A 61,508-nucleotide genomic window follows, 5' to 3' on the forward strand; every position below is an offset into this window, starting at 1 on the left:
TCTTGGGGACAGCCCTCGTCGGGTACGTACCAAACAGACGCTCAAACACTAGTACTTCGTTGTCGGGAGTCACGTCTTGCGGGGCACGTCCGATGCTTCGATGGTAAGATTGGTTGTACGCTTGCACCAGGTGCGGTAAGATGTCGATGTACTTCAGAGTGTGGTGATGCGTAAAATATTTCCACATGCCTTCTTTCAAAGTGCGTTGAAAACGTTCCACGATGCTGGCTTTGGTTTCGGGATTCTCGGTGGTAAAAAAATGAATGTCACGTTTCTTTAATTCTTTTTGGAAAGCTTGGTTCAGAAATTCGGTACCTTTGTCCGTTTGCCATCGAAGAGGGTGACGTCCGCTTTGTTTCAACACCCGTTGCAGGGCTCGCACTAACTCGCTGCTGGATTTGGAAGTCAAGGGCACGACCCAGGCAAATTTGGAAAAGACGTCGATGACACAAAACAAATATTTGTAGCCACGATTGTAGCTGGCCAAATGAGAGACATCGGCTAAATCGGCTTGCCATTCATGATCGATGCCTTCCACTCGGGTGCGACTTCTGGCAAACTTGCGTCGAATGGGTTTGTGTAAAGTGTAAGTAGCTTGTTCTTGTAACCATCGTTGCACTTGAGGTAAACGGAGACTTTTCAGTCGAGTTTTGGCAGCACGATACAATTTTTGAACTCCTGCGTAACCTGCAGGATGCGAGGGATCGTAGTAAATGCTGGCTAAGACTTTTTCCATTTTTTTGTGTTTGTGTGTTAATAAGACACCCACTCTTGGAGGATGCTACTCTTTTTCTCTTGGGGTACTTTCTTGGATTGCAATGCTTTGCGTGTACGACCGGCAATAGGTGTTGAAGAGGAGGATGTCTGAGCGGGGGATATCGGTTCTTGTTTCACTTCTGTCTTCACTTCTGTCTTCACTTTCTTTTTCTCTTGTGATGAAGAAGGGGAGGCATCATCTTTTTAATCCATCCAATTCTGGAGGTAGGTGGTGTTGTTAACTTGCGTACTTTTTCTGGTGGAGTTTGAAACCCTTCTTCTTCTTCTCCTTTTTCTGTCTTGGTCACTGGTAGTGGTGGTACTGGTACTGGTACTGGTGATGGTGCTGGACTTTTCATCAAGGTCTTAAAATCTTTCAGAGTGGGTAGAGCTGTTTCGTCTAAAGCTTTCTGGTGAAAGAGTTGCAGTCGTTGCAAGAGTTGACCGTACTTTTGCGATTTTTCTGTTTCGGACAAATCTTGGCGATCCATCAAGGACTGCAATTCGTGTTGTAACTGGGACATCTCGCTCAAATTGGGATTGGGAGGTAAATGCGGGGTGCGTTGTTCTTGCCACCGATGGTATTCCATCCATCGTTTGTAAGGCACTAAAGCTAGTTTTCGTCCTTCCATGGGGTTGTCAAGGGTCGATTCTGAGATCTTGGGACTTCCGAGGGCCTTTTTATCTTGTTCCCACCAGTCCTCCCAACATGGTTCCCAAGACTCCTTTCAGTATGGGGCCTAACAAGAGGGGCAAAATGCCTCCACGTTGCACTAACATCTTCTTCTTTTGACGAATGGGAATTTTCCTTCGAACCATTTGGCGAAGAACGTGACGATGTTTGCTTAAGCATTGTTTCTGGTGTTTGGACAAAGGGATCGTGCCTTTCAAAACGTTCAAACAACATTCGCACACGGTATCGATGACCTCTTTGGAGGCCGATTGAATGAGTTTTTTTCGTAGAGGTGAAGAAGCTTTGGACAGGACAGATAACATGTCCCCATGTTTGACTAAACGTGGTGGGAGTCCTTTTCTTTTCTTTCTTTGGGGTTTTCTGGAGGGTGACATCTTTGAGTCTTCAGGAGCACCTAAAAAACTCTGATACCCCCGACTTGGTCACACACCTTTTTTATACTGGAACGCGTCGCCACTGATTGTCTTTACGTCGTATCAGTTTGAGGACAGGCATGACACGTCGTGCAGGGGTTCGCAACGGACTAAATCGAGCCAGTTCTTGCTTGGACAAATCCAGTAAACTTTGTAACATGCCCGATCTTTCATGGACTTTGATTTTGGGAGAAGGTACTTTGTGAGCAGCAGCCACTGCCGCTAAATTGGAGGGTCCTGCCACTGGGGAAGTTCTTTTTGGGGTCATCAACGGAGATGTTCTTGGTGTGATCAACGTCTCCAAGTACTCTTCAGTTCTTGGTGTCATTAATGGAGAAGTGGATGAACGTGAGGCTGCCGGTGACCGTGTCACTGCCGTGGCAGGTCGTGGTTTGCGAGTGTAAGGTTGCGTCCTGGCCGAAGTGCCTCTCTTGCGACTAGTTTTCTTCTGTGGGCTTTTCTTTTTCTGGGGACTTTTTCTCGGTTTCTTTTTCTGGGGGCTTCTTTTCTTTTTCCGGGGTGGTGGTGTCTGATCAGAGGAGGGTCCCGCCACTGGAGAAGTTCTCCTTGGGGACCTGCTCTTTTTCTTCTTGGGGTTTCGTTGGACTTTTTTCTTGGGGATAACTTTGGGGGCATTAGGATCCCATCTTAAGAGTGAGCGAATGATGACCCCTCCTAGAGTACCGCTCCCTCCAGGTTTCAAAATGATTTGTTTTTTGGTTTGAGTGTCGATGCGGGGATCGGCCACTTGGACCAAAGCGACTTTGTTTCGATCGAAAAAGCGTTTGGTTTGATGAGGAATCTGAATGATTCCTTGGAGTATTTGACGTGCCGTCACCGTGAACCATCGTAAGCCTTCTTTGAGACTAGCTTCTAAGACACGAGCTCGTGTTTGTGGATTTTTTTCTCGACTGATGCCATACAAGGCACGAATCAATTTGACGGGAAGATGCGACTGAAGGGACGTCATGTTCACACTGTGTGAGACAGACGAAAAAGGGTCTGAGGTTTTTATAGATTTTTTTATGTGGAGTGAAATGAAGTCGAGGACGGAGTCGTGTACAGGACAGGCCCTCCGTCTTGGCACCAGTGGTGAAACAAGTGGGTACGAAATCGCAAATCATCGGGGGTCGTAGGTTTCAAATCGACGAGTAAATGGGCGTGTGGTGTTTGAGTGGCATCGTCGTACGCCTGAGTTAGCCAAGGTGTTCCTAACTGTTTGGCTAAGACTTGCACTTGCGATTTATTTCGAGGGCTTTTAAACAAGACCACGTAATGCGCATTGAGACTGATGGTGCGATGGGCTTTACTTTGTTGAAACAAATTTTGGGTGATGTAAACGACACTGGCATTATGGTGATGACCTTTACGTGTGAACCACAGTTTAATTTCTTCTTCGTCTTCTCCTAACATGTCGTCGAAAATAACCAAATGGGTTTGACGGGAGTCAGAGACGATGCCGTCGTCTTCTTTAGGAATGCCTTCCACAAACACGATGGAATCGCCTTGACTTTCTCGCAAGAGGCTGTACGCCGATTGCCACTCTTTGTAACACCACACGATCCGCTGAGGGGGTCGATCGATCAAATGATGTTTATGTTCGATCAAACGTTTGACGAATTCGGTTTTGCCAGAACCGCTAGGTCCAGCAATGAGCATGTTAAAGGGATGGCGAAGATACAAAGCCTCCCAACTGGCACGATCTAAGTGTTCGTCGATGACTTTGACAGTAGAGGAAGAGGGAGCAGAGACAGCAGAGGTAGCCATAGTGTGAGAAATGTCACTTGTGACACGAAAACAAACAAGACAAGAGTTTATATACTTTTTTCAGAACACGTTTATTGAATGTTTTTTTTCAAACATGAATACGAAAGACAAAAATACATAAAAGCCAAAGGCTTAAGTACAAGGATAAAAGGAACATGATAACCATTAACGTGGAATAAAAACAAGTGTCTGTACAACAACATGTTTTGGGTAATGTTCTAACCAGTTCTATAGTAGGGGGTAAGGTCACACAAGTGTCCTCCCGAAAGGGTCTTTCAGGCCTGTCCACGACAGTCCCATCCTGGGTGACAGGTTCTTCTGGCACCGTCACTAACACGGGTTGAAAAGTAACTTTTTTCCTTGAACAACTCTCGTGCATACTGGGCCACTTCTTGGGTCCAAGCCTCAAAATCCCATTCTTTCCAGGCACGGACATCTGTCCAATGGGGATGTAAGTCGCAAGCTACACACACATCGTCATACACGTCTTGGGTAGCTAAAAGTTGACGAATCTTTTTTTCCCGTAGAGGTCGAGAAGTATCCAGATGAAACCTCAAGGCTTTGAGCAAAAGGAGTTTTTCGTGACCATTTAAGGCCATTGAGGTGGTAAGTACTGATCGTAAAGAGTCCACAAAGAATCGGCTGGTAAACGAAATCCCAGAAAACAAGTCACTAAGACACACACCACTTGTCGTCCCAAATTGAATGGATACAGTTCTTGTAATAATCGATGGTAATGATCCACGGTTTGAATATGGTCATTGAGTTCCTTCCACGGAATCTGTTCAATGACATATGACATAAGTCGTGGCATGGCAGCCTGTTTTTATATTCTCTTTTTTTCGGATGCAATACACGTACTTTCTAGCCAGAGATCTTCGTTCTCCAGTAGGGAATTTAAATGTTACATACTGTAACCGAAACGTCAGAGTTCGTTTAGAAGTTTCGTCTTCCGCTAAGCAGATTCCACGTAACAAATGTTGGTAATCCTTTAACTCGTCTTCCTCAATACGTTGCAGTAAGTGAATGTCGAAGTAACCAAAATTATGAACATGTACATCATTGGCGACCTCAAAGTTTTGAACAATGTCTGACCACTGAAACAATTTCTGACGAATCAGTTTTCTTATACCATTCAGGTACCAGTGGTTAAAGATCTGGTGACGTAACGGATGCAATTGTTCTTTACGTTTGACTTGTATTTTCACCAGCTCTCGGTAAATCCTTTCTCTCATCTCCTCAGACAAGCCCAAAATGTTCCCTTGTAAAGTATCCATAAGTATATACCCTGTTTTTGGAATCGTTGGGTGGTGGCCAATAGCCTCGTTTAACTTTGTGCCTAATGTAATATCCACTCATAATCAGTCTTCTTGCACTTTGGAACAGAGCATAATTTAAAAACGGTTGAATCACTTTGCGTTTGCGTTTCACTTGTATTTTGATCAGTTCTCGGTAAATGCGTTCTCTCAACTCCACAGGCAAAGCACGAATGTTCTCTTGTGAAGTATCCATGAATAGGTCATACTAAATCCTCTTTGGTCTGACACAAGAAATGTACTGTTTGCACAGACATGGTTTCAATTCATTGTCGAATCTAAATCGTTTAGTTACTAATTTACACGTTACAATTCGTTCAGAAGTTTCCTCTTTCACCAAGTTGACATTGCGTACAAGATGTTGGTAATTCGTTAACTCTTCCTCTGGAATTCGATGCAGTACATTTACAATGTAGTAGATAGAATCGTCCATACCAAGCCATTCCCTTTTAAAACCAGGGGGTCGTTGATCAATGTCTGTCCAATGGAACACTTTCAACTCAATCAGTCCTTGTATAGCCTTCAGGTACCAGTGGTTCAAACACCGGTGACGTAACGGATGCAATTGTTCTTTACGTTTCTCTTGTATTTTCACCAGCTCTCGGTAAATGCGTTCTCTCAACTCCACAGGCAAAGCACGAATGTTCTCGTGTAAAGTATCCATGAACAGATTATGGTAAGAAGTTACTTCAATGTCTCGGTCCCACTAAGGGTAAGTAATGACAATTCGGTGACCATCGAGCATGTTCTACGTAGGCCGAATCTTGCGGTTCCCAGTGGTGAAGTGACACACCGCAACTGAAGCACTTGACTTTATCTCCTTCGCCCAAGCAGAAAAATCCGGCTCTGGCTAATTCTTCGGGGGTCGGTCCTCCCAGATACTTAGGCCATTTTCCTTTGAACGATTGAAGACGATTTTCAAAGTCGCAGTATTCCGACAAACGCACAGGAAACGAATATTCGTCTTTCACAGGTTCGTTTCGATGAGGGTTGGGTGACATGAACAGGAGTTTGCTCAGGACTGGATGGCATCCGTAGGGGGGTAGACGTGAAGGTGAACATTCCCCTTTAAAACGAAACCCAGTAAAATGTCCAAGAGGACGAGCAGCATCACTTTCGCATCCCTCAGGTTTGACACGCACAGCATCACTTTCCATGATAGGGGTAGTGACACTAAAGTTCCCATGATGCTTTACGGCATCGCTCAGGTCACAACGTACAGCATCGTACCCATCGCAAGGCTCACAATCGCATTCCACTTCCGAAGCCTCACACTTGAATTGTGCCTTTCTAAACAACTTGTTCTGTGTTTCTCTGAAAGTATTCATCTTGTTCGCTCGGTCTTGGTAGTCCCAATGAACTATCGATCTTGCCTAGAGTTCCTTTTTATATACAGACCAATACCGACGTGTCCATACGGTAAGGTGAAATGATTGGGAAGTCGAACTCGCTTCTGGTACACGATTTGATAGATTTTTTCCAGGGGTCGACTGACGATGTGGTGAGTGGGTAAACGTACAATCTTGTTCGGTTGGTGAGTGGTCACTTTAAAGTTTCCATCCTCTCCCAATTGCAAGGCTTCTTTCAATACCCCAAAGTTGACCACTCGACTGGTACGATGATTCAGAGTCAGTCCTTTCACTTTGCACGTCGTGTGCACTTCTCCTTGTTCGTCCCGGTATTCGTAGCCGTAATTTTTGGGACCGCCACTGACGAAACTTAGAATCTTGTCGTCGGGATGCTCGTCTGTCCAGGCTCCTAAACGGTCTCCTTCGATGTCAGGGTGATGTTGAATCGGGTGATGGATGTAAATGCAACTGTCCGTGTCAAAGTACAGGACGCGTTCCCCTAACAGTTCTAAAGCTTCGTACAATTTTAGGCGAGCATGGGCTGTCACGTAAGCCGCAATGATGACATTTCCAAAAGGGTCGTCTTGTACAAAGTCCAGATCTTCTTCGTAATTGACCAAGATCAAATCCTCTCGAACGACGTCCACGTGTTTCATGTATTTGGTTTTGTCGTGAATCATCTGGAAGTAGCGGGAAGGTTCTGTCAAATATTCCGTCTTGGGTAAACACGGGCGTTCTGCCATTTTTCCCCACAAGCAATTTAACATCACTTTGGCAAACGATCGCCTGCCTTCGTTTTTCTCTATGTGGTCTAAAGAGATGCCTTCTTGTTCATAGTATTTCTCTTTGAATTGTATTTGGTCTTCGGGAGTGTGACACCAGGACGGATAGCCACTGGCTTCTTGTTTCAGTTTCAAAAAGGCATCCACGTAGTTGGCGAAAATGCCTTTCTGAGTAGGGTCACCCTTGTGGTACTGTTGTGTCTTGGGAAAGTGGCAAATTTCGTACACTTCTAACAGTTCGTATCCCATGTCCAGAGCTTTGAACAATTCTACGCTGACCCAGGTTCCCGTCAAGGCACGTTCTTCCTGGCTGTGATGGCAAGGCTGATCTTGGTTGCACGTTTCGGCACAAGTACGGCACAAGGGAAACATCAGTTTGCATTGACAATGGTGAGGTAAGACGGGATGGTATAGGTTCGTGGGAGGCAAAACTTTACACTTGATCAAGCCTTCGTATTGTCGAATGTTTTTCAGGTCGATGTGTTCCGTGAACAATTGCGGGTGCCCTACAGGAAAGCGACAATATTGGCACACGTAGGGATACAGCGAACACACGTCCAAGTATTTGATTTCTTCTCCTTTCTCTTCGTCGGCTTGGTACAGCAAACAGGTGGCATTGGTCCTTCCTCCGTACAAACTATCCCTCGGGTTCAACGGGTCCATGAACTGGTAACTTTCCACGAGGCGTTTAAACTCGGGATCGGTTTTCATACGGTGATCGTATTCGTGTTCCCACATTTCCACCACTTGGTATCCTTGCTGTTCTAACTTTAGGCGTCGCTGACAAGTGTCCTGGTACAAGTCTTCCATGGTCCGTTGTAAAAACTGATTTTTAGTGTCACGGTCAGGGTAACAGACGGGACATCCGTGAAATAAGCAACCGTTAAACTCGTACACGATCTTGGGGTTTTCTAAGTCCCAGCCATCTACCGAATACGTTCCGATGGTCTTCTCACCCCCTCCGTTGCGGGCATGCTGAATCCACTTGTCTTCCTTGTCGCACAAGTAATGTAACCAACGTAGGGCTTTGACCGAGTATTGACGCTTGACATAGTTTGTCGTTTGAGGGCTGATGACAGCCACGGTGTTTTCAGGCATGAATCGTTGTCGATGCACTAAGGAACACGCTTTGGCAATGGTGCAAGCTTCTTTCAAAGGATCGACCCCTCCGTGTTCCATGAACAGTTCTCGAAATTTTCCACAGCAACGTCGTAAAATGTCCACGTCGGAACGACAATACTTTAACATTTCTTCCTGAAAGTCGAAAGGGTCCGAGGCGTGAGCCTGGTACCAAGCGTAGAAAGCTTCTCGTTGTTCGGTACGCATGTTGTCGTGGTCGTAATAGTGAGCCTCAGGCAAATGGGGTAGAACGGCGTGTTGATTGGCTTCCGTATTGAAAAAGTGAGGAAAATAACCTTTAGCCATTTCTGTCATTCCAAACGTTTTAGGCATTCGACTCAAAGGCATGGTCAAGTAACTCATCGAATCTTTAAACTGCACTTGTCCCACTTGCATGAAAATGATTTTGGCTCCGTTCAAAGTCACTTTAGGACGCTCGGTGCCTTGTTCCGTATAGTATCTGAGAAGAAACTGTCCATCGTATCCGGAGAAATTGTGAGCCATCACTGTGGCATGACGATGACAATCTCCGTAACGTTCGAAGTCCTCTTGGCTCCACGTCTTGTCGATGGGGTCTAAGACCCATTGGGCAAAGTCGGCTAACGTGTTCGGTCCCCGAAAGATTTTTTCACGCCCTCCAGGAATCTTGCTGCAGTGAGGGCAATGACTGAAGATAGGTTCTTGAATGCACTTCTCGCACGCTCGATGAGCCACGCAAAAATTAGGGATGTGAATGCCGGTCTCTTGCATGCATTCGAAATCGAAAAAGATGAAATTGCCTTTCTTCTTGTGACCGTCCTCTTTCTCTGGTGGGGGTTGGTATTTTTGCACGTAGCATTGGTGTTCCAAGTCCACGATGTGGTGACAAATGTGACATTTTTTCTTTCCTCGACATACGTGTGCCTTGGTACTATTGGCACGTATACCTTGTCCACAGGTAGGGCACAATCTCAGGAGTTGACAAGCGCATTTCTGCTGTGAACCTTGCGTCTTCAGATGTTGTTGGTAACAGGTAGGGCTGACAAACGTGCGCAGACAAGTTGAACAAGGCACTGGTTCTTCGCTCAGACAGGGTGGAGGGGCCAAACATCCTGGGCATTTCCATCCACAATGCTTGTGTTGCTCTCGATTGTTATAACCATAATCACATTTCTCACAATAATAAACATATCCCAGGAATCCGGTGATAGTGGTAATGGTATCGAAATGGTCATCGTTATAATAAACATGAATGTATTTTCCGTCCTTAAAATCTTGACCTCGAAACAAAAGAGGTCCGCGCATTTCTTGAGGGTGCACTTTCAAGGTGTAGCGTGGAGCTAGGGCATCTTGCAATTTCTGCATCTCAGGAATGCCACAGGGTGTGTCTTTGGACAGGCCAGCTTGTTGCAACAGGAGTTCTGCTTCGTTTCGTTGTTTGGCTCGGTCCGATTGTCGAATAGTTTTCCAGGCTCTTTTCCATTCTGCCGTGTCGTTCTTGTTGGCATAGGTTCGTCCCACCACGATGGCTCTAGCTAAACACATCTGGTCTTGAGGGTTGTTAATTCGGACGAGACTTGTTTTGGTGTTGCGAAGGTCGTCCACCAATAAGACCTTTTTTGCGTCCAGTCCCTTGAGGAGGAGAGACGTGGGCCATTTTCAGTGTGGCTTTACCATCGGTGATGTCAAACTGATCATTAGATTATTGTACGTGTTGAATCTTGTCCATGACTTTGGAAGGGGTTAGTTCTGCGGGTCTGCTAAACTCGATCCAAACAGGGGATTTCAAACCGTCGTGATCTATGGATAGTGTCAAGCGATCGTCTTCTTTGGGTTGACATTGTCGCTTGAGTGCGGAGAGCAAAGAATCCCACATCTCGGTGATAAACCCTTCTGCTTTCTCCAATGGTACGTCGGCCTTGAAATCTTTAAACTTCACTGTGTAGGTGTAAGCCGTGGTTCTAAATTTTCTAGAGGAGCGCTTTTCCGTCTCTCGAATGGAATAGTACTTTTCAGGGTTGACTAAGGGTGGTGAACTTGGTTTAGAGGGTTCGGATTCTGGTTCACTCATGTCCTCTTCAAAATCACTGGCATGAATTTGTGCCAAGATTTCAGCCCTGGTACGAGGCGATAGATCACGATTCTGCCTCTTACTTTCTTCTTCTTCTTTCTTCTCGAATGAATAGGACCGTTTCATCTTGAGTGCAAAACGTCAAATGACTCAAGTTTAAACACCATAGACTAATTTATAGTCATGGCAAACCAGCGTATATAAAAAGGGTGTGTGTCTTGTCCTTTCACTATTCATTTCACTCTCAAGCCGAGCACAACGATGGAAGAGACTAACCAAATCGAACGTTTCGTCAGAGCTTTGCGAGGGGTCATTAGAAAATTCTCTTCAGAGCAGCCGACGGACTACTCTCCTTCCTTTCGAGATAAAAGTCAAGATACTTGCTATATCTGTCAGAAGAAAGGGCATTGGTCTTCAGAGTGTCCAGACCGCCAAATAAGAAAAAAAACAGAGGCTAAAAAAGACAAAAGTAAAGATACCTGTTATTATTGTAAAGAAAAAGGACATTGGTCTCCAGATTGCCCAAAAAAGAAACAAGAGGAATCAGAAGAAAAGAGGAATTCTTCAGAAGAAGAGAGGGATTCTTCAGAGGAAGAGAGGGATTCTTCAGAGGAAGAGAGGGATTCTTCTGAGGAAGAAAGAAGGCAGGTGAAGAAAAAGAAACAGGAGAAGAAAAGAAGAAGGGATGAAAGTGAGGAAGAAGAGGAAAAGAGTGTGACGGTGAAGAAATTCAAAAAACAGAGAGACTAAACAAGGAGACAGAAGAAGTCAATGAACTTTTAATTAAAGTGTTGTGTTGTGAATTGTGAATTGGATTGTAACAATGGATAAAAGAATAAATTAATGATATAAGGTAAGTGTCTTTGAGTTTTGATTTTAAAATAAGAAGCTACACTCACGCACTCATACAAAAGACACGTACTATAGAGGTAAAATGGGCTGTTTGTTTTTTTGTTTTTTGAGTTATTGGCAAATTGAAATTGTATTTCTTTTCGAGAAATGTGGGTGGCCCTGAAAAGGGCCTTTTTTATTTTGGTGTAGGGGTGAGTTTAAGCAATCAACTTTAGCTGCCTTAAGCCTTTGCCACGGCCAAGGCCTACTTCTGGACTGCATAACGTTGATGATGATGATGATTGGGTTGAAATCACTAAGGGTGGTACGGTAGGCTTAGTCACAGGGTTGACGTGTTTAGCTCGGGAAGGTCGTATTCTCTTCGGTCGTAATAAAGAAGTCTGATACATTTGTTTCAGACTTCTTAACTCCGCTAAAATGTCCAACAGTACCGTGACCGTTTGATTTTCACCCTCTTGTTTCTTTGCTGTTACTTCTTCTTGCTGTTGTTGCTGTTGTTTTTTTCTTACCTCTTCTTCTTGCTGCTGTTGCTGTAGGAGAAAAGCTTGTTCCGCTTCCTTTTGTCGTTGTATAAATTTCTCCAATTCTTCTTTCTGTCTCTGTCTAAAATTCTCCACTTGCGATAATGAAGAAGGTAACGAAGGTTCCGGAACAAATTCTTGCGAGGAAAGAAAATCCACAAAATCCCAATTCACCTCTTCTGAAAGTAAGTCCGGGTTCCCTTGGGCAGTCTCCCCTGTTGGTGCACCCCAGTGGATCGTTTTCTGAATTTCCGTCATGTTGAATCACTGTCGCATAGATTGACTGCACACAAGCGCTAGCGAATCTATATAGACCAACTGACGTCACAGACTACTCTCTTCGGATTGGATGCGGGCCGACTGAATTTTGTAACGCGTGTTTTGATTGGTGAATGAACTCAATCCGTTTCAATCCTACCTCTACCTATAAATAAGCGCAGTTCAGTGCATTGATTCACCTGTTCTCGTCGCTTCAAGATGTGGACTGATGTGCAATCTTCTACGTTTGTGTCTTCCATGATGTTCCGGACGGACATACCCATGTATGTCCGATCCAAGTGGACCGTTGTCCACAGGACAAACACCAGTCTGTGGATACGTAGGATCTACGTAGAAAGACAAGGATGCCTCAAAAGAGTCCTGATTTACGGTCCTACAGTGAGACGCAGCCTAAGGACATGAAGAAGACCAATGCGGTGCCCTTTATGTTAATGGATACATTAACATAAACCCTAAGGCCCTTTTCAGGGCCACCCATATTTCTCGAAAAGAGAATGACTTTTCAATTGCTTACCCCTTTTTAAAAAAAAAAAATTTTTTTTAAAAAAATCCCATATTCAATTCCCCTTGAGGCTAGAGTGACCCAAGACTTTTTCCCATGTTCAATTCCCCTTGAGGCTAGAGTGACCCAAGACTTTTTCCCATGTTAAATTCCCCTTGAGGCTAGAGTGACCCACGATTTTTCTCCATGTTAATTTTCCATTGAGGCTAGAGTGACCCAGGGGTCTCTGTAATGCTAATTCCCATTGAGGCTAGGGTGACCCCATTTACTACTGTGGAGGTCGATGTTTGAATAACTCGTTTATCAAGTTGTGGATATTACCCTGCGTGACGTGGACGATAGACTCTACCCTTTGCATAAGAGACGAAACTGATGGCTTTAACTTGCGTCTAAAGGCCTGAACATAATTCTCAGTCATGCTTTGGTCATCCCCGCCCACACGCAGCACAGTCTCACACTCTCTTCTTGTCAGCAGCCCCTCAGAAGCAACTCTCCAAATTTCTGGCAGATATTGTTATATATTTATACCCTAGCGACCATAATTCTCTTTAATTTATTATGTGACCGCATCTCACACAGAAACGTTTCAAACCGCTTCCTTGTCTTTATTTCTATTATTTTCAGGTCTTTTGACAAAGTACTACCTCCACAACCCGTATGGCTCTGATAAGCGGCTCTGACGTCAGCCTCACATTTCCAACAAAGCAAAATCGCACATCCTTTTCTGCTGTTCGTGGAATGCGTTTGACAGTATATACCCAAGCGGTATTTCCCACAATCCTCTCTGGTTCACAGTTTTGGATATACGCACTTGTTTAATTAATAAACAATATCCTGAAGATGTTTAATGTACCATTTCACCTATATTTATTTTCATAAATAAGACAGTCCGAACCGGCTTCGTAGGCTACCCCAACATGCTCAAGAATTTATTGGCAAGCCGCCTGAAGGTTTGCTGGTTCATCAACAACAGTTTAACCCCCCTTCGTGTTTGCGCTGGAGTGGGTCCAAACCGGCATATAACTGCATAACAACGAAGTTCAGACTCTTTGGAGTAAAATACCCGATGACATATATTCCAAGCAACCCACAACAACAGTAAAATAAATACGTGTTATTAATAAATAAATATTAAAAATAATATGAGACCTGTTTAAAGAGAAAAAGTCATAGTCCAAATCTACTGCAACTGCAAAAGTTTAGCATGATGCAAATTGCTGCTGCTGCTGCTGCTGATGATGATGATGATGACGACGACGACGATAGCGGTGTTTGCAGCTGGTGGTGAAGATGTGCCTATCAGCGGGAGGGGGGGGGGTCGTGGTGGAGGAGGGCTGTGACACTTAATATTATTAACAATCTGTCCTGGCTTAAAGTCAGTTTCTACTTTTTTTTCAATTTGATCATAATAACGATTTTATTAAATATAAAACTGTAACTGTAAGAATTGACAAAAAATCAACATATAATAACATACAGCACTGCTTATAGCTAAACCTTTACAGCACCGCCCCCGCCCCCAAGTCAAACTGAAATCGAAAATTCTTGTTATCTTTATTTGGAGTTTCAATGTGCAACATTTCATTGTGACGCTTCTTCCGATCAAACTTTTAAGAGCTAACGTATATTCATTTGTCTAAAGTATTTAAAAATATTCAACAAGTATTGTCTGAGGGAATATTATTTAAAAATGTGTCTCGAATTACATTTCGACAATTGTTTTCAGTTATATAGGTCTGTGGAATTGCATTAATTTGAAAACTTACGCTTAAGTACTGTTGATGAGTGTTCTAGGGACTATTTCTCTGACGTGAAGGACATCAATTGAAAATTTACTATTTCCCATATATACCTTAAAATTTAATTTGCAAAAAACGAGGTCCTTTAAAAGAGATTGAAAAGTTTCTCATATGACCTTTTAATCGAATATGACGAAAAGAAGTGTTGTAAAATAATGTGTTCCCCTCCCAATAAGTTTCCCTTTTATAGACCTTATTTCACCGTGATGGGGTTGCAAATTTTGTAAATGGATCGATGCTATTGCTGGAATTCGATTTAATTTTACTCTGTCAACGACCTGCTTAGTAACTTTAGGTAGGTCTCAGTTTCATCGTTCTCACATATTCTTTTCCGGACTGTTGTTGATAGTAAGTAGCAGTAACATCAACTACGGTATCACATTGACAACATTGACATTATAATCACCTACTACTACTACTTTGAGAATAATAATGATAATAATAATAATAATAATAATAATAATAATAATAATAATAATAATGAAGACCTTATTTTCAGAGGTTAACTCAATTTACTTCCCGTTTTGTGGTAGACGGTATAAATATTTGACATGCAGGTTGTAGCATACGATAACAACATTAGTAACTTTGTGCTAATCTAGTCTGGTTCCCAGCTCATATGCTCCTACGCTATATTCCTATAGCGGAATACAACACAGAGAGTACATGATAAAGGGAACCAGACTACTGCTTAATCGTCTTTCTCGGCTATTTACGCACGATAATGAAAGGAAGGAAGTAGCGGGAAGCTGAAGGCGGAAGGTCAAGGTTGTTTTGTCCTGCCAATTATGACCAAATTACGGCCTTCTGAACCTTTTGTATACCAGCTAAGGAGAATTGGGCCTCCTGCGTCGGTAGAAAATGTTTGTGATGTCATGAGGTATGCTTTGTTTTTTGTAATGGTCATTTCCCAGAGTGATTCTTGTCGGGATACTGTTTGATACGTTCTGGAAAACATCGATTTGTGTGCCTCGTATTAGTCACCATGTGGCTACAAAAATCACCATGTTCAGAAATATGTATATATCTTGTCGTTGTTAGAATATTTATTTCACCTTTATTGGTTGAATCATGAAGGTTCATACAACAATTAGCTGGCACATATGTGCCCCCATTTGCAGATTAAGGTTAACCACTTGTTTACATTCATTTGCGCCAGGTAGTTTGTTTGGGTGTGTGAGAAAACGTGAATCTAACTTTCAGTGTGTTCGTCATTCTTTCGGGTATTTCCTCCACCAGGTATACTGACCGCCATATATAGTCTCTCATGTGCTGAAAAATGGCGTTCAACCCCACATAAACCAGATACATTGTTATTATTTTATCACTTATCCTACATTTTGTATTCTCCTACCAGTTCTAAATACGAAAGTATCCAGGACATAAAAAGTGCAAAAAAAATTGGTCATTTCAATTGACATGCTTTTGGCATAATCATTACACTTTTTATCATCTGTTTTACAAACAGATTAGTTTTTGAGAAGTAATGCAACCACTAATTGTTGTTTTTGATTTAATGCTTTTTATCTGCATATGATAGGCTATACTTGGCATCCAGTTATGGAGAAAGAACTCTGGGAAACCCCCAGTAAAAACCACTAACCCATTAGAAGCTACTGGCCAGCTTTCTCACGTGCCGCACTGGCCAGGCACTAGACTTAAACCCACACAGGTGAGATGGCAGTGATTGGTAAAGCTGATTGCTTTAAACCACATGGCCATCTGGGTGTTCGTAAGTAATGTGATCACTAGTGCTTTGATCTCTTTTCCATTTCAGATTGAAAGTTGGGACCACCAAGTTTGGAAGAAGTCAGACCAATGACTTTTACCTTGATTCAGCCCATCTGAGGAATTTCATTTCCCGCAGGCATGCAGAGGTTGTGGGCGAGATAGAAAATGGGGAAATAAAGTTTGTGTTCCATGATATGGGTTTAAATGGAACATTTGTTAATGATGTTCGAGTAAGTAACCTAAAGTGATACTTATTACTTGCTGTTTATTGTGATTGTGTGTGTTTATGTAGGTCATTTTTATATTTATAAATTTTAATATGTGAAAATGCAGCTTTGCCATGATTGTGTATATATATATTTGGGATATGCGGTACACTTGATTTGTTAAGTTAAAGTATTTCTCAAATGATAAAACCAGTAGGCCAGCCAGATAAATTTGTATAAAAGTTAGGGGCTTGCCTATTACAGAGATGGAAATTCTCTGGTTTTAGTTGGTAAACCATGTTGTTTTTTTTAATGCAGACTACTTTTCCTTTTTTTTATATCCGTTGTTTTCATGTGACGTCACAAAACGTGTGTACTTCCATATCCACCATTTTGAGCCCCTAGCCCCTCTAATTGGCACCAAATAACACTGTTCTTCCCGCATAATTACGAAGGCACGTCTCATTTTGTTGTTGTTGTTGTTGTAGGGATTAACGCCATTTTTCAGCACACGATAGGCGATACATGGCGGCCAGTATTAATGGTGGAGGAAGAACCCGAGAATACCCTGGGAAAGAACCACTGACCCTCGAGAAGCTGCTGGTAAGCTTTCTCACATACCCACATTGGCCGAATCTGAGACTCGAACCTACGCAGACAGAGGTGAGATGACAGTGATCCGTAACGGAGAGCGCTTTAGACCACTCAGGGGGGGGCCCGAGTGGCCGAGTGGTCTAAAGCGCTCTTCGTTACGGATCACTGCCATCTCACCTCTGTCTGCGGCGGTTCGAGTCTAACATTCAGCCAATGTGGGCATGTGAGAAAGCTTGCCAGTAGCTTCTCGTGGGTCGGTGGTTCTTTCCGGGGTTTTCCGGGTTCTTCCTCCACCATTAATACTGGCCGCCATGTATAGCCTATCGTGCTGAAAAATGGCGTTAAACCCCACAACAACAACAACAACAACAAGACCACTCAGGGCCCCCGTCTCATTTTGTGCATAAGAATATAATAATATAATATAATAACACATCATGCTCTGTTGTGCATGTCAACTGCACGAGACCAAATGCTTGACTTTTCTATTTGTTTTCTTCAAGTCAAACATTAAATTTCAACTATATTTGTTATTCTTTTATAAACAAATTGATCGATCGATAAACAAACGCATAAACAAATGGATACACACACAAGTAGAAGCATTTAATGATTTTCAGTTTTCCTGTGCTGAAATCAATCATTTGGTTATCTTTCAAGTTAAAAAGCCAATTGTTAATATATAATTCATATTTCTAAAAGCGTTTCAGGAATATTTAATTTTGACATTCGACACAAAGTCATGTTCCGTTCTGCACATGTTTCGTTTGAATACACTGAAGATGAAACGTCTTTGAATGGTTATCGCTTTCATTCAGTATCATCCAACGTCCATCATCTATACAACAAATACAGTATTTGACCATACTAATTAAACTGGTTTGTCAACTGTCTTGGGCACAAACACCTGTTGTTGTGAAAAGTATTTGTACATAAAAGTTCTGGCATAAAACACATGCTTTGAAATTGTAATTTGTAACTGATATTGTATCCCAAAAATCATTGTCCGGAAATACTCTTTCAAGATGACAAGCTTAGGGATATGATACGACACACTTTTTAAAAATGTCAGTATTGTAAAATAAGAATGCATTTCTATTTGATAGCAATATACTTGATTACGGTTCAGATTCACTATTCTGTATTTCAATAAAAGCAAGGGAACTTCCAGCCTTAATTTTATTTTCATTCTATAGGGCACTTAATTTCAGGTTTAATCTACGTATTGTTTCAACAAGTTAAATCAGATTATTATCTTGAATATACATGATGACCAATGTGGACAAAGGTTTGTTAGACTCAATATGGCGGCGCAAGGTGCGCACGCATTGCATTGTGGGTATTTGCGTACTCAATCGTGACGTCTGTGATAACAACCCATAGGAATATTTGTTCCTAGAAAAGAAGGTAACAAGGCACTGTAATGTCTATTATCAGATGAAGATATGGTCAAGAACTAATGGTGGGTTTTTTATATACAGTAATACTTACAGTGGAAGTAAATGCACTGTAGTGCATAGAAAACTTTGCAGTGTTCTGAAGGTTGCATCTTGAAGCTGACCTTGCCAACGTACATGCTTCCTTTGTTCAGAAGGCAGATGAAGCAGAGTTAAAAGGACTCGTTGTGCTTGTCACAGAGTTAAATGCTTTTAGAAGAAGAGCAAAGGAAAAGATGACAGTGGTGGCTTCTCTTTCTAAAATGATTGAAGAGAAAAAATAGTAACTGTAATAATTCATTTAAAGTAGTGCTGATGTATTGTTAAGAGAATTTATTTTGTATTAAATCTTATGCATAAGTTACATATATCTTCCAGATCATTATAAACCAATTTTAGGAAATTAATTATAGTTTGAATTTATCATTAAACAATATTGTAGTATTTTGCATTTGTTGTTTTCTCATCTAACCTGTATACAAAATGTTCGCGAAAATAGGTCTTGGAAATCTATGTTTGTGATCTTTGAAAGTTTGGGAAGAGTCTATGAATTTACCATTCAGAGTTCAGTATGAACCCTGAGAGAGCAATTGGCAGTTGTTTTTGACAATGGCAGACCAGTGTAGTGTCAAAAGAAAACTGAGAGAAGTCGATAAGTCCAGTGCAGACCAGAAGTTTATAAAAATTTATACAGATATTTGTCCATTTATAAAAATGTAACAAGAAGTTCATTATGTTAACTGTGGTGAGTATGAATTGGATCTTTGTGTTGCACATGGTGGTAGAAGTGACATAAAAAGATTCATTGAGTGCAAAAATCCCACAAGGATGTGCCAAACTGAAACACACAAGCAAGTCTCTTTCCTCATTCTTTAAAGCACAGTGTCCAACAGTGAGGAAATGTGCATTGCCCTAGCTGAAGTGATGACAAGTCAGCTTTTGAACTTGCTGTTGAAAACAGCTGATTCATTAAACTTGGATGTAAAGAAAATGTTGCCAGACAGCAGATTTGCAGTAGGGGAGGTCAACTATTTAAGAATGTAGCTAGAAAAGGTAGAGTTATACTGGTTTTAGGAAAAAGTGTTTCTTTTCTTGGTAAATGCATGTTGTCATTGTCATTCAAGACAATAAATTTCTTTTTGGATGAAGTTTTTTTAATTGTTGAACTGTTAGCTTTATAGCTATACTACTGACAGCTGTTGAAAACTGTGGACATACTGCTGATGGAGATGGGAAAGGCTCAGCAGGCATGTGGTTATACTTGCTTTACCAGAACTCATGAGAGTGGTAATACTTGCTTTACCAGAACTCATGAGAGTGGTAATACTTGCTTTACCAGAACTCATAAGAGTGGTTATACTTGCTTTACCAGAATTCATGAGAGTGGTTATACTTGCTTTACCAGAACTCATGAGAGTGGTTATACTTGCTTTACCAGAACTCATGAAAGTGGTAATACTTGCTTTACCAGAACTCATGAGAGTGGTAATACTTGCTTTACCTGATCGGTACATCAGATCATTAACAAGTATTTATTCTGCAGGACAAGTGATTGTTTCTTAGGTCACTTGTTTGGGACGAGTGGATCAAACTAAAATTTACTCGGCTGTGATTACAGGTGTCAATTTTGACTACAGTAGTGGTAGTTTTCAGCTTTTGGCTGCCAATTTTCTCAGATGGTTACTAGATTTATGTGATCAGTTTTGTCTACTGCATTTTCTTTCATTATCCCTTGTAAAGAAATAAAAATTTGCTTTAATTACCAGCAAAATTTAGATTATTCACTTAATTTTGTCTGATGCGCTAGATAATTTAGTATGGAACCTAAAAGGAAGTGTTGCTTCATTGTAGAATATTAATTGAATAGCTACCAGTTATATTTACTTACCTTACTTATATTTACTTACCTTATGTTTCACTTTACAGATGGATGGCAAACACATATTAGAGGAAGGGGACAAGATCACATTTGGGCACACTAATGGATACAAGATAAAGCCAGGGCAGTATGCAGCACAATCATCCTCAGAATTCCAGTTTGTGGTACGTATGGTTTGACATTTCAGTGCAGGAGGTAGTGTTTTTATATCTACCAAATGATTTGAATTTTGTGGTAGGTATGGTTTGACATTTCAGTGCCGGAGGTAGTGTTTTTATATCTACCAAATGATTTGAATAAACGTCATCAGTCATGCTGCATTTTTATTCATCTGGTTGTAAGACCAAGTAAGCTTTGGGTACATCCATGTTTGTGGTGTGCATTGTCCATCATTCGTCAACATTTGCTATTTTAAACTTCTCAAAAGGCACTGGACCAATTTCAGTCAACATTATGACATGAAGAACTTTTCAATTTTTACAGAGGATTCTGATTCTCCTTTAGATGTGGCCACCATTAATAAAAAATAAAAAAAAACTTAAAACAACAGCTCAAAACTATCTCAACAATTTTTGACAAAATCTGATAGCATCCAGGTGAAAAGGGCTGTCTAGTTAATACAGATGATGCCAACTGAACCTACAGTATGTCTGCTTTTCAACAAAATTTGACAAAAAGCAACTTAAAAGAGGTCTCATGATCACTTTATCATGCATATTTAGATGCAGTTTTTTTATATCTGGAACACAGAAAATCACTTGCTTGGGACTCTTTCTTATGCACCTAATTTCTTGGTGGCAAATTCAAAAACTTTCCAGTCCTCCTTCAACCACCTGCGCAGTGGAAAAATGTTTTGATCAGTTGGTCATTTCAGATGTGCTAATATTTACAGTGACAGAATTCATTGGCTGGAAGACCACCAGATATGCATATTGTTATTGTTCTTGCTCTTGACTCTTAGTTTTAAAATTATAGTGAGTCCTCTGACTTAATATAAAGGCTTTGTTAAGTTTTTGCAACTGAAATGATGCTGATCTAATATCAATACATCGGTCTTCTCTTTGATTCCTCGCCCCCACCCCACCCCCAGACCAGTGGCCACCCACTTTATTCATGCCAGAATGCTGTAGCATCAATGAGTTTATGTTCAAAAGTACCCTTCAAGGATGACCACCCCTCTAATGAGGCCAGCATATTAGTGCAAAATCTGTTAAGTCTACCCCTCCCAAGTGACTACATAATGGTTGTTTACAGGTAGAATTATTTTTTTTCTAGCGTGCAGATAAAGTAACTTTAATCTTTGCTAAGGTAAATATTCAAATTATCCTTACTGCTGTCTGTTCCTTAGATATTAGGTTTTGTCACTTTGATAATGACTGGATATTATTAGCACTAATAATTATGATGAAATTGGCCACTGAGAAGCAAGGTACTGCTCATCTAAAGGCAGCGTGACATCCATTCATCAGATAGCCAATCAGGGGTCTTGATAGGATTTTAAAACTATGAGTCTATGACTCTTATTTTGGTAAAAATCCTAGCGAGTCATCTGAAAAATTGCAGTCCCCATATGCATATTGGGCATGCTGGAAGTGACTAAATGTCCAAATGAGAAGAACAAGGGGTTGTCATAGGGATTAATTTTACAAATTTTTGATATCACTGATATATAGCTCTTGTTTGTCCATTAGAGTCTGACTGAATTTTGTCAAGGAAAGGAAAGGCCTTATTCCAAATACTAAACCAGGCATCACACACTTTCTTACACTGGGCTACTGTTCCATCAGACTATCAGTTTTAGAAAAAAAAACCACTCCTCTGAATCTCATTACAATCATCGTCAGTTTGCAGTGTAACACCAAAACAAAGTTAAACAAAGGAAAAGTACCCCTTTTTGAATGCAAACAGCTTTTTGTCTAAGTCTCGACGTTTCTTGATTTCGAGGACAAACTCACAATTTATTTAGCTACAGTAGGAAACGAACACATTAATGAAAGCTAAAGGTTCTTCATTTGATGTGCTGTTCTTGTCTTTCTGCCTCTGAATTCTGTCATTGTAAATATCAGTACATTTTCCCACCACTTAGTGGCTAGTCAATGCCCTTGAACTTGCCGCCAAGCTGTTGTGTCATGTTCTTTTGATGTACTCTTATAATGACAACATGTACATCTGGGGGCCTTTCTGCATCTGAATTCAGTCATTGTAAATATCAGTACATTTTCCCACTACTCAGCAGGTACTTCCGGCCCAGTTGTTATTGCATCATATTCTTTTGATGTATTCTTATAATGATAACATATACATCTGGGGGCCTTACAGCTACTTAATTCTGTTGTTGTAAATATCAGGACAGCTAAATGATTGATTGATCAACATATTTTCCCACTGAGCAGGTGGTAAAAGTTGGACCTGCAATCCTTTGAATTTGTCACCCAGCCATTGCTTGCATATGGCAGGACTCCTGAATACATGATTTTCTGCATTCCAGACAAAAAAATTATTTCCAGATACGTGTAATTAAGCATTTCCGAGACCTCTGCAAATGGTGTGGTAGCCTTTGTTGCTTTCCTCACATAGATTATGAAGCGTAATGATATAGACATAGCACCATGTTCAGTACATGTTAGGCTATACATAGCAGCCAGTTAAACTCATGGAGAAAGAACTGTGGGGGAAAAAATGAGTAGAACTTCTGACCCATGGGAAGCTTTTCTCACATACCCATATTCACATGGACATAGGCGAGATGGCAGTGATCGGTAAGGGCAAGCGCTTTAGACCAGACTGCCACACAGGGACCCTAATAATAAAAGTATTAACTGGGTGAGAGATGAAAATTTGATCACATGGCAAGCTCACTTCCATTGTAAACACTGAACAAGTTGTTGCAAAAAATGCCTAAAGACATCTCGCTTTACAGTGAAAAGTGAAAGGAATTGAGGAAATAAAAAAGGGAGTGTAATTTGATCACTACTAAGAAATTTGATGTTGGAGAGGTTCAAATAAATACTGTCAGTATACATTCAGTGAGTGGGAGAATGACTGATGGATCTACAGGTGTTTGTGCCAGGTGTACTGATATGTTGGTTTTGCACATGAATTGATGATTATTTATAATTTTTAAAAGTAACATTGATATTGACATTATCGCAGCGAGTCCATAACCAGATAACATTCCTGTGATTTTTAAATGAAAATATAAAATATAATTTTTTTAAAACACTTTTCACACCACCTCTGTGGGCCCAGAGTGGCCGAGTGTTCTAAAGCGCTCGCCTTTACGGATCACTGCCATCTCACCTGTCTGCGTGGGTTTGAGTCTTGGGCTCTGCAAATGTGGGTATTTGAGAAAGCTTGCCAATAGTTTCTCGTGGTATGGTGGTTCTTTCCTGGGTTCTTCCTCCACCATTTATACTGGATGCCATTTATAGCCCCTCATGTGCTGAAATAATGGCATTAAACCCTACAACAATGACAACACACCACAGATAGAAATGCTACTCATCTTATAAGGCCACTTTCCTGCTGCAGAAGGGTTGGCCTCATAAGAGGGAGGCCACCGTATAGCCATATGGCTGATAATTTTCTTTTTCATCAATTTGTCCAGACTAATGGTTGCAGAAAATTCACTTGTTCCACCTGTCTTTTCACTTGTCCAAAAATTTGGATAACATTACTTGCTGTGATGACATATACACTCTTTAAAAGGTAGAAAGAACAAAAGAAATAAGATCCAACATTTGTTTCCTCAAATGGCTTCATTTTTCAGTTGTCAATGTATCTTGTATACATGATATCTTGCTCCCATATAGTATCGTCTTTATTCATGTTAACAAGAATGGATGGGAATTTATTGGAATTCCCAGACTGTCCCTAACTTTTTCTCTCCAGACTTTATAAAATGACAGAACAAACTCTCAAGTCTGTTTTTGTAATTAACACCAAGTTCAGCACCATACTTATGATGAACACACAGCATTCCCATATCAGACAGTGGTTTTCCATGGTGGGGTAGAATATAAACTACTGTAAAGAGAAGTGATGTTTGTTTCAATTCTTTCATATTTAGTGTTAAAATAACATTCAGTAGAGTAACTGCTAATCTGGACATGCATCTTGCTGCATTTTACTATTTGGAATTCAATAATGAATAGTCCAAGATGTATTGCTATGGAATTTGAACAACAATGAGCCACTATTGCTCTTACCCCATTACCTCATAGCATCTGACGCTCTGTAGGTTATTAATGTACATTTGACAAAAGCACAGAGTGCAGTGTGCTATAAATAGAACATGATACTTAAATGGTTCTGTGCAAATATGTCTGCCTTGAAAATTTAGATAGTTATGTAGTGTTATTTTCAGCATAAATTTTAACCATTTTACTTTTTTTGTATATATGCATTATCAGTAGATAGGTTAAGAGTAAAATCTCATCTCTATAGCAAGTATTATGAAACCAAAGTCTGCAACTGGTTAAAAATTTATAATGAATATTTCAGTTTGAGAAGGTCCCATGCAGTGATACAAATTCTGAGAGGTTGTATAATAGTGAATGTGATGAGGAAGCAGAAGAGGAGGAAGAAGATGATGAGGAAGAGGACAAAGAAAAGTCTATAGACATGAATGACAGTAATTCCACAAAGATAAATTCAAGGAATGTAGTAAACAGTGTGAATAAAAAATGCAAAGATAAAGTTGCCTCCATTGCTTCAAAAGATGAAGCGAAAAATAATGCAGATATCATCAGTGACAGTGAGGACAGTGATGGTGATAACAAAAATGAAAATGGAGATACATCAAGTATGAATTTTAGTGGTAAAGAGTCCGAACATATTGGTGAGGATAAATCACAGAACAGAATGAATCAAATTTCCAGCCTTCTGTCAGAGACTTTGCCAGCTGTTGACAGTGATAAATCCTCAAGCCCTTTTGTTCCCAATCAGTCCTCAGTCACTAAAGCAAAACAGACAAATCCAAAGAGGTACAATTTGTTAATTTGTTCTTCATTTATTTATATCCTCAATACTTTCATATGTAATTTCATGCAGTATTTGTTTCTGCATTTAGAGTCATCAGTCTTGTGAAATGGTTCATGGCGTTTAGTACAGATTATCAGCGATTCTTTCATTCTACTGTTTCTGCTCTGAAACTCTTGCTTCGCTCTTTGTTATTATTATTAATGGAAGAATGTCTGCAATTGCTAATAAAAGTTTTACTACATACAGTCACCAATGAATTCACTGAATTCCATCTGTGGTATTGATGCTAATGAGAAATTGAATTTTTCAGGACTACACAGAAGTTAGAAATTATGATTTAGAGAAATAGTTTGTATACCACTTACAACATAATCATACCATTAATCATGTATATTCTTCTGCATCCTTTATTTTCATTGCTTATTATTACATTTTTGACTACCTTTATTGGTACATTATATTACTACATTATTACATTACATTTTGTTATCAACCACTCAGGTGGCCTAGTGGTTAGAGCATCTGCCTCGGATGCGGGGTTCGTGGGTTCAATCCCCAGCCAGGTCGTACCAGAGACTTACAAATATGATACTAACAGCTGCCTCGCTTGGCACTCAGCATTAAGAGGTTAGTGTTAGGGCTGGTCGGCCTGGTGTCAGGAAAATGTGACTGGGTGGGTCATCATGCTACATGTCTGCAGCATGATGCCCCAGTGCTAGACATCACTATAAACTACCACACTGCAGACATTGTAGCGATATGACTGAAAAATTGTTAAAGCTATGTTAAAAATCCAAATCAGTCGCACACACATACACACATTTTATTATTACATGTACAAATATCTTTAGTTTGCTAAAAGGTAATTACTGTTGGTTCATTTTTTGTAATCGGTCAGTAATATTATCAATAAACCTTGACTTATGAATTTTTATATATATAAAAAATAAACTTTCAAATGGATAAAATTTTCTGTGCCATAATTTGGTTGCTCAGAATCTTTCAGAATTCTGTATTGTGTTTTGAATTTTGATCTTTATAAGACTTCTCATGATATCTTATTGGGCCTTAAGAAACTGGTTGCACAGATATCCAGTATATCATCATGGCATCTATCATGAAATGTTATTGCTACTCTTCTTCATTGGAAAGTCATATTAATATCGGGTTTTCAACAGAAGGCTAATTGTAATATCTGGTTGGTCCAAAATGAAAATGGTGCTATCTTACCTCAAATATGGATGCTAAAATTACAAAACCTTGACATTAATTCACTGAAATCCACAATTTTCACCAAAAGTCTTCTTATAGTGTCTAGAATGCCTTGAAAGAAAATAGTGAAAAAACTGTTAAACAGCTTCTCAGAAATGGAATTTGATCAAATTTGACATTATTCTAACACAGAAATGCCATTGTTATACAGGTTAGAACAGTATTTAAACTTTCTTCTTCTTTGTTACAACTGTCTATAATTTGATCAAACTTGACAGAAAAGCATCATGGCATGAAGACATTTTTGGTTTCTTCAAATGTTACTGGTCCGTCATCAAATATGGTGGCTGTTATTAAACCCTTTAAAACAGTAGAATTTGACCAAACATGATAGAAAGCATCCTGGCTTGAAGACGTTTAATATTTGTAAAAATGATGACAATCCACCATCAGATATGGTCAGTGTTACTAAATTGGTGATAAAAAATACACCATTTGATAGAAAGTATACTGGCATAGCAGGCTGTCAGAATTGTACAAATGATGTTGATCTGCCATCAGATGTGTCCACTGTTACTAAATAGAGAAAAGTACCGTCTTAATTGAAGGAAATGCCTCATGTTTACATATGCAATGGAATTATGAGATTGTTTTGTTGTGGTATTCCCAAGATGGTCTTGCGGTGTAAATTCAGTGGGGTTTATTATGCTAATGGGGGTTTATTATGCTAATGCATAGTTGCCCACTTTCTTCTTCAAATACGTTATCTATGTAATGTGCCTTTCAGTCTGTAGAGAGCATGCTACTCTGCACAAACAGAAGTAGTAACGTGATTTCATGGGATTTGGCACCACTCATGGTATCAAGGGGAAATAACTCTAACAGCCACCTAGTTTAGTAGATGACTTAGCTTTTAGCTGATAAGTTTGAATCTGGAAGGGCTGTATTTGTGAGATAGTTGTACGATATTATGATTGGGTAATGAAGAAACATTTTGCTACAAAGGCTGAAGGATCTTGAGCTACTTGGCCAACTCCAAGGCAAACCTATGTGCAACATTTAATTTTTTATTACATTATATTTATTACATTACATTTTTGGTGGTATTTGTATTCATGAAAATGCTACTGATAGTTTTGACTTTTAGGGCAAAGATATTTTTAATTTGATATTAAAATTAGTAGTGTGTACCAAAGCCACATAAACTGATTTCATAAGTAAAAACAAATTCATGAATACAAGTGAAGATATCAGTACATGTGATTCAGCACAGTAAAAGTGAATTCAGGAGTAAAAGTAAATTTATGAATACCAGTGAATGAACACAGCAAAAGTGAATTCAGGAGTTAGAGTGCATCTGTTCACAGTATTATTTTAGTTATATCTTTATTTTCTGTCTTCCACTTATGTTAATTCATTCCATTTAATCTGTCTTTGATAATTAATTCCAGTCGATGTGCCGTTGATGTTAATTAGTTCTAGTTAATATACCATTTAAACATTTTCTGCTATCTGTTGAATCAATCTTCTTGTTCTGTTATTGATATTTATTTTGTTATCATTCATCCCCATTCATTATAGTAGTACTGGATTCAACATCTGCCTTGAAAGCAGTTTTAGTTTTAGTCATGCCAATCTAAAGATTAGTAGTACTGGATTCAACATCTGCCTTGAAATAGGTATTCCATGCTGCCCTAGCTGACCAGGTCACTGGGCTGCCAGCAGGGAAAAAGTTAAAATTTTGCACATTTTGAATAATAAATTTTATGTCATCATTATTCATAAAGTCAATCAATATATGCTTTTGTCACAAGAACTACTTTTGTGTTATCATTTTATGCATAAATCTTTTTGTTTTTATTTTATTTTCTTATTGAAAAACATGTTTGTTTGATGTATGTAAAGGTCATAATTTCAGCGGTGTTTTGCCCGAACGTTGGCATTTTGCATACATGTTTTTTGTAAGGCTTGAGATTATGTGTGGTATTTCCCATGTTACTACATTTAGCACCATTGTAAAGCAGACCGAATTACCTATATTTTGATACCTTTACTGTGTAAATCGGTTTTGTTCTTGCTAAAAACTTTACACTTTGAAAACTTCAAAATGACAATTTTTCTGGTAAATCTCAATTTTAAAATACAAATTTGATATCATTTTAAAGGATGTTCATTATACTTAATTTCTGTATGAGCAGCAGAATTTTCCTTGACGTCACGCGAGATCATCGTGCTTTTTAAAGTATGGCTGGGAGTAAGCCATATGCAATGGCTGGCCTAGCACTTGTGCCACACGACTCGATGTAAATCCAAGACACATTATGACCTATTCCATCCATGGATTATTTATCACTGGTTTGTAAGTAAAATGATTCATTTTTAATGTTTTATATTTATTTTTGTCTTTATATCTGTATTTTGAGTACTTGAAATCATTGACTGGAGGTCCTATTCTATGGTTCAAGGAAAACCTCTCGAGTCCGAATTCTTCGGCTAAGACATTTTTACTTAAGAAATACGCATGCAAAAATCATTTCGGATGAAGCTTGGCATGTTATTTTAATATTGAAAGTAAATTTGTTGACATATTTTTTTCACTTCTTGTATATTACCAAGATAAAGCTTGAATTGGATCGCGATAAAATTGTGACCTTTGACCTTTCTGTTTGTAAACACGATTCACCAGAAGGAAAATGTGCTCTGTTACCCTTCTTTATTTCTTTTCATTTTTTCTTCTTTTGTTTTTTAATTTTGAGCAAGGTCCAAAATTTGGGATAAGTGTTTATTAACGATGAAATTGCATTGTAAATCTAACCAGCTACAGACTGGAATTATAGTACGTTAAAACGAGACCTATCCCCAATTTCCAACTTTTATATTTCTACATGGCATTTCTAATTTTTTCAGTCCATAACAACTCTGTACGTTTTCAGGTCAGCATCATTAAATGTGGATAAAAGTACCTAATTCGTTTTAAATACTTATTGTGAAATGAATTAATACATACTTCAATGAGGAAATCAAAGAACAAGCAGTGCTCAACCACAAAACTGGACCATTTTTAAAAACAAGAAAGCTATTTTGGGCTGGACACATAATCTACATGAATTTATTTAAATTCTTTATACTTCTTAATATTTTTCTTTTGTTTTGTTGCATTCATCAGTTAAAGTACACCTGACTTATCTTTTTCTAACCATATACATTTCAGGTTTATGAGTGGATTAAGAAATTATCCTGAGACATCATATCTTCATACTACTTCACATGGGTAGCCATGTATTACGATGACCAATATTACATTGGACAAGTGTTGGAAGTACACCAACCTGATCTGGCACTCGTACATTTTTCATGCCAAATGAAAACCAAAACAGATCGTTTCAAATGGCCAGCCAGTGATGACATTGCCGAGGTTAAGTCGTTTTTTGTGTTTGGTTGGAACTTTAATGTACAACCAGTTTCAAGTGATGACCGAACTTGGAAAGTTACAAATATTGGACCCATTGACCAGCAAAATACAGCAGAATAAAATTCTCAATCTAAAAGTTTGTTAAAGCTGTTAATTTTCTGTTTATTTTAAACAAAGCAGACCTTTGTGACATTTACAATTGTATCTACTGTTTGAAGTGTACATTATATTCAAAACATTAGTCGTAATGAAATTTTTTTATACTTTGTCAATGGTACTTGCTTTGTAACCTATTTTTGCTTTATCGTAATTACATTTGCTTTATTAGTATGTATGCATTAAGGCTGTAATATGCTCCATTTTGGTGCAAAAACTATCAGAATCAGTTTCTAATTGATAAAGTTGTAAACTTTTGAAAATTGTTGTTTTTGCCATTTTTGTCTATTTTCAGATATTGCTTCTGCTTTATAGCCTTCTTTCCCACTAATGTCGACACTCTTTGTATGTTGCATGAATTCTTCATAAAATACCTTGCATTTTGGTACAAGAATGATTAAAATCTGTTAATAAATAGAAAAAAGTCGTGACCTTTTGAAAATTGTCGTTTTTGCATTGTTTTGGACATTCACATTTTTGCTCATTTTCCCGATTTCTATGATCTGGTACAGCAAAAGTTTCATACCCATTGGCCCAGAAAAAATTGGTCTTTGTTTTCAAAGGTTTTCTCACAGGAACATTCTTTAATTTGCATTTAAATGTCATAGTCTTATTACAGCAAGGTTGCAAAGTCATGGAAAAGCTCAATTTTTGGCTTTTCCAGTAAGGCCGCCCTCTGTAGTTTTACTGTTTTAGTGTGAACCTAATAAAAAGGATTCTTTTGTGTATGATTGTAGTGCTTGCATTTCTTGAATAGCAAGGAACTTGTCTAGCTTTGCAGTAAATGCCTCTGTTGTATACTTCAAATTTTTTTTTTTTACTCATCTGAAGTTGATGGTTAATTGCATTGTCTGTGGGGACCGATTTACATGATATTTCCAACATTTTATTTTCATATTAAGGTCTTAAGGACTGTAACAACAGCTTAGTGCTTTTAATTGTATTTGCTGATATCCTAAAAGTGCTTGGAATACCTACTTGAAAGCAGTTTTAGTTTTAGTCATGCCAATCTTCAGTTAGGATTTTAGTCGTGCCAATCTTCAGTTAGGATTTTAGTCATGCGAATCTTCAGTTAGTGTTTTAGTCATGCTAATCTTCATTTCGGGTTTAGTCATGCGAATCTTCAGTTAGTGTTTTAGTCATGCTAATCTTCAGTTAGGGTTTAATCATGCCAATCTTCAGTTAGGATTTTAGTCATGCCAATCTTCAGTTAGTGTTTTGGTCATGCCAATCTTCAGTTAGTGTTTTAGTCATGCTTATCTTCAGTTAGGATTTTAGTCATGCCAATCTTCAGTTAGTGTTTTGGTCATGCCAATCTTCAGTTAGGATTTTAGTCATGCCAATCTTCAGTTAGTGTTTTGGTCATGCCAGTCTTCAGTTAGGATTTTAATCATGCCAATTTTCAGTTAGTGTTTTAGTCATGCCAATCTTCAGTTAGGGTTTAGTCATGCCAATCTTCATTCAGAGTTTTAGTCATACCAATCTTCAGTTTTAGTAATTTAACCTTTTTCTGAATAAAATGAAAATCCAACCCTTCTTGACTGAGTAAAGATGTTTGTACGTCCTTTTGCATGTTTTAGCAACTGAAGTTCTAAAGTCATGTTTGCTGCAGTTGCAGTCCAATGAAGGTGGTCTCCCATTGGATGGAGGGATCGGTACCAAATTCCATCAAGTGCCTATTACTACTTCTGTTTGTGCCTTATAAGAGGCATGATGAAATCCTGTCCACTTTGTCCCTTACAAGAGGCTTGACAAATACAGTCCATTTTATTCCATACAAGAGGCTTGACAAATGCTAACCACATTGTGTCTTTCTACTAGCTTAGTGATCCTTTATAGTTTTCTCACCTCAACAAAGAACACTCCAGTTTTTTTCTTCTAAATCTTACTCTTTCATCGTCATTATTTTGTAATTCTTTTTTTGTGCCTTCATAATATGGTAAACTAATCTGTGGCATCTTAATTGCCTGTCCAGTGGTCTAATGTACTTCCAATGCCTCTGAACATTATTGGTCTAATGCAGGGGTTTTGCAACCTACGGCACACATGCCACCTTTTTTGTGGCACATCAATAAGTTTTGTGTGGCACACAAAGGGCAGGCAAAAATCTTGATTTTAACGTTATTACTCTCTTACTGGTAACATGTGCTCGTTCATTTTGTAATTAATCCGGAAAAAAGTGGCACACTAAGTCAAATAGATTGCTGATCCCTGGTCTAATGTACTTTCAATTCATTTGGACCTTGTTGGTCTAACATACTTGTGATTCATATGGACCTTGTTGGACTAACGTACTTCGGATTCATCTGGACCTTGTTGGTCTAACATACTTGTGATTCATATGGACCTTGTTGGACTAACGTACTTCGGATTCATCTGGACCTTGTTGGTCTAACATACTTGTGATTCATATGGACCTTGTTGGACTAACGTACTTCGGATTCATCTGGACCTTGTTGGTCTAACATACTTGTGATTCATCTGGACCTTGTTGGTTTAATATACTTCCAATTCATCTGGACCTTGTTGGTCTAATGTACTTGTGATTCATCTGGACCTTGTTGGTCTAACATACTTCCAATTCATATGGACCTTGTTGGTCTAACATACTTCTGATTCATCTGGACCTTGTTGGTCTAATGTACTTGTGATTCATCTGGACTTTGTTGGTCCAACATACTTCCAATTCATATGGACCTTGTTGGTCTAACATACTTGTGATTCATCTGGACCTTGTTAGTCTAACATACTTCCAATTCATATGGACCTTGTTGGTCTAACATACTTCCAATTCATCTGGACCTTGTTGGTCTAACATACTTCCAATTCATCTGGACCTTGTTGGTCTAACATACTTGTGATTAATCTGGACCTTGTTGGTCTAATGTACTTGTGATTCATCTGGACCTTGTTGGTCTAACATACTTCCAATTCATCTGGACCTTGTTGGTCTAACATACTTCCAATTCATCTGGACCTTGTTGGTCTAACATACTTGTGATTAATCTGGACCTTGTTGGTCTAATGTACTTCCAATTCATATGGACCTTGTTGGTCTAACATACTTATGATTCATCTGGACCTTTTTGGTCTAATATACTTCCAGTTCATATGGACCTTGTTGGTCTAACATACTTGTGATTCGTCTGGACCTTGTTGGTCAAATGTACTTCTGATTCATCTGGACCTTGTTGATCTAATATACTTGCAATTCATATGGACCTTGTTGGTCTAATATAGTTGTGATTCGTCTGGACCTTGTTGGTCTAACATACTTCCAATTCATATTGACCTTGGACTAATGTACTTCCAATTCATATGGACCTTGTTGGTCTAACATACTTGTGATTCGTCTGGACCTTGTTGGTCTAACATACTTCCAATTCATATGGACCTTGTTGGTCTAACATACTTCTGATTCGTCTGGACCTTGTTGGTCTAACATACTTCTGATTCATCTGGACCTTGTTGTACTAATGTACTTCCAATTCATAATGACCTTGTTGGTCTAACATGTGATTCGTCTGGACCTTGTTGGTCTAATGTACTTGTGATTCATCTGGATCTTGTTGGTCTAACATACTTCCAATTCATGTGGACCTTGTTGGTCTAACATACTTCTGATTCATCTGGACCTTGTTGGTCTAACGTACTTCTGATTCATCTGGACCTTGTTGGTCTAAAACACTTCTGATTCATATGGACCTTGTTGGTCTAACACACTTCTGATTCATCTGGACCTTGTTGGTCTAACATACTTCCAGTTCATCTGGACCTTGTTGGTCTAACGTACTTCAGTTCATATGGACCATATTGGTCTAATGTACTTCCAGCTCATCTAGACCTTGTTTGTATAATATACTTTCAATTCTTTTGGGCCTTGTTTGTTAGCTTTATCTAGTAAATGACTACTTCTCTATAGCATCCACTTCACCATCACAAGCTTCCCACACAGTTACATCCCTGACATTGTCTGTAGTAAAGAAATCATCATAACAGCACATATGCCAGTATTGACATGGCATGGTGGCCTACTTAGACCATATATGGATAACCCGCCACATGCATAACCCTGACACTAGCTAGAAAGATACACAGGAGTACAGCACCCTGTCCAATACTCTCTGTTCTGTTCCTTGTCCCTATTTACGACCATTGATTTGTGCACCAGCATCCTAATTAATTGTAAGATTTACGTGGCTACTGTTTTCTTGCACAGTGCTCCAGTTTAGTCAGCATATTATGTGTACTGTTTTTCACAAAGGGAATCAGCTGTTCAAGATTTTTGCTTGTTCATTCTTAAGTGGGGAGATTAAATAAATTATGGGGTGAAGTTGCCGAATCAAATTTCTTCAAAGTCTATACCAGGTGTCTCAAACACGCTGGCCACATGCAGCCCGCCAAGCCATATCCTGTAGCCCACAAAATGATTGGCATCACAAGGTGTCATTAGAGATTACAAAGGTGGTGCGGCCCTTTTTCCGTCTAAAATGTCCTCAGGGTAGATTGAGTTTGAGACCCCTGGTCTATACAGATATATCCATCCATAAGAAGTAAAATACAGCATTATTTTCAGTGTATGTATTTAATTTTATGTAGTCTTTAATTGGCATTGCATAGTCTTTCATTGGCACAAACATGTAACATGTCACTTACACCAGCCAAAGATCATAGATTCAGAATTACAAAAATGACTTCTGGATTATGCTGGAAACTGGAATGAGATCAAGCTTGATCTTTAAAGTATCAGGAATTCACAATAAAACGATGAAAGTAGGCCATAGCTTTTGCCCGATATTTTATCAGCAAGTTTTATATAATACTTGTACTGCTGGGTTTGACATCATAGCTTTGTCCAGCGTAAATTTAGTAGCCCGGGGTTGGTTTGACATGGTTGCTTTGTCATTACTAGATAAAACCTGGAAAGGGCACAATTATGTAAGTGTTTAAGATAAAGACTTCATATTTTCTGTACTCTGAATCATTTGATACAAAAATATGTTTAATAAAAATGTCATGATGTGTACTTCTCTGTGTGAAGTAAGAATGATAATCCAAACCAAGCATTCTAGTTGCCTATGGGCTTTTGGTACAAGACTTGATGCCTTGCCAGAATCAGCTTTCTAATTGCCCATGGGCTTCTGGTACAAGATTTGATGCTTTGCCAGGCCCTGTTCTAAATTGTTTGTATTTTCTGTGTTTTGATTATATTGTTGTTTAAATTGAATGGGGAATGAAGAAATAGTATATAATCAAATTACCGTACTAAGGTTTACATGAATCAGCTTTTTTAAGATAATGGCCAGTTTCTAACATTTCAGTCTATTTTCTTGTGCATTTCTACTTTCAGTACATCTAGCAATTCCAAAGCAAAGAGCAAGGCATCAGATCATTTCAGTTTCTCAGATGACAGTTCTTCAGATGGTTTGTATCTTGAATATATTTTCTTATATTTGTCCATAGAGTGTCAGACAAGGAGTTTATCCAACATTAGACTAGATTTTCTTAAGCATACCTTCCAGTACCTACATTGTATTGATCCGGTGGTCTAGTGGTTAGAGCTTCTGCATCAGATGCGGGTGGTTGTGTTCGATCCCTGGCTGAGTCATACCATAGACTTACAGAAAAGGTACTAACAGCTGCCTCGCTTGGCGCTCAGCATTAACACATTAAGCCCTGGAGGTGTTTGTCGTTTTCATCTGAAATTCAAGTAGTAAACACATTTTGAAAGCTATTTCTGAATACATCCGAAAACACCAACTTCCATGTGATCTTCCAATAACATACTGCCTAGTTGAGTTAGAAACATCGTTTTTCATTGGCTATTTGGCTTGCGTATAAGCAGAAGGGTAAAAGTTTTTTTTGCTTAACGGGCCCATTATTTTCATATCGAGACCACTCTTTATTCCAAATGCCCATCTTATCCTACTTTTTTGCAAAGGTTCATCTGTTTGCAGTTCATACTGGTTTGACTTAGATCTGAGACCAAAAAGTCTAAAATCCGGACACAAAATCTGATTCTGATCATGGGTGAATTTTGGGTAGAAAAAAATCGGGTCCAAAAAATGATGTTTATCCCTCTGTATTTTGTAGTGCAGCTAGAAATTCCAGAGTATTTGGCATCATTGTAGAGCTACATCTGTCTACCTTTCTATAATACCACCCACTTTAGGGTATCTTACATGACCTTGACGCTACAGAGCTCTGCAGTAGGTTACTACCTCCTGCCACTTAAACTCGTCACCACAGGTTAATGTGTTAAGAGGTTAGTATTAGGACTGGTCGGCCTGATGTCAGGATAATGTGACTGAGTGGGGCATCATGCTACATGTCTGCAGCATGATGCCCCAGTGCTAGACATCACTATAAACTGTCACATTGCAGACTACAGCAAGAATAATTATCAAACAACACATGCTTTCAGCATGCATATAATTTTTGCTTCAGATTTTGTTAATATCAAAAGAAACATGTGAAAAATACTTTTATAAAGATTGATAAGCTGAACAGTGATAAATTTTCCAACCCTCAGACTCCAAAGAAAGAGAAAGATAATGTTAGCTCTAAGGAGAAGGAGTCAATCACTGAAATTTGTTAGAAAATTTAAGAACGAGTGGAAAAGTGAACTGACAGTTATGTGATGTACATCCTTGATATCTGAGTAATATATAACCTTTACAGTTGTATGGGTATATTTTTTGCATATAAAATGATTTGATGAGATCATAATAGAATATGTTGAGAAGTTGAAAATATAATAAAGGATAAAATAATCCTCTGTCTGTTTCATATACAAAGTATACACACAGTAACACATAGTTATAAAGAGAAACACTTTCACAAAATTCAGATTGTTTGTTTCTTACAAAATACTGTACAATTATCTCATTATTCAGCACAAGACAAGAAATCTTAATCATCATTTGTTTCCACCAATAAAGAGGAATCACGTATGGGCTCATGACTGTTCAAAAGAATTGACACGAAATTTCAGTCTTGACTCTTGAGAATTTTGGAGTCAAGGGTCATCTGACTGAAATCTATTGAGCAGCCAGACATGTGGACATCTACCTATTTATACACGCTTACACTTGTACATGTGGATATCTACCTATCAATACACACTTACACTTGTACATATGGGTATCTACCTATCCATACACTTACACTTGTACATATGGGTATCTACCTATCCATACACTTACACTTGTACATATGGGTATCAACCTATCCATACACACTTACACTTGTACATATGGGTATCTATCTATCCATACACACTTACACTTGTACATATGGGTATCTACCTATCCATACACTTACACTTGTACATATGGATATCTACCTATCCATACACATTTACGCTTGTAGAGGTGGACTTAAACCTATTTATACACACTTACACTTGTATATGTGGACACCTACCTATCTACACAATTTATAATTGTACATATGGGTAGCTACCTATTTATACACATTTACACTTGTACATGTGGATATCAACCTAGCTATACCCATTTTAGAGCCTGTTATATATTGAAAAACTGGTTTGTTTCTGTGTTTGAAAGAAAGTACTTGCACTACTTGACATACATTGAACAGTTGTATTTAATGTCATACATCAATGCCTTTAAATGTTTGTACCAAGAAATTAAGCTGTTGCATGTATTAGGGCTGTTGACAGATGTGTAATAGCAGGGCTTTGCAATTTTTTTTTTTAACCACTAGTCCAGGACTAGTGGTTTCAGAAATTTCACTAGTCCCACCTTACTTTTCACTGGTCCCAAAATGGTAATCACTTGCCGAGATTTGATGGGACGTATGTACTTAATCCATAGAAAGAAAAAAATAAAATAAATAATATACAACATAATATTTCTTAAAAGAATTTAATTTTTGAAAAAGCATTGGTTGTTATACATTTGGCTTCTTCAGGTTCATGTATATATGTTTTATCTGATGGATTTGAAAATATGTCCATGTATATGTCTGCCACCTGTACCAGCACTAAGCCAGCAGTTGATAGCTGTATCTGGGTTAAAGTCCTCAAGCTCTGGTCCATTTGCAGAAATTTTCATTTGCATTTGTAAACTCTCTTGATTTAAGGAATTCCTTAAAGAAGTCTTGATTAAGTTCATTGAACTAAATCCTTGTTCACACTCAGAAATAGCTACCGCACACTCAGTATCCATCTCACGTTTTATCCCCCGAGTGGTCCAAAGTGCTCTTCGTTACGGATCACTGCCATCTCACCTCTGTCTGCATGGGTTCGAGACTAGGATTCGGCCAATGTGGGTATGTGAGAAAGCTTGCCAGTAGCTTCTCGTGGGTCACTGGTTCTTCCCAGGGTTTTCCCAGGTTCTTCCTCCACCATTAATTCTGGCCGCCATGCATAGCCTATCATGTGCTAAAAAATGGCATTAAACCCCACAACAACAACAACAACAACATTTTATCCCTCCATTTTCAAACAAATTTACATTTGCCAAATTGCCATTATTACCTTCCTTGCAAAAATAATTTAGCAAACTCATTTTATCCACAGAGTAACTATCAGCTTGCTTGACAACTACTTCTAAAGTGTTCATAACATCAATCTTCTTTTAAATACAAACTGAAACAGTTCATTAATTAGCGTAATTGTTTCACTTCAAACACAATATCGCACGTGGAAGTTAATCATCTGTATAATCAATTATTAATTAAAGAATCATTACTGTCATTTAATCAGTTCATAAAGGAAACCAACACTGACGTCGTTAAAGTACCTTTCATTAATTTAATTCCACTGACTCACTGGATTAAAATCATAGTGGGCCACTTGTTATGATCTAGATTGAGTAAACTCATTGCAGCAAAACCGCTTACAACTCTGCTAATTGATCATACTGGCTTTCTTTTGTTTGACGTGTTTTGATTTGCCGATAATTTGGTCGCTTAGCCGAATATGCAGTCAAGTGGTAACAGGATGTAAATGTATACACGAAGAGGGGTAGAATCAAGTATTCAGTACGCCCAGAGGGCATGATTGGCCAAGTAAAGGCAGATATGGTGATTAAAGTACAAAAATAAGGACTAGCCTGACTTTTTTAAAAAGCACTTGTCCTGGACTAGTAACATGGAAAATGTTACTTGTTCGACTTCAAAAATGGCTAGTCCAGGACGTCAGGCTATGGGATTTGCTCAGCCCTGAATAGGGCTTATTGATAGATGTGTAATAGGGCTTATTGATAGATATGTAATATGACTGATTGATATATGTGTATTAGGGCTGGTTGATAGATGTGTAATATGACTGATTTATAGATGTGTATTAGGGCTTATTGATAGATGTGTAATAGGGCTTATTGATAGATGTGTAATAGGGCTTATTGATAGATGTGTAATAGGGCTGGTTGATAGATGTGTAATATGACTGATTTATAGATGTGTATTAGGGCTTATTGATAGATGTGTAATAGGGCTGATTGATATATGTGTATTAGGGCTGGTTGATAGATGTGTAATAGGGCTTATTGATAGATGTGTAATAGGGCTTATTGATAGATGTGTAATAGGGCTGATTGATATATGTGTATTAGGGCTGGTTGATAGATGTGTAATATGACTGATTTATAGATGTGTATTAGGGCTTATTGATAGATGTGTAATAGGGCTGATTGATATATGTGTATTAGGGCTGGTTGATAGATGTGTAATAGGGCTTATTGATAGATGTGTAATAGGGCTTATTGATAGATGTGTAATAGGGCTGATTGATATATGTGTATTAGGGCTGGTTGATAGATGTGTAATATGACTGATTTATAGATGTGTATTAGGGCTGATTGATGGATGTAATAGGGCTTATTGATAGATGTGTAATAGGGCTTATTGATAGATGTGTAATGGGCTTATTGATAGATGTGTAATGGGATTGATACATGTGTAATGGGGCTTATTGATACATGTGTAATGGGCTTATTGATAGATGTGTAATGGGATTGATAGATGTGTAATATGGCTTATTGATATATGTGTAATAAGGCTTATTGATAGAGGTGTATTATGGCTGGCTGATGTATAATAGGGTTGATTAATAGATGTGTATTAGGGCTGATTGATGGATGTGTAATATGACTGGTTGATAGATGTGCATTATTGCTGATTGATAGATGTGTAATAGGGCTTATTGATAGAGGTGTATTATGGCAGGCTGATGTATAATAGGGCTGATTAATAGATGTGTGTTAGGGCTGATTAATAGATGTGTATTAGGGCTGATTGATAGATGTAATAGGGCTGGTTGATAGATGTGTAATATGACTGGTTGATAGATGTGCATTATGGCTGATTGATAGATGTGTAATAGGGCTGATTGATAGATGTGTATTAGGGCTGGTTGATAGATGTGTAATAGGGTTGATGGATGGATGTAATAGGGCTGGTTGATAGATGTGCATTAGGACTGATTGATACATGTGTATTAGGTTGATGTGTATTAAGGTTGGTTGACAGATGTGTATTAGGGCTGATTGATAGATGTATAATAGGGCAGGTTGATAGATGTGTAATAGGGCTTATTTATAGATGTGTGATAGGGCTGATGGATGGATGTAATAGGGCTGGTTGATAGATGTGCGTTAGGACTGGTTGATAGATGTGTATTAGGTTGATGTGTATTAAGGCTGGTTGACAGATGTGTATTAGGGCTGGTTGACAGTTGCATATTAGGTTGATGTTTAGTAGGGCTGATTGATAGATGTGCATTATGGCTGGTTGATAGATGTGTATTAGGGCTGATTGATAGATGTGTATTAGGGCTGGTTGATAGATGTGTATTAGGTTAATAGATGTGTATTAGGGCTGGTTGACAGCTGTGTATTAGGTTGATCGATGTGTATTAAGGCTGATTGATAGTTGTAAAATAGGGCTGGTTGACAGATGTGCATTAGGGCTGGTTGATGTGTAATAGGACTGGTTGATAGATGTGTAATTAGGTTGATGTGTAAGATGGCTGGTTGACAGATGTATATTAGAGATAGTTGCTGTGTATGATGGCTGGTTGATGGATGTGTATTAGAGATTGTTGATGTGTATGACAGCTGGTTGATAGATGTGTATTAGAGTCAGTTGATGTTTATGATGGCTGGTTGATAGATGTGTATTAGAGACAGTTGATGTTTATGATGGCTGGTTGATAGATATATTAAAAAGTTTATGGTTGATAGATGTATAAAAAGGTTTCTGTTTGACAGATGTGTATGACAGCTGGTTGATAGATGTGTATTATGGATGATTGATAAATGTATATTAGGGATGGTTGTTTGATTTGGATTAGGGACTGGTGATAGATGTGTATTAGGGATGGTTGTTAGATTTTAATTAAGGATTGGTGTTAGATGTATATTAGGGCTGATTGATAGATATGCATGGGAGCTATTCAGAATGTGTATTGTCTTTGTAGCTGGAGGTAGTACAAAAAGTGGGAGTAGAGACATGGAGGGCAACAAAAAAATGATTTATGGCAGATATTTGATTCTTTCATTTGCTGTAGAAAGACCACCTTGATATTAGCAAGATGGTGATGGCCAGTATTGGAGAGTAAATGTTTTTTATTCTTGCAGATCAAAAGACAGCAGTGAAACCAAAATCATCAGCAACAAATGTCAAACGAAAGAAAAGAGGACCAGGTAGCCATTCAATGTTCTGTCTTTTATTCTCATCAATTTAACTTTGCCATTAAATTTTAATCCAGGTTTTAACACCCTTTTCTAAAACAATTTTTGCTTTTATCAAGTATATTATGTAGATTACCATGGTAATATTAGTCAGGGGCTTTTGGTATGTTGTTAATACTAGTTTTAATTTAATTAGAATTCTCTTGAAACTTTATTTCATCATTGGCATGCAAAAGTTCTGCAATAGTTATGTCTGTGAAACAATTATCTGTTGTAACTGTGCGTTTTGGATTTTTAACATAGAATTAACAGTTGTTCAGTCAAATAGCTATCTGCAGTGAGTTTATAGTGATGTCTAGCACAGGGACATCAACCCACAGACATGTAGCATGATGTCCCACCCAGCCACATTATCCTGACACCAGGCTGACTAGTCCTAATACTAACTTCTTAATGCTGAGCACCTAACGAAGCAGCTGCTATTACTATTTTTGAGTCTTTGGTATGACTCGGCCGGGTTCAAACCCAAGACCTGCATCCGAGGTGGACGCTCTAACCACTAGACCACCGGAATGGTCCTGTTGTAACAGCAATTTTTTCCTTGGTTCCTTTCATCAGAATATTAAAGAAATCCACAATCTATTGAGTAGCTGCCTTACTCGGTTCCTTCCTTCAGTAAATTTGTCTGCTGTTTATACTCGTTTATAAGTCAAGTTCAATTGTAACCTGCACAAACCCAGATCTGCCATTGCACAATTGGCCAATGGGGCTGAGTCCCTGTAGTTTGCTAGGATTAGCCAGATAAACAAACACCATACATTCTGATCTGCTGTTCAGGGTTTGTGTTGTTTGCTGTCCAACTGGACTTGCCAAGCCTGTATAAATGGTTATTTACCTGTTTTTATAAAGGGCTCTTAAGGAACAGGTGATTGCTTAATAGAGGGGACCTATTGTATTCTGAAAGCATTCATGTCGTTCGGCAGGTTTTAGATCCACATCCATTATGTTATCATGCATCAGGGTTTGGAAACATTTAAAAAAAAGGAAAAAGGCTTAGAGACATGTTAATTTACTGCAGATTTCCTGGGTAACGATTTTGTAATTGGAAATGAAGATTTAAATAAGATTTAGAGACATTGATTAGCCATAGATTGAAATTTTAAGTTTGAATTCTTGAGAACAATATTTTGCTTTATTTTCACTGTCAGTTTCAGTGACTTCAAACAAAATGATCATTCCATTAGGTATTTATTTTATAGCCACCACTCCTGCAGCAAGTAGGTGCTTTTGTAAAATTAGAGGTCTCTCTTGAGGGGACAAAACAATTAACATATACTGTTTTGGAGTTATGCAGATTGACCATAAAAGAGATCGAGAGGGGTCTCAAGAGGAAGGCCAATATTTCTTCATTAGGGTTTGGTCCACTTGAAGTATAAGTATTGGTTTGTATGTGTATTTGCATGGTCTGGAGGCTATCCCACTCATATTCATAATGCATACCACTTTACCCCTTCTTTGCTAGTGGACTTAGCCTTTATATCAGCTCTGATGAAATGTCCAATAAATAGATTGTTCTTATTGAGCTCTACTTACTTCACTGAAGGTAGTTCCCCTTTTGTAAAATGGGTGCATACTGCACAGGTCATATGGTGTGATCATGACAGCATCTACATGGCGTCACATTTTACGTCATTTTATAAATGTGTTATGAACACTGGGAGAGATGGGACGTAAAATGACATTGCAATTTTTAGTTGCTAATTAGATCATAAGAAATATAAGGTTTTAATATCACAGGAAAGGTCATGTGAAAGGAAATGATAAAGACAGTAAAAGGTATGAGATGTTTGAAAATAATTAATTTACTATGCCAGATATCATCCATGCAAGCTTTCTGTTGTGTGATCTCAATAATTGTCATAGTGAAGAAATTAATAGACCGACATACCTTTTTCTTCGTGTATTTGATAAGAAGAGTAAACCTTTTAAGTTTTGTGTAATTTTTAAATACTTGCACAGCTATTATTTTATGGGAAATTAGTGGGCATAAAATTAGGACCCAATCACTCTCCATGGTGAGTAAGAGACCATTTACTTTAGTAGAATGTAACTGTTTACCATTTTGTTAAGTGCTGCAAACAACCAAAGATTATTTTTATGTGTCTTCTAGTGCTTTATTTTTCTGTGATTTAGTCCATGTAATAAATAATTGTTTTATTAAAATTCTTGCAACAGCAGGTATTCTCATTTCGATTATAGTAGAATTTTTCTGATTGGTTAATATGAGCCAATCATGCAGCTTGTTTCTCTTTGTCTTTGTATTTAGCTTTTTACTGGAAATGAGAGTGGTTGCTTGGACACTACTTTAAAAAAAATTAAATACTCCAACATTTCACAAGCATCAGTCTTAAAATATTTTCAGGAATGAATTTAAATTCTTGTTCCTTCACCATCCTATGATCGATAAGTTTCAGTATTCCTGGACAACCATTTATGAATATTTACAATATAAATATAAATGGCACTTACACTACAATTATTAATTATGTAAATAATTTAATTTGAGTATTTCAAAGTTATTGAAGAATTCCTTATGCCATAAGCATAGTTGATGCTGTAGGTGGATGCATTTGATCAATATAAACTGTACTATTAGTTCAGGTTCAACTGTTTCATGTGCAGTTTACTTGATTGCTGGGGCCCCGATTGGCCGAGTGGTCTAAAGTGTTCTCCGTTATGGATCACTGCCATCTCACCTCTGTCTGCGTGGGTTCAAGTCTCGGATTGGGCCAATGTGGGTATGTGAGAAAGCTTGCCAGTAGCTTCTCGTGGGTTGGTGGTTCTTTCTGGGGTTTTCCTGGGTTCTTCCTCCACCATTAATACCGGCCGCCATTTATAGCCTATCGTGTGCTGAAAAATGGCATTAAACCCCACAACAACAACAACAACAACTTGATTGCTAACATTATAGCACAAGTACATCATCACTAGTTATACCATATATTTTCACACAATAAGTTCGATTCAACTGCAACCTGCATAGACCTAGATTTGCCTCTGCATGATGCACTGGCAGCACAGGGTCTGTGCAGTTTGTTGAGAGTAACCATTAAAACAAACAGACCGTGATCTTCCAGTGCATGATGTAATAGCAAATCAGAATCCGTTTATACACAGTATTTGTGTTTGCCAGCAGGTTTAGGACCAAGAGATGGTAAGAAGAGAAAGCGGACCAAGAAAACTGACTCCGGTTCATCAGATGAGGAGGCATTGCCAGACGGTGTAGAGTGGTGTGAGGAGGAATACTGTGAAGCAGATGAGTGTAAAAAACCGAAGGGAAAGAAAGTTCAGTGGGTCAGTTGACATTGATGTTACTTATCTTGGGGCTTTAGGATATGTCATGCCTGTGTGTCCATACATTCACCTCTCCATAGGTACATCTCATCCAGGCTTGTTTGATGGAGATTTTCCAAATTTTATACGTTTAAATTTTGGACCCCTTCCTGGGAGGGGGTAAAAGTCATTTATATACCGATATTTGCAATTGCACCAAACTAACAATTTATAGCAAGAGAATAAATTCCACATGTAATGCTTTTTGAGTATGGCCTGTTCGTTATAATCTGGATGGTCAGAATCAAGAGGGGAGGAGAAATGTAATGGATTTGGGTTGTGAACTGTGGGTTATGGTCTGGATGGGGTGGTGATCAGAACTGAGAGAGAAAGAGAGATGTAATGGATTTGAGTCATGACCTGTGGGTTATGGTAAGGATGGGGTGGCGGTCAGAATCGAAGGGTAAGAGAGATGTAATGGATTTGGGGTATGGTTGGAATGGTCTGTGTGTGTAATTGCGAGAGTAAGTCTAATTGAGTTGTCTAGATGAAAGGAAAAGATTTTAAATATTGTATTTTGCAAGGACATAATCTGCTGTATCTCAAAAGTTTTCAGTGCAGGGACATCACAACAATTGATACCCCTCCAGTTTAATTTGTCTGCCAGGTGGGTGGGTATTCATACTTGTTTCTGCATAATGACGTTGTGGCAAGCAGCAACTTGGTATACATGTTCCCCTTAACTCAAGGAAGAATACTGTTGATATTGGGGTCTGTGGCTTCAAGGTCAGTGACAGGTTGCAAAAAATATAACTTGTCTATAAATTTCATTTCTGGACATCTTTTCTTTATGATTTCAGAATTGATTGAAATTTAATACATTTGTTTACCTTAGTCCCAAGAAAACTCAGTTTATTTGGAGAACAGTAGTTCCAAGTTGAAGGTTGCTGCAGCTACAAAAATCTCAGCATTATTTTATGCAGTATTAATAGTCAAGTTTCTATGGTTTAAATATGTCAGACTGCCACAATTTGCCAAAATTATAAATGGGATATAATTGCCCTTACATATTTTCATCCTTATCTATATAATTTGAATCACAACTATAAAAAATGCTATAATTTAGCCTTCATGCTTGTTTAAATCTATCAGTTACACTTGTGTGCATTTTCTTATCCTTTCTTACCATGTGAGATCTAATGGGATGGGCCAGCATCAGTTTGATCAGGTTATTATGTTCATTGAGTACCGACCAGCATCCTGAAATTTACAAGGTAAAATAAATGCTTGTAGCGCAAATGTTAAGTTCAACCACCACTCCTACACTTGTCAAGTAAATTAGTGTCAAGTGTGATTGTTGTCAAATCAGTCTTTGGCCTGGTGTACAGCCTGAATGTACCGAGCTCATTACTGACGATAAGAAAATATGTAGGGTCTCTTGTTAGTATTGACCAATCAGGAAAGGAAGGTTACGTTTGCCAACCCAATGAATAATCTAGAAACATACAAAAACAAAGTGTTTTAATAATGTTATGTATATTTGATTTGATTTAATTTATATCTATTTAATTGTTTGCTAGTTTAATTTTTTTTATTTCATTACATGCTGTTGTAATGTAATTTTATTTACTGGACTTGACATTTTCCAGAAATTCACTAATATTATAAACTTTGTATCTAATGCTGACCTGGTTCCTGACCTTGATTCAGAATCTGTATGAGTTGAAGTAAACAACCTTTTATTTTTATTTTTTCTCTCCCAGAGTAAAAATCATTGGTTTTAGTCAAAGCCATACTGGGAATACAATTACAGATAACATGTATCAATTAGAGTTTCCCAGCGGACTGACCCACATCTGGGCATCTGTTTTGAGCATTAGCTAGATTCATTATTGATGTATTGAGAATATTTATTATTCTTGCCTTAACACTGGAGACATCCAGGTGTTTTATATTGTGACCAATCTGAGTTTAATTTTTAATTTTTCTTAAATTATTTGGATTTTAAGAGATTTCTTTGCCGTGGAAATACTTGTGCTCTAAATTAATTTGTTGACAAGGACAGTTAATTTGTTGACAAGGACAGTTATGATCGAATTTTACACAGAATTCAAACACTGGAATATTATTTTCTTTGATTCAACAAAGAACTGTTGACACATGAGGATGACACTGATCACAGCATATGTCATTGCCTTCCAATTTGGATTTCATCAGGATTCAAACTCATTTTCATTAGGACTTTCTATTATTAGGACATCTATTTTTTAATTGGATTATTTTTGGAGTGTATTCGTAAAACTGTAAATTCTTTTTCTCATTTTTACCTTGTTTTTCTAGGGAAATAAATTATTTGTTAAATTTTACAAAGCTTGTTGTCTTCACGCTTTTCTTGTTGCGTTTTGAAAGAGCCTAAGTGTAACAAAAACCGTTCAGTGCATTGTGCAGTGATTATTGTAAACGTGGAAGTATTTGCAAGGTGTACAACTACCACCAAATGGCAGAAATTAGATGATGACAAGAGAGAGCATGGTTGCAAATATGAACAAGAGAAAGAAACTAAGAATGTATCTAATATGTTGGGCAAATAAATACAAATGACTTGGGTACAACCCATTAAAGGCTGTGATGTGCACTTTCTGCACTGAGTATTCAGAGAAATACGAAAGTGAGCACGTTACTCCATTTGTTGATGATAACTGCCATGTTGAAGTCTATTTTACATGGGTGTTCTTAATTTGTTGAGGATATCCAGATACCATTTCACTCAGAAAATAGTCCAGATATCATCTCATTCAGAAAATAGTCCAGATATCATCTCACTCAGAAAATAGTCCAGATATTATCCCACTCAGAAAATAGTCCAGATATCATCTCACTCAGAAAATAGTCCAAATATCATCTCGCATAGAAAAGTGTCTGGATATCATCTAATTAAGAAAAATGTACCATTTGTCTGTACTTATTAATATAGCTTTTTCTGTTTGACAGCAAGTAAATACACATTGATAATTGAAAAGCTTTTGTCTATTTTTACAGGTCCAGTGTGATGATTGTGACAAATGGTATCATACAGTCTGTGTTGGCACCAGTTATGACAAGGTCAAGGACACTGACATCCATTTCAATTGTGGCTTTTGTGAATAAATTAGCCCACATTTATCTTGTTAAGATTAGATCATCAAACTTTTCCAATGTCCGGAATGAGATTTCTTTTTAACTTTGAATTCATGTGATACTTATTATGAAATGGTTCCTTTCCTCAAGAGTTACGCTTGAATCATAACGATATACTCTGTAATGAACTCAAGCGTTACACTTGAATCATAATGATATACTCTGTAATGAACTCAAGAGTTACACTTGAATCAGAACTCAGTAATGAAATCAAGAGTTATACTTGAATCAGAACTCTAATGAAATCAAGAGTTCCACTTGAATCGTAACTCTGTAATGAAATCAAGAGTTACATTTTACTCATGACACTGTACTGTATAATGAATTCAAGAGTAACACTTGAATCACAACTGTATACTATTTAATGAACTCAAAGGCTACAATTTGTGAAATCACATTATATTTGTGTGTGTTTGATCCATTGGATTTTACACTGTATTACTGGCTATTGAGTTGTTCACCCTGAATTGCCACTGGTGGGCAGGAACATTACCCCACCCCAATCGTGCTGAAATCTGTAGATGCAAGATGATGCGTCTAAGGAATGATTCATCTCTTAATGTATTGTATGTCTTGGTGGAAGTTAATTGTATTTTTAGCAGATTGTTGTATTGTTTTGAGAGAAAGTTAAAATGTTTACTTTGCATTTTGTTTCTAAATAGCTGATGATGAAATTTTGGCTTCAAGTACTGTGCAGAATTCAGACTATTGTATGAGGTAGTTGTTGTTTTTTGTCATGCTCTGACATGTAGAATCATTGTTAAATATTGTACGAATACACTTTGAGTTGTGAATATTTTAAGTCTAGTCCATAGGATATTGAATGATCATTTCTCGTTGTTGTTGTCATCGTCATTCTGATTTGTTGACATTGCCAGAAATATTCACATAATCTAGCACAATCTGAAATGCAGACTACTTATTGAATTTATTGTTGCTGAACTTTTGTTCGATAAGTGAAAAATTCCATACTTGGTGAGAAAGTTGAAGGAATCAGCTATTGCGATGTCAGACTTTACTTGTCAGGGTGAAGTTGAAAATTTTGCTGGGCAAGTAAAATTCTCTTTCGGTTGCCCAGAACTGTATGTAGAATATTAAGGAATATTCCGTATTATTCTGGTATCATCTTGACAATTTAGATTCCTGGCATTCCATGTAGAGTATTTGGGTTGGAAATAATGCAACATTAGAACCTATATCAAAAGACACACTCTTTTCTGCCCAAAAAATCATGGTCTCTTGACTGATTATAACACTATAATCAATGATAATCTGGTCATTCAAGAGAGGTGGTCTTTCTTAGAAGAGGTCTTTCAACACGGTTTTACTGTACATTATTCATTGGAACTCTGTTTAACCCTGACCCTCTTTATTAAAATGTCTCAGTAACTGCAGTTTCTGGGAATTATTTGGCTTAGTTTGGTTGATGAGTTTAATGCTATTTTTCAGTATATGATAGGCTATATATGGTTGCCAGTACATTAGTGGAGGAAGATCTGGGGAAGACTCTGAAATGAACCACTAATCCATGGGAGGGTGTGTGTGATTTAGATTTTTTACATAGCTTTATTTTAAAGAATCAGTCATGTCACAACGCTGTCTGCATTGTGGCAGTTTATAATTATGTCTAGCACAGGGGCATCATGCTGCAAACAGGTAGCATCTTGTCCCATCCAGTCACATTATCCTGGCACCAGGCTGCTTGTCCTAACACTAACCTCTTATGCTGAGCACAAGCAAGGCAGCAGCTAGTACCATTTTTATTAGTCTTTGGTATGACTCAGCCGGTGTTAGAACCAGCGACCTCCCACATCCGATGTGGATGCCCTAACCATGTAGCCCACCGGAGTGGTGCTAACCCATGGGAAGCTTTCTCACATGCTCAAGTTGGCCAAGCCAAGACTTGAATCCACATGGAAAGAGGTTAGACGTGAGTGATCAATAGAGATGACCACTTGGCCACCTAGATCCTTTTAGACCACTCAGCCACCTAGATCCACATCAAACCACTTGGCCACCTAGATCCACTTAAATCACTTGGCCACCTAAATCCACTTAGACCACCTGGTCACCTAGATCCATTTAAACCACTCGGCCACCTAGATCCACATCTGGGAAGCAGTCTTCATCATTGTTAAAGCAATTCAGTAATCTGAGCTGCATTCACTAAAGGTAGCTTAATGTACAGGTTGCACTGAAGTAAATTTGTCACTATTGAATGGCATGTCTGCATTTAAGGTATCAAATCAATTGGATTAACGTCAGATCTCCACAATGCAATGTATCGATGGAAACCAATAAGAATGTTATGTTCTGTTGACCAATCAAATCATAATTTTCAAAGTTTGAAAATGACTGTTGACCAATCAAATCATAATTTTCAAAGTTTAAAAATGACATATCATTCAGAACATATCATTACTAACGATAACTCTCCACAACATGAACTTGTAACACCTTTGTCTTGTATGCTACTCAATGTAAATGAACTGGGAATTCCACAACATGAACTTGTAACACCTTTGTCTTGTATGCTACTCAGTGTAAATGAACTGGGAATTCCAGAGGTCATCAAAACCTGACACTAATGTCACTGTCAGACCTCTGTGTAGGACTTTAGATCTGATTTTAATCGAATTGGCATCAAGTTGACTTGTCATTAAATTCTCTGGTGTTTAACTTGTCCTCTTCAAAGATTAATCAGTAAATTAATTGTCCGAGAAAACATGTTTAATTCATATCATTGACTAAATAGGTCCAATTATGTATCAGGTGCAGAGACATTAACTAGTCTGTATTTTGTGCAATTGTTAGGAAAACTTCCTTACTCAACATCATATGGTTGACATTCGGAAAATTCTAAATTTTGTTTACTTATCTGCAGGCATATGACATTTAAGGTAAATTAACCACATATCTCAGCTCTGCAGGCCTCAGTTTACAAGTCTCATTTCGACAAGTTTTTCAGTATGTGAACCTCAGCTTACACGTCTTATTTTTCAGTATGACAAAAACAAAATTTGCACGCATTGCTTACAGCAGTCCGTCTCACTCAACAGTTTGCTTTGACCAGCTGGTACTATTCTATACAGTAAGAATAATATGCAATCACTGCATCTAACGCTGGCTTGTATAACTATCTTGAATCCTTATAATTTGTATAAATGGGGAGGCATTGAGTATCTAGATTATAGTTCCAGTTGTGTGCTATATTAAACTTGCATTCTTGACACAGTTCTTTATGTGTAAGCAGGGCTGCAGATGGCCAAGTGGCAAAACCAATCACTGCCATCTCACCTCTGTCTGTGGGGGTCGTGTCTCAGGCTCAGCCAATTTGGGTATGTTAGAAACTGCCAGTAGTTTCTTGTGAGGCAGTGGTTCTCACCAAGGTTTTGCCTGGCTTCTTTCTGCACCTGTTATACTGGCCGCCATGTATAGTCTGTCCTGCACTAAGAAATGGTGTTAAACCCAAAACAACAACATTATGTATGGGCATCACACAGGGTTCATTTGGTCTTTGACAGTTTGGGAAAAATGAGGTAGCATTTTCAAGGCCTTTAAAGTTTGGGAAAATCAAGCAGATTACCCTGAGGTCTTTAAAACTCTTTGAAAATTGAAATAAACTCAGACATTTTAATTTCTTTCCATAATCACAAACAAAATTGTCCAAGGTTGTTAATTCGGATGTAGTTTTCCTGATTTCTTTCTTTTGATGACCTGTTTCATTTCATCATTTAGCAATATTATAGTATTTTGCATACATTGTTTTCTCATATGACATAACTTGTATACAAAATGTTAGTGAAAATAGGTCTTGGAAATCTATGTTTGTGGACTTTGAAAGTTTGGGAAAAGTCTTTGAATGTATCGTTCAGAATTCGGTATGAACCTTGATCTCAACATGTACTCCATCAGACTGTCTTGCATTAAATTTGAAATTCTGCATTTATCCTGCACAATTTTAAATGGTATGAGAGGAAATGGATTGCATGAACTTTATATTTGCAAGGATGGATGATCATTCTAGGGTCTCATATGAATGGCACACAGACGTAGATTCCATGTTGGCTTAATGCTTGGTTTTATCATCCAGATCTTTGAAGTTGAAATGTTCTATATGGCCATTACTGTTAGCATTACTGGCCAGAAGACCTTATAAGACCGTCTGTTTTCCATCCATCTGTTAACACAAATTTTATTCTGACTATTCATCTTAAACTACTTTGAGAACTACCATGAAACTTTATACATACACCCCCCGCCCCAGCTGAGTTGGTCCTAAATGAAGATCTTGTTATTGCTACTGAACTTAAATGCAAAGTTATTTTGACATGAGTTCTTATGGTGTCTAGATGGTCAGAAGGAAAGTGGCCTACTTTAAGATATTGTTATCTCTACATCACCCCAAATAGATTGTTATATCAACATGGGGTTTTACCATTTGACTTCTAATGATACTTTATTGTCCTAATGAAAATGGTGCCAGTAGTAGAATCAGTAACATTGCTGCCACAACGGCTGTCTTGAAAATCTTGCTGTGACTGCTACTTTGGAATGGATAGACATATTGACATAGATTTCCACGAAAAGGCTTCCAATTATGTCTACTCAGTTCTAAATGATATTCAGTAAGCCCTGCCACAGCAGCTAATTGGAAATTCTTGTTATTTTTGAAGATTATCAGAGATGACCCTGTAGAGCATCAGACCATTCAAGGGACTCTTGTTTAATTGAATGGATATTTAATGTAATGGAGCCAATTTAGATATAAAGTACTTAAATGACCATTGAAATCATCTTGGGACTCTTGTTTAATTGAATGGATATTTAATGTGATGGAGCCAATTTAGATATAAAGTACGTACATGACCATTGAAATCATCAAGGGACTTGTTTAATTGAATGGATATTTAATGTGATGTAGCCAGTTTAAATATAAAGTACTTACATGACCACTGAAATCATCAAGTGGACACCAAATTTGCCCCTGAATATATGCACGTATTCTACCATAAAAGGGTTTTACTGAGGAGTTTTCCATTCCTTGTTCTAATTCAACAATATGACATCATTAGCATTCTCTTTCATTATTTCCACTTGTTTTCTGTATTTCTTTTTCTTTTCAAAATAATAAAATTAATAAAGGTTGGACTTTGTTGAAAAATTGTGCATTTCTGTTGATAAGTTCCCAAAACATTTTTATCCAACTAAAAAAATCTTGATTACATTTGCAACTTAAAGGAAAACAGTCTGCACATGGCATAAAAAAGCACCTGGAATTTTCTATTTCCTGATTTGTTGGTGTCATTGAAATGAACTACCATATGACAATTTTGATTTCTAATAATGATTTTTTAGTGACTGCTAGTGCCATCATAGAAATTACATAAAGTCATTTACAAAAAAGACATTTGTATATCGAGAGAAACCATTCAGACTTAGTCATGCTACACTGCTTTATTCGGTGATTTCCCAAAAACTTTGAGATCTAATTGCATCATACCTTTTATTTGATAGCATTAGGTTCATTTCACAAAATACGGGGCCCTGAGTGGTCTAAAGCGCTATCCAATACGGATCACTGCCATCTCACCTCTGTCTGCGTTGGTTCAAGTCTAGGAATCGGCCAATGTGAGTATGTGAGAAAGCTTGCCAGTAGCTTCTCATGGTTCAGTAGTTCTTCCTGGGGTTTTCCCGGGTTCTTCCTCCACCATTAATACTGGCCGCCATGCATATGATATCATGTGCTGAAAAATGGCGTTAAACCCCACAACAACAACATTTCACAAAATACAAATGAACAGAGGGTTTTATTGGAACAAACCTTTTCCACATTCACTTAAATAAAACTCTGCCAGAGTTAGTGACAAGTAGATAAGTCAGCTGATTAATTTAGTAATTGTTCATCTATACATTTTTAAGTTTTAGAGAATTTCAGCTTTTCTGAGAAAAGTATTTAGATTTGCTAATTTTGCTAATTCAGTACTACATTATTATAATGCTGTCCTGGGGGCCGTAAAGTATACCGCCTTGTATTCAAGCACTTGCTATAACTTTACCACCACTCATTGAACTTGGATCCATTAGCAAACATTATTACAGAACTTTGTTATAAAAAGGGTCTTTATAGTGAATGAATGCTGTGATTCCTGTATGAGCTTCATAGTAAACAGTGTTTTATCACTTAATTTTGCAAGATGTGTTGGTTTCATTTACAAATGACTTCATGGTAGTTTAAATGTCCAGTTGACCATGCATGAAACTGTAAATGGAGTCTTGATCCAACTTGTGACAATTTTATAATAAAAATGTTGTAAACAGGCAGACTATTTTAAAAAAGGTTGGGTATCTGTTAAACTGTACTTAGCTTTAGTGAAATTATTTAGAATAGCAACATGAAAGATTAGTTGAAACTATGCATATCTTGAAATATTTTCTTAATTCTACAATCAGTGACCAGGAGAGCTTATGGGATAGTCTGTTGTCTGCCTTCTGTTTGTTTATACCATTTTGTTATGGTAACTCCTCCGAAACTACTTGGAGGATATTACTAAGAAACTTTACATACACATTAATCCCATGGTCCTACATGGTGCTACTTGGATATCCATTATACCTGCCATAGTGTCGGTCTTGAAAATCACTACTCCTCCTCACTGGATGATGATTTCAACATGGGGTTTTCAACATGGGGATTTTCTCAGAAAGGCATCATATGATGTCTGGTTAATTCTCAATGAAAATGGTGCCAATCAGATGCCCAGTATGACTGTCATGGTAGTTATCTTGAAAATCTTATTATTGCTAAATGGATGATCATGTTGACTTGGAGTTTTCACTATAAGACTTTTTATGATGTCTTGTTGGCCCTAAATGATTATGCTGGTGCTCAGACATCCAATATAGCCACCACAGTAGCCATCTTGAAAATCTTGTTATCACTACTTGAATGAATGATCATATCAGCATGAGGTTTTCGCTAAAAGGTTTCTTATGGTGTCTAGCGGGTCCTTAATGATATTAGTGCCTATATGGCCACCACAGTAGTCATCTTGAAATTCTTGTTTTCAGATTTCTTCTATATACTGTGCAAGTCATATCAATATTTGTGCTTTGCTAAGACTTGTGATGTCTAGTTTGGCCCTAAATGGAAATGGTACCAATGTAATATACCCACTGTGACAACCATCTTGGAAATCTTGTTTTTGTTACTCCTTCAAAGTCATTATATCTTGTCGGTTCTAAATTAAATGGTGCCGATCTGATATCCAATATCCACCAATGGTGGCCATCTTGAAATTCTTGTTATTGCTACTTTACTTAAATAGAAAGTCATTTAGACTAGCATTTTTATCAGACGAGTTCTTATGGTGTCTAGTTGGTCCTAAATGAAAATAAAGCAAACTTAACATGAATATGGCCATCTTGAAAATATTGTTCTCACTACACCATGCAAATGGATAGCCATATCAATATGGGGTTTTACCTGAAGATTTCTAAAGAACCTTGTAGGTTATACAACCACTACATGCACTGCAGTAATTAATTTTAAAAATCTCGTTATAACTGAAGAAAATTAGGTGGTTTCAATGCTTGACAATCAATTTTCTGCCAGTAGAGTCAACCCCTTTAAGGGACTCTACATTTTATCTCAAATAGAATTGATTAATTAAAATTAATTAACATGAAATTTGCTCAAAGGTTTAATGTGAGTTGTCCTATTACTATTTTTGTATCGGTGTACGAGCATCACTCCGTACTCAACGGTATAACCAAATGGGGTATATCAGTATTTTATGGCAATATCATGTATTATATTGTTGACCAGCTTTTACAATACACGGTGACTTAATGCAATATCAAAACTTGTATTATTTATCTAGGAATCTCGATACTTAAATATCATTTTTGCTCTTTTATTTTATTCTTCTGATTGTATTAGTTATGACAACTTGTTAATATGCACATTTGTTCAAGTGGTTAGAGGGCAAATACATTACTTCCTCATTATAAAGCTGTCCATGGGAGTTGGTGTACTCCCTTATAGTGAGACTGCCTTGCAATGAGGCACTTGATACAACACTCCTTCATTATAATGCTGTCCAAAGGAGTCTTACATGCTGTCCATGGGAGTCGTAGAGTTAGTACTCCCACATTATAATGCTGCCCATGGTAGTCTTAGAGTGTAGTACTTTCTCAGTACAATGCTGTCAGTGGGAGTTGTAGAGTGTAGTACTCATTACAGTGCTGTCATTGGGAGTTGTAGAGTGTAGTACATGTACTCATTATGGTGCTGTCGGTGGGAGTCATAGAGTGTAGTACTTTCTCATTACAATGCTGTCAGTGGGAGTCACAGTGTGTAGTACTTATTACAATGCTGTCAGTAGGAGTTGTAGAGTGTAGTACTCATTGTGGTGCTGTCAATGGGAGTCACAGAGCATAGTACTTGATCATTACAACTCTGTCAGTGGAAGTCATAGAGTGTAGTACTCTATCATTACAATGCTATGGGAGTCATAGAGTATAGTACTTCCTCATTATGATGCTGTAAATGGGAGTCATAGAGTATAGTATTTGATCATTACAATGCTGTCAGTGGAAGTCATAGAGTGTAGTACTCTATCATTACAATGTTATGGGAGTCATAGAGCATAGTATTTGATCATTACAGTGCTGTCAGAGTCAGAAAGTGTAGTGTTCTGCATGGGTACCAAAGCTTACCACAGGATAGTGCAATTGCCATGTAATAAAGTAAAAATGTGCCGGATGTGGCCCATGAATAGTAGGTTGTATATTATAACATGTAAACCATAGAAAATAGTACCTTATAATGGGACAGCCATATATCAAGTACACTGTGCATATTATTTTACTACCTTGTAATGAAATGGGATCCATGACTGTATTTGCCCTTTTATGGAAACTGTGTAAAAATGACTTAATAGTGAGGGAATTCTGCACAAAGATAGTAATAACTTGTAATGGCAATGTCAAGCTCTATACATTTTCCAAATTAAAACAGATTTATTTCATCTTATGAAGCCTTTCGCATTGGAACCTTTGTATTGTTATATGTCTCGTATTAAAACATCATTGGTGATACACATCTATAATACTCAGAAAGACTTTGTTACATTTGTTCTCTGTGTTTCGTATCACTGTAGATGCAATGCAGTCTTATTAAACTTTTAGTTTCTCTTTCTTCAGTTTGATTCAGAAATTTAGTCTGATTGTTTAAATATTTTGGTATATGTGGTCCATTGTAGTTCTGTCACATTATAATCTATTTTCTTCATGTACAACATACATCGTTATGTAGCAGGTGTTAAATGTATTATATTTGCTTAAATTCTGAATATCATCGTGATGAGTACATATTTATACTATGTGCAAATTTAAACTAACATACATTTTTAGAATCTTAATCACAAATTCTATTTTATTGTTGAATTGAATCCTGTTGGTGTACATCACACACCTTGCTGCCTCTGTCATATTGTTGAATAGAAGTCAGTCAGTGTACATCACACACCTGCTGTATTGTCGAATAGATTGTACAGCACACGCCTTGCTGCCTCTATTGTATCGTAATTTTAGTGATGAAAGCATGCTCTTCATGGTGAGATTACTGATAAAGTTATCAAAAGGAATAATTTCTTGAAGAAAGATATACAGTTTTCCCTCATTATAATGCATTCATTACAACAGTTTCAGGTATTACACAAGATTGATATGGACCTTGTGACCAAAATTAAAGTATTGTACTTGAATTTGTCTTTCAAATATGTGTAAAAAGATACAAAGAAGCTGTGTATTAGTATTTCCTTTTAAAATTATATTTGAAAATATTAAATGTACAAATATCATGAAGAGAAAAAATATATTTAATTCACATCAAGTTAACATATTAACATACTACATGTATGCAGGCAGGGAGGGAAAACAAAGTGCCACTTACACAGTCAGTATAAGATAGTGTGTATAGATGTACAACATGATGATGAGGTAGAACTGTATTTTGCAAGCTGCTTGTATGTAATGATTAATAGAATCCATAACATGCATTAATATCGGTTAGGGAAATTCCATCCAAGGGTGATATTCAAAATTTTAATCCTGATGGTTTGAATTTTCTTTTCGAACACTGATCCATAATGAAATATTTTTCACATTGGTGAATGAAAAATGAGGGTCGAACATAGAAAAGCATATTATGAATACTGATGTAAACTTAAAATTATGTTTAAACACAAATCAGCACTTGAAGAATAGTGGTCAAGACATATTGTGTAATGGCAATACACAGCATACATACATATTGTGTACTAAAGATAACAAATGTGAACAGGTAAAATATGGAAAGTCTGGTCTTAGCCCTAGTATCAGACGAGACTAAATCATTTTATGGCATGACTACTGTGTTATGTATCTTAATATATCTGATTGATAACTTTTATATATGTAATATCTTATAACACCTTATGACATAACAAATGACATCATAATGTCATGCACATGAAAGGCGTGATGATCGAGGCATGTGAATTTGTTTCCAAGTCATTTATTTCTTTACACTATTCAGCAATTTGGTCAAATAAAATCAGTATTTTTCATCACCTTTTAAATAGAATCATACATTTGTGCTCACTGCAAATGAACTATATCAAACTCCTAAAATAACTTCAAAAATCTTTTACTTGCCAAGGCTTGAAATTGTTTCAAAATTTCATTTAAATGAGCACTCATATTAAGTTATATAGTCCTAGATTCAACTTTAATGTTTAATCAATGTTCCTTTTAATGATGATAAATTTTAAAAAAGTATTTTAAAGCTCAATACTTGTCTACCTAATCTGTACATGCAGCTAGGTCAGCAAGTGTGAAATGTAATGTTGATGAAATACTTCACATTTTCACAGTTGCTTCACATTTTAGGATGTTTATATGTTACAGTTAAAGTTTATCATGATTATTGTGATTAATGCTCAAGTGATGATGGAAATTATGAAGTTTCTGTCACTTTGTGTGTGCAATGATTGCAGTAGAAGGTCATGTGATGAGAGTAGTCATGTGATGAAAGATAGTAGTCATGTGATGAGAGTAGTCATGTGATGAAAGATAGTCATGTGATGAAAGATAGTCATGTGATGAGGTAGTCATGTGATGAAAGATAGTAGTCATGTGATAAAGAAAGTAGTCATGTGATGAAAGAGGTACCCTATTGTTGATCTAAATTGTAGAATATGATCCTACACATGTAGGAATGTGAGAAAAACTGTATTTGCATGATTAGTTAAATGTTTCAGACAGTCACCCAGCTTTAATTATTTATGTAATTTCTATTGTACCCTTCTACAGAACAAAAAACTTTGTACTTTATATAGAATTAAATCATTACGTTTGAATGTTTAGCCTTTCATATAAATGCTGCAATGAATATCTTGGAATACTAGTGGTAAATTGTTTTCTGTCAAGGTTTAGATAGATAGTAAGAAAGGTCTTGACTCTACCACATGAACTTATGCCATGACCAGTTGTCTGCTTAGTGTCCATTGTCTCAACTTTATTATTGCTACTCCTAACCCATTTAGATGCTTGCCATAAAACCTTGAAGGTACGTTGATCCCCAGTTGGATCTGAATGAAAATAGTTTTCCTGGGACATCCAGTATGGCTACCATGGTGGCCATCTTGAAAATATTCTTCATTATTGTATTCTCAATGTGTACCATAGACTATTTTGCCTTATAGTAGGACAACCACATGATGCATATAATTTTACTGTCATTTAATTAATGACCATACATGCCTTGCATCAGAAACATCTTATGCCGAGACAGCATTTTACTTCTAATGATGATGGTCCTCAGTGAAAGTGGTGATATAACATCCAATATGGCTACCACACCATCTACCAAATCCTATTTCAGCTTCATAGCAGATGGTGATATTGACACGAAAAGACATCTTATGATTGGTTGCTTATTGTGCTTTTCTGACACAATATGGCCACCATGGCAGTTCTTGAAATATTTTTATTGGTTCCTAATGAAAATCCTGCAGATCTGACCACAAACATATCTGCCTTTTATGAAGACATCTTTGAATACCAGACCCAGTTGACCTGGAGGTCAGGTCAAAGGTCATTGCTTCTTATTTATACTTAATTGAGTTTAAAAAACATGATACATGTACAAGGGAATTTGTATGAGACTTTGTATTTAGTTGCATTCCAATAAACACGTTTATATTCTGCCTCTGAAATTGGTTTTAAGGTCAGAGGTTGGGTTTTATATTCATGATATCAAACACAGGGTCAAAGGATATGACAGAATTGAGATATGCAAGAAAATATTTTTGATACCAAATTTGGTATGTTGGAGTTTCTTACGAATAACAGATGGTTTAAGTACTCGGCAGTTAAAAAAGAATAATAGGACAAAAGAAATTTACATATCTTGGATTCCTGGAAGTTTGTTTCGTCCAGGTTAGGAGCAATCCCTGCTAGGGACTATTGTTTTTTCAACATTTAATGTGGTTTTAAAAGTGCTACATTTTTCAGTGATGTGCTAAAGTATGGCTTCATTTGTGCTTGGTTATTATTTACTAGGAATTTGTGTAGGACATTGTACTTTAATTTTTATGCTAAACATGAAGAAAAAAATGTAGTTGAATATTACCCTGATTATGCCGTAGAGATGCATCTTTTTTTATTTGTAATGACATTCCTTCCTTCCATTTCCACATTTATATATCAACACGCCATCAAACAATTTGTCACTCGAACCCTACCAAATACCAAAACAAGAAGTTAGTTCAGGAAATTGTAATTTTATATCAATTCACATTTAATCACATTCAGTTATGTATGCAGGTTGTAGTGTTAACATTATTTGCACACTTTAGATGTATTTAGAACAGTAACCAAAGTGTTTTTAATGTCATTTTGAATATTAATATGACAGCTTTAAAATTACACAAATGAGTTATATTTTTAGCTGAGTTGCATCTGAGACATTTGATGGAGTGGAGATAAACAGCTTCTTTTTCCATATCATTGGCATGCTACATTGTTTTTATGAAACATTGCTAATGGCAAAATTAGATTCCAAAACTTACCTTAAATCATTTTTTTCTTTTTCGGTATGGTGTCATCCAATGTCACGCAAGTTTTGGCCTGTAATTTTACTGTAAGCAATATTTCCACGTTCATCAGGTCATTTTTATTTTGAACCAAAGTCAGTATTTAAAGTTTTCAACCAAGTATAATTCTTTCTAGCTTGGAGGGTTTTTATCCCTCAAATCCTTTGAAATGGTGTCTATTGCCTGTTACTGTGATTAGTTTGTATTGCAAATAATAAGACACTTTCTTTTTTGAGCTCTATAGGTTTTTTATCCTTCCAGGGTGTGTTAAGATGTGAAGGGATATAAATTAAATACTGAGGAAATAAAAACTAGTCGGTGGTGACCTCCTTTCATAGTTTGCTTATTTTAGCAGTTAAAATAATAGAATAATTTAAATTGAAAATGC

The 61,508-nt window shown here is 37.5% G+C and overlaps 1 protein-coding gene across 2 annotated transcripts; it reads left to right on the forward strand.

Moving 5' to 3' along the window:
- Positions 1–14,919: 14,919 nt before the first annotated feature.
- LOC149782441 (uncharacterized) lies at positions 14,920–59,384 on the forward strand. Of its 2 annotated transcripts, none has more exons than XM_089933851.1 (8): positions 14,920–15,079; positions 15,977–16,160; positions 20,093–20,209; positions 24,549–25,030; positions 35,159–35,232; positions 41,415–41,480; positions 44,662–44,822; positions 47,841–59,384. In XM_089933851.1, the coding sequence occupies exons 1-8, from the start codon at positions 14,988–14,990 to the stop codon at positions 47,946–47,948; spliced, it is 1,284 nt and encodes a 427-aa protein (XP_089789977.1). In that variant the 5' UTR covers positions 14,920–14,987; the 3' UTR covers positions 47,949–59,384. The 2 variants fall into 2 exon arrangements, with proteins under 2 accessions (XP_089789977.1, XP_089789978.1); XM_089933852.1 differs by having other exon boundaries at positions 44,665–44,822.
- Positions 59,385–61,508: the final 2,124 nt, after the last annotated feature.

Source organism: Sinohyriopsis cumingii, chromosome 15 (assembly GCF_028554795.1).
Source record: "Sinohyriopsis cumingii isolate HCF-2022 chromosome 15, ASM2855479v2, whole genome shotgun sequence".
In the NCBI taxonomy this organism is placed as follows: domain Eukaryota; kingdom Metazoa; phylum Mollusca; class Bivalvia; order Unionida; family Unionidae; genus Sinohyriopsis; species Sinohyriopsis cumingii.

Coding starts and splice junctions, on each gene's coding strand:
- LOC149782441 (XM_089933851.1), top strand. CDS start 14,988: ATGACCAAATTACGGCCTTCTGAACCTTTTGTATACCAGCTAAGGAGA. Junction 15,080..15,976: donor AATGTTTGTGATGTCATGAG/GTATGCTTTGTT, acceptor TTTCCATTTCAG/ATTGAAAGTTGGGACCACCA. Junction 25,031..35,158: donor AAACAGACAAATCCAAAGAG/GTACAATTTGTT, acceptor TTCTACTTTCAG/TACATCTAGCAATTCCAAAG.